General features: G+C 35.0%; 6 protein-coding genes, 1 long non-coding RNA gene and 1 pseudogene across 13 annotated transcripts in view; 5 read left to right on the forward strand and 3 right to left on the reverse strand.

Moving 5' to 3' along the window:
- Positions 1-856: 856 nt before the first annotated feature.
- LOC105795895 (germin-like protein subfamily 1 member 14) lies at positions 857-1,709 on the reverse strand (annotated as a pseudogene).
- A 1,077-nt stretch (positions 1,710-2,786) lies between these two features.
- LOC105795889 (germin-like protein subfamily 1 member 14) lies at positions 2,787-3,681 on the forward strand. The gene is made up of 2 exons (XM_012625543.2): positions 2,787-2,926; positions 3,039-3,681. Exons 1-2 carry the CDS (start codon positions 2,803-2,805, stop codon positions 3,590-3,592), a joined length of 678 nt encoding a protein of 225 aa, XP_012480997.1. The 5' UTR covers positions 2,787-2,802; the 3' UTR covers positions 3,593-3,681.
- An 8,654-nt stretch (positions 3,682-12,335) lies between these two features.
- LOC105795866 (exportin-2) lies at positions 12,336-16,460 on the forward strand. Of its 2 annotated transcripts, none has more exons than XM_012625525.2 (2): positions 12,336-15,433; positions 16,023-16,460. In XM_012625525.2, the coding sequence occupies exon 1, from the start codon at positions 12,500-12,502 to the stop codon at positions 15,431-15,433; it is 2,934 nt and encodes a 977-aa protein (XP_012480979.1). In that variant the 5' UTR covers positions 12,336-12,499; the 3' UTR covers positions 16,023-16,460. The 2 variants fall into 2 exon arrangements, with proteins under 2 accessions (XP_012480979.1, XP_012480978.1); XM_012625524.2 differs by having other exon boundaries at positions 12,337-15,433; positions 16,016-16,460.
- Positions 16,461-21,162: 4,702 nt separating this feature from the next.
- On the forward strand, positions 21,163-23,095 carry LOC105795862 (uncharacterized). The gene is made up of 3 exons (XR_001134294.2): positions 21,163-21,234; positions 21,708-21,793; positions 22,817-23,095. It is a non-coding gene; the product is annotated as an uncharacterized LOC105795862 (long non-coding RNA).
- Positions 23,096-33,147: 10,052 nt separating this feature from the next.
- Positions 33,148-37,639, forward strand: LOC105795828 (auxin response factor 18). 4 transcript variants are annotated; one of them, XM_012625488.2, is made up of 15 exons: positions 33,148-33,530; positions 33,656-33,790; positions 34,144-34,259; positions 34,362-34,457; positions 34,550-34,606; positions 34,750-34,902; positions 34,994-35,078; positions 35,173-35,263; positions 35,375-35,539; positions 35,636-35,749; positions 35,859-35,931; positions 36,018-36,165; positions 36,252-36,844; positions 36,934-37,121; positions 37,203-37,639. In XM_012625488.2, exons 2-15 carry the CDS (start codon positions 33,736-33,738, stop codon positions 37,348-37,350), a joined length of 2,082 nt encoding a protein of 693 aa, XP_012480942.1. In that variant the 5' UTR covers positions 33,148-33,530; positions 33,656-33,735; the 3' UTR covers positions 37,351-37,639. The 4 variants fall into 4 exon arrangements, with proteins under 4 accessions (XP_012480942.1, XP_012480944.1, XP_012480949.1 ...); XM_012625490.2 differs by having other exon boundaries at positions 33,731-33,790; XM_012625495.2 differs by lacking the exon at positions 33,656-33,790 and having other exon boundaries at positions 33,149-33,530.
- Positions 37,640-39,580: 1,941 nt separating this feature from the next.
- LOC105795854 (hypothetical protein) lies at positions 39,581-41,290 on the forward strand. Of its 3 annotated transcripts, XM_012625514.2 has the most exons (3): positions 39,582-40,466; positions 40,694-40,719; positions 40,912-41,290. In XM_012625514.2, the coding sequence occupies exons 1-2, from the start codon at positions 39,828-39,830 to the stop codon at positions 40,715-40,717; spliced, it is 663 nt and encodes a 220-aa protein (XP_012480968.1). In that variant the 5' UTR covers positions 39,582-39,827; the 3' UTR covers positions 40,718-40,719; positions 40,912-41,290. The 3 variants fall into 3 exon arrangements, 2 of the variants coding, with proteins under 2 accessions (XP_012480968.1, XP_012480966.1); XR_008197486.1 differs by having other exon boundaries at positions 39,581-40,719; XM_012625512.2 differs by lacking the exon at positions 40,694-40,719 and having other exon boundaries at positions 39,589-40,466.
- Positions 41,291-42,445: 1,155 nt separating this feature from the next.
- LOC105795842 (hypothetical protein) lies at positions 42,446-45,339 on the reverse strand. The gene is made up of 3 exons (XM_012625501.2): positions 45,150-45,339; positions 43,466-44,301; positions 42,446-43,261 (listed from the first exon to the last, which is right to left on the reverse strand). Exons 2-3 carry the CDS (start codon positions 44,275-44,277, stop codon positions 42,796-42,798), a joined length of 1,278 nt encoding a protein of 425 aa, XP_012480955.1. The 5' UTR covers positions 44,278-44,301; positions 45,150-45,339; the 3' UTR covers positions 42,446-42,795.
- A 23,718-nt stretch (positions 45,340-69,057) lies between these two features.
- The window catches only part of LOC105795807 (protein KINESIN LIGHT CHAIN-RELATED 1), a 3,122-nt gene continuing 755 nt past the window's right edge, over positions 69,058-71,424 (reverse strand). Inside the window, exons 1-3 of the mRNA XM_012625468.2 lie at positions 71,110-71,424; positions 69,653-70,561; positions 69,058-69,457 (exon numbers count right to left, since the gene is read on the reverse strand). The exon at positions 71,110-71,424 is cut by the window's right edge and continues 755 nt beyond it. Of these exons, the coding sequence (XP_012480922.1) occupies positions 69,229-69,457; positions 69,653-70,561; positions 71,110-71,424 (1,453 nt within the window). The 3' untranslated portion in view covers positions 69,058-69,228. The remainder of the gene's footprint in view (positions 69,458-69,652; positions 70,562-71,109) is intronic.

A 71,424-nucleotide genomic window follows, 5' to 3' on the forward strand; every position in this document is an offset into this window, starting at 1 on the left:
GTTTGGCATCAAATGTGGTTGCATCGGCGCAATTTCTGGCAAATGTTGCTAATTTGTTGAATATTCCGAGCGTAGTAGGCGGATTGCTTTCTACTTACATCCATAAAAATGGAATTTAGATAAATCATTTGTTATATGGAACAAACAATTAGTATTCCTAAAATCTTAAGAATGCTAATATCTAAAACCTGAAGTAGTTATTTAGTAAATAATTTATTTTCATTTTAATTTTCTTAAGTGATCCTTATGTTTAAGTTGGACTGCTTCCAACTTGCCTTTTGCAATTTGCTCTTTACATCTATTATCTTGGAAGCTTAAATTGTCAAGTCCTGTTTCTCTGACCTTAATCTCTTTGGTAAATTATGAGTAATGTTGAACCATGGAAGGTTGTTTCTTGCTGTTCTGCACTACTTCTGCCACTCAGATTTGGCTTGTTATGTATACATATATGCGCACATGTTATATGTGAGTGTGTATGGTATAATGAGAAATAAAGTTTGATGTCTAGGTTGTTTATTCATTCTCTTTTTGTCATAATTGTTTCTTACAGTTATATGACACAGGTTGGATCAAGGCTTGATGTTCTGAGTGAGGTTTTTGTATTCTTGGTACTTTCACTGTTTCACTTTTCTCTTTCGAATCTTTATTATTTGCTACAGTGAAAGGTTAGCTAAACAAACGATAGATGAAATTTCCATTACACAAAGAAGGGGTTGAGCCAAACTCCAAGATCCAACATCCATAGTAGAAGAAACAAATTTCTATTACTATAGTACGACCAAAATAACATAGAGAGAGGTTTTGACAAGCCAATTTTTCAACTAAAAACAATACTAAATTCAGCAAGAGAAACTAGTCAAACATCATCCAAACAATTAGCCACTACATAAGTTTCATGGAGTTTCGAAATATATCCCTCTAGTTGTTATCCCACCAGAATTGGGACTGAAGTTGGTTAACGATATTCTTATCCAGTTGGAAGGCTTTGGCAAGAACATCAGGATTGATGGCGGGGTCTGAGCCAAACACTGCATTTGCAATGGTGATAACCCCCGGGTTCTGGCTACTGAGAGCGGCAAAGGCAACTGCATTGGTATGCCCTATGTTGAATTGGAAGTGAATCAGACCTTCCGGGAAAACAAAGACATCTCCAGGGTGCAGGACTTTGGTGAAGAGACGGTTATCCATGTTCGATGTAACAAAACCGACATAAAGTGTGCCCTCCACAACGACTAGAATTTCAGTGGCACGAGGGTGGGTGTGAGGAGGGTTAGGCCACCATAAGGTGCGTAGTCAATTCGAACAAGAGATATGCCAAGAGTGTTAAGTCCTGGTATTTGTTGAACATTGGCTGGAGTGACCATTGATCCTACTTGGTTGGATGTATTTCCTGGAATGTTGAGCCCTGAAAGGTGGAAGTCTTCTGCTTTGGCAAGCTTTGGGTCCTTGCAGAACTTGCCATTAACAAAAACTGCGTAAATGCAAAGAAGAAGTATTATTAAGAGTCGAAACAAATATATTGCAAAGATAAAGTTTCAAAGAAAACAAAGAACTAAAGAACACACCACCATCTTTAGTATCATTAATTGCTACACAAAAGTCCTGAAGAGGGCTTGGATCTGAAGCTGAGACAAGTTTAGAAGCCAAAGCCAAGAGCAAAAATGCTACAAGGAATTGAACACCTTTCATTGCTGTAAGTACCAAACCTAAGCTCGATTAGATTCTTCTAAGAATTGTTAGTTTATGAGGGGTGAGAAATCTAGTTTGAAAGCATGTCTATTTATAGATTCTAGCCATACTGCTGACTGCAGGTCCATTATCATTTTCATTCTTTAATTCCATTTTTAAAAATGGAAACAGATGAAAGTTTACCAAGGCTGTAATGAATTACTGTTTTCTAAAGAAATGTGAACGACTCATTCTTCGACCACTATGTGCCATTATACATTGCAATGGAACTGGTCTTCTTTGTTCTCTAAATACTCTATTGACTTTAAAAAAAAAATCCAATTATGGTGTTTCCACTTTCTAGCTTAAGTTTTTGAACTGGATTAGGGTGTCCATGTATATCTTTAGGTTGAACGGTTCATAAAACCACAAGTATTGAATTTTTCTAAGGTCCTTTCTTGCAAATACTTCTTAACTCAATCCTGCTATTTTATTTGAATTAATTAATAGACCCCAAAGGTGGTTAATAAGCCGGCCTGGAAACACAATTTCTCGAATTCGTTGTTACAATAAAATAGAGGTAAATATACGTTCATACAGTCTTGCATGCATGAAAATCATTACATGCCAGCATCCTATCGAAAGAATGACAGTAAAATATGCAAATTCTGTATTTGAATGAAGGGATTATGTTTGAACACTGCCAAATGGCAAAATGTAGTCAACCTGGACGTGTTAACATTACTTAAATTACATTATTATATGGCCTGGAGTGCGTTAGCAACCTTGGATACCTGCTAAAGTCAACCTTCGAATGGATCAAGTTGTATTAAGTGCTGCATAAGACATAATTGAATTGACAGAATTGACTACTTCCATGACAAAGATACTGATGTAAGCATAGGAAGTGGGATTCCGGTGAAGAGACCAGGGTAGTAGTTGAAGATAATTCATCAGATTTTAAAATAATAATAATGCAGTAGACTTGGTAAGACTTTCATTTGCTCCATGAAAATGAAAAAACATAGACTAGTTCAAAGATTGTAATGTATAAATATTCATGTTCTCTAGCAGAGTTCCTTATCCTTTCCAAACTTAGAAATAATTTTAAGCTACAAAATTACGTTTATCACAATGAAAAGTGCTCATTTCATCCTTGCATTTTGTCTTTTGGCTCTAGCTTCCCCATTAGCCTACGCATCTGATCCTAGCCCTCTCCAAGACTTCTGCGTAGCCATCAACGACCCCAAGGATGGTGGTAAGTTTTGTTTTTTAGCTCTTGTTCTTAAACTTGTGCTTCAAATATAACAACCTACAATCTTTCATTGGCATGCTACATGGAAATAACTTTCTTCTTTTCATTTATGCAGTGTTTGTTAATGGGAAGTTCTGCAAGGATCCAAAGCTTGCTAAAGCAGAAGACTTCTATTATTCAGGGCTCAACATTCCTAGAAACACATCAAATCCGGTAGGATCCACTGTGACTCCCGTCAATGTTGCTCAAATACCGGGGCTCAATACTCTTGGCATCTCATTGGTTCGAATTGACTATGCACCAAATGGTGGCCTAAACCCCCCTCACACTCACCCTCGTGCCACCGAAATCCTAGTTGTTGTCGAGGGCACACTCTATGTTGGCTTTGTGACATCCAACACCGATAATCGTCTCATTGCCAAGGTCCTATACCCTGGAGATGTATTTGTTTTCCCAATTGGCCTCATTCACTTCCAGTTCAATGTGGGAAAAACCAAGGCCGTTGCCTTCGCTGGCTTGAGCAGCCAGAATCCTAGTGTCATTACAATAGCCAATGCAGTGTTCGGACCAAATCCATCTATTAATCCTGATATCCTTGTCAAAGCTCTCCAATTGGACAAAAATGTGGTGAAAAAACTTCAATCAAAACTTTGGTGGGCTAACAATTAGGGCGGCTATAAATTATATCACCATATTTACTTGGAATCAAGTAGATAATTTGTTTGAAATGATATTTGACATGTTTCCTCTTTATAGTTTTAACCATTGTTTTTTTTTTTTTTGGAAAAGAATAATAATAATAAAGGATTAGCTTATGTACCCTATAAGCTTATGAAAGTTTTCAATTTAGTTACTAATGTTTTAGATTATTTCTATTTTGGTTATTTATGTTTTAGATCGTTTCTATGTTTAGTCACTCTCCGTTAAATAATAAACAATTTTAATTTTAATTTTTCTTTACTAAATGGTAGATAGAGTGATGATGTGACCTTTTCTATCTCGGTATAATAACATAATACTTATATACTCTATCAATTTGACTTTAGTTCTAAATAATTCAATAAATTTAATCCTCTACATTTTCAAATTCTATCAATTTGGGACTCAAACATATGTCATTAAAATCTAATTAAATAAAAAACTAATAATAATATTTATATTAATATTAAAAATTCTATTAATATTACATTAAATATAAATGTCATTAATTTTAATATTAATATAAATGTTAATATAATTTTTTATTTAATTAGATTTTAATGACATGTGTTTTAGGATCAAATTGATAGAATTTGTAAATGTAGAGGGTTGATTAGTTAGAATTAAGTTCAAATTGATAAAATGTAAGTATTGATGACTAAATGTGTTTATACCATTTAAAAAGACCACATCATCACTTTTGTTTACCATTTAATGGAGAGAGACCAAAATAGAAATAATTTAAAATGTTAGTGATTAAATTGAAAACTTTCATAGTTGGGTGACCAAACCAGAAAAATACTAATAATGACAAATTCTATAATTTGCCCAAAAAAGAAGATTACAGGACTTGATGAATGAGACTTAGCTACAACTTTTGTTTTCATTTTCTCCTTACTCTTCTTTTGATGAGATTTTGGAAAACCACTTTATTTTCTCTTGCTTTAAATGCAGATCTTGGACTTTAACTTCACACCTCCTCTTAAATTGGTATGTAAGGATTTTTTTTTTTTTTGTCTCATATTAGTATAGTATTTTTTTTGTTAATTAACTTAATATTTTTTAACACTGTTAACTCTTGGACTTGTGACGCTGTTAGAGTGTGCCTTATGAAAATGATGATATTATAATGATGTCATTATTTGAAATATTAAAATATATAAATTTTAAAATTATAAAATTCATAAGAAAATTTATAAAAAATTATACAAATTTTAGAATACCTAATTTTTTTAAAAATATATGAACAAGTTAAAAATCTGCTCAATTATTCAAGAAAATATAACTCTTCTCCCACCTTTATTCTATGATTTCTAACTTTCACTGAGTGGATGAAACTCTAAACCTACGCCTTCTCTCTAATCAAATAATTGTGTAGACTTTGAGGAGTTAAAGGTTTGACAAAATTAAATTGTAACGCACTAAACCCGACCCGATAATTGGATCTAAGTGTGATGTGTCACAACTTAAAATCAGACTAATTTTTAAACAAATCATTCAATGGAAGCTTGTAAAACTTTACAAATTTACGAGTATAAAACATGTGATGACTATTACTTTATAAAGGTTTCAATGTATATCATTGGCGTTTTAAAACAAGGTTCAATTCATTTGGTGGATAAGTTCAAATAAATATGTTCATGAACAAATTATAATAATTAAATTCAAGCATTGAAAGTTAAGAGTATTCTCATAAAAAGATAGGGTCTTAACAAAATAATAGATCGTTATACAGAATAGTTTCAAAAATACATTTACACGTCACCCCCAAAGGTTATGCATGATACAGGACAAAACAGACAACTCACAATAGCAACAATGCTCTGGCGTAGTCCCAAATTTTAGTTGTTTGTTTTGAAACCTTATGTAATTTTGGTTTCGTTACATATTGGTACGTAATTTAGGTACTATTGGTTATTTTTGATGAATTTAATTTGAGTTTATGTTGACAATTTAATGATATGCATGAAGTAAAAAAGTACTCTCATTTTAGTAAGATGTGCAAGTTTTGGTTTAATTCATGTTTGAACATGAAATTGCATGTTTTGAACGTATTTTAATATGTTGCTACAAGTAACTTTGATTAAAATAATAAAACAATAAAGCAAGATAGTAAAATGGATTCTCTCTGTGAAAACTTTGTGTTTGGAGATAGCTCTGTGAAAGGCTTAATCCCTAAAAAGGTTCGCTTTAAGGATAAAGATAAAGATGAGAGTGTGATTAGGGATTTGTTGGTAGATCTGACTGAAGAACCAATGGTTTCTTGGAAAGACAAATTAGTTAGTCATTCATCCAACATTGTTGGGAAAGGTTTAGAGGAGACTGAGGATTTTGATTTACTAGATGAAGACATCCAGAAGTCTATTTTTAATGGTATTCCCTAAATCGAATTCTCAGATAGGATTCATCAAATTCTTATCAAGGATATGGGCAATATTGTGATCTTGAAACTCCTAGGACATAACATTAGTTACTCAGTATTATAGAATGAAATTTACAGCTTATGGAAGCCCTCGTCACCATTCCATCTGATGGATATCCAGAATGAATACTTCTTAGCCAAATTTTAGAACAAACTTGACTGTGAAAAGGTTCTCTTACAAGGACCTTGGATTATTTCTGGTCAATATTTGACAGTACAACCATGGATGGTGTCTTTTAATCCAACACAAACATTTTCGAGCGTGGTGATGTCGTGGATCAGATTTTTGGGTTTGCCAGGTTACATGTATAAGCATAAGATTTTGGTGGAAATAAGGGGAATGATTAGCAAGGTAGCCAAATTGGATATGAATATAGATAACAGGGCAAAAGGAAGATTTACACGTATGAATGTGTATGTAAACCTGGATAAACCTTTGGTGTCACAAATTTTAATTAATGGAAAAATCCAGAGAGCTAAATATGAATTCTTAAAGACGGTATGTTTTCATTGTGGAAGATATGGTCATGTGAAGGATGCCTACCCTTTTAGGGTCTCTAAACCCAACTCTGAAAAGAATTCACCACCGTTTAAAATGCTGTTGGAAGCTGTAAGTATGGTCATTGATGGAATGGGTGAGAATGGAAAAACATACAAGCCGTGGATTCTTCTTGAGAAGAAATCACGGTGAAAATCGAGGGATTCATCATAGATAGGCACTGAAATTACGAAAAAGAAAAATAAAAGGTCTCGTTTTAAGGCTCTGACAGATATGAAAGCTAACGTTAGAATCAACTCTGGTGATAGAGATGAGGTACTGGATAATCGACGTAAAAAAGGGGAAGGAAATATTACCTGGGGGCAATCAAGAGGTTGAGGTTTTCCATCACAATTCAGGTTGTTTGGAAAGTAGGGCTTATAATAGAGGCCCACTTAATGAATTAGGCTTTAAGAATTTGGTAGATCCTTTAAGGTTTAAAAATAATTCTAGTAGGTCAGTTGTTGGGCCTATGTTGTCTAGGAAGTTGACAGGTGATCCAAGAACGATCCAAACGCTGGTGTTTTGTTAAAGGGGGCCATCGTTTCAATTTTGAGGAAAGAAAAATCACAATCAGCGGGATGAGATTCGTGGGAGAGAATTGGGAGAGCACAAATTTCAAAAAAACTTAATAAAATTATTCATGGAAGGGGAAGTCGTTTCAAGACAACTGGCAGTTCAAGAGTTTTGTTGCGTGATTCTATGAATCATTTGGTTGAGGTTATTTCAACACATTCTGTTGTGGACTGTAGCTCTAATGATTCAGATAGAATGGAAGGGCATCAGGCTTGGAGGGAATCTTCTAGACAGTAAGGTCTTGATTTTTTTCTTAATTTTTATAGATTTAAATCTGACTATTTTTTCGTTGAACTATCAAAGTTGACTATTTTCTAGTAGTAAATTTCTTCAATTTTTTTCAAGAATACAATCTAGAGGGTCTAGATATTGTGTGCCTACTGGAACCGAGAGTAAGCGGTAAAAAAGCAAATTTTATCATTGATAAATTAGGATTTAATTATTCTCACCATATTGAAGCTATTGGTTTTTCAGGAGGAATTTAGGTAGGTTGGAATGAATCTGTTCGGATTAATATTATCTAAAATCATCCATAATTCATCCTCCTTTGTGTTTTTGGTAGTGTTCCCTCTAATTTTATTTTTATCTTCTTTGTTTACGGTAGTCCGAACAATAGGAAACGGAAAACACGTTGGGATTATTTGAAATCTACTTTACCTTATGGTTCGTTTCCGTGGTTGATAATGAGCGACTTTAATGTTATACTCTCACCTGATGATAAAAATAGCAATTGTGTCACAGGGAAGAGATGTAATATTTTTGGCAACTTTGTTGATTCTTGTAGTTTGCAGGATCTGAGGTTTATTGGGCCATCATTTACTTGGCAAAAAGGTAGCATGGCTAAAAGACTGGATCGGCCACTAACTAATGACACATAGGTATCAACTTTTTCACATTTCCTAGTTTCTCATCTTACGTGAACTAAGTCTGACCACAGGCCCATCCTTCTAAGGACCAAACTGGAATTTTGTTTGGCTAAAAGAAGACTTTTTTGGTTTCTAGCAGGATGGATGAAGTATGCTAACTTTCTCGCTTTTTTCAAAGATAAGTAGAATTATTTAGGTAATATGGCTGGCTTTTTTACCGAATTTACCTCACATGTTAAGGAATGAAATAGGTCAGTTTATGAATTTATAGTGCAAAAGGCATTTTATGATATCGTTTTCAAATATTCAGAAGGCACTAAATCAATTTACCTTTAATCGATTAGTCAAACTAGAAATAGATGTCTGAGATGAATTGGAGAATTTTCTTAATCACAATGAGTTACTTTGGAGGCAAAAGGCTAGGTGTGATTGGCTCTAGTTTGGGGATCAAAACATACATTTTTTTTTCATATTCGTACAATCCAAAGAAGGAAATTCAATTGTATCACGACTTTGCGTATTGACAATGGTGAATGGTGTTTTGATCAGAATATCCTTAAAGATAAGGCAGTTGGTTTTTTTGAAAAACTATATGGTAAAATTTCTCATCCTATGAGGGGTCTCCCATCTAATATTTTTCCACGTCTTAAGTCCCAGAACATTGTTTTTTTAGAGGAATTAGTTATGAATGAAGAGATTAAGAGGGTTGACCGGCTCCAAATATACTAACGTCCAGAGTGTGAATACAACACAAAAATATAGAATTACGAGGCGATATCCATAAGTATACGAGTCTAGTTGTAATATAATTTTACAACGGAGTGGGTGAGTACTCCGAGAATCGTACCCAAGAGAGGCAGTTGCTAGATCGATTCTAACCTAAACATTTAAAGATTAATACTTTAAATTCAGTTATAGTACGAAGAATATAAAATAAAATATTTTTGGGGTTTTTATAATAATAAAACTAAACAATATAAAAAGATAAATTCAAGAGATTAAAAATAAAAAATAAATCAAATCTGATTATAGATGATTAGCTCGTTTCGGTAATCTCCATCAACTGTCGTTTTGGGTTTCTCGTCAATCAACTAGCTGTTACCCTAGTAGGATATTCCGATCTTCCACTAACATAACGAGTTAGCAAGAACTACTTATCTTTCTGGGTTAATTCCCACCTTGATGACTTCTTGGGGTTGTCAGGACTAGGGTTTGTTTCACGTTCTCCCTTTTCCATATAGCTGATCCACTGAGTAACCCTACAAAACAGCTAATAGATCATACTTCCACTCGCTAATCCCCCATAGAAGGATTAGTTCCTTATGGTTTTCATAAACAATATATAATCAATGTAAAGAGAAAGCATACTAATTAAATCGACAAGATAGAGTAAATGAAAGAGCTTAATTGTATTGATATTGAGCGTAAATCCACAGAGTTGAATGATTCCACAATCTAGTATCTCTTAAAAGAAAACAACGAACAAATAAACTAAACTTTAGAAACCTAAGAAAGAAAACGAAACTAAATCTAAAGAAAGAAACTAGGTTGTTGAAAAAGTGTCTTTAACATGTGCCAAATGAGCCTATTTATAGCCTTCAGGTGGTTGTCGTCCTTAACCCTAGGTCAGTTGACGTTTCTGAGCTTTAAGTTTGATTATGCAGACTAAAATGCTTATGCTTCGTGTTTAATTTTTATCCCAGAGTCGGTGTCGCGACACACCAGGACCTATGTTGCGACATAGCAACTAGAATGCTCTTCTGTAGCCATCTGTAGGGGTATGTAGCGACACCCTCGGCCTATGTTACGACATCGAAGGTAAACTTGAGTTTTCTTCATTCTGTTCCCTATGTTGTGACATCAAACCTCCCGTGTTGCGACATAGCTTCCAATATCGACCTAAAATGCCTTTTAATGGTCTCTTGCACACTTACAAAGTACGTTAGTTCTCCCTAGGTCTCATTTAGCCCTTAAGGTTAATAAAAAAACTCAATTTGCACATTTTATCGAATGTAGGTAAAACTAAAGAAACTTAACTAAAATGTAATGAAAATGTTTGCATTCAGGCTCTTTAAATGAGAAAACTAGTTTAATCTGCTACACCGAATTACAGTAGATCAATGGCCTTATTTGACCTGGATCCACTGAAAGCTCCCGAAAATGATGGTTTTCATGCACACTTTTTCCAGAGTCAGTGGTATATTGTTGGTAGTGTTGTTTGTGAGTAGGTTCAAGGAGTTTTTGCTAGCAACAACATTGACCCAGATCTTAATAATACTCTGATCGTGCTTATTCCAAAGAAAGACAGTCTAAATAATTTTACTCAAATTTGACCTATTAGCTTTTGCTCGATTTTATACAAACTAGTGATGAAAGTGATTGCAAATAGATTTAAATTGGTTTTTCCTAACTTTATCTCACAAGAACAAGTCAGTTTCATTGTTGGTCGCAATATCTCTCTGGTAATGTTATTATAATGCAGGAAGTCATACTTTAACCATACCTTTGTTCTCTATATAGAATGGTTAGGGTATATTATTTGTGTGGAAATTGATGCTGGTAAGTGGTGTCCAATTCGTCTTTCAAGAACGGGCCCTATTTTATCTCACATATTCTTTGTAGATGATCTGATTATTTTTTGTAAAGCAGAGTTGGAGCAAGCTCGTTTATTAGAGAGCATTTTGAAGCACTTTTGTGAGTTTTTTTCCAAAAGTATTGAAGCTGATCTATGTTCTCGAAGTAGTCAACTGTTTGGTTTTCAGGAATTTCAAAATCTTGACATTTATTTAAGAGTATCTCTTCTTCATAATCGGGTTACTAAAAGTACCCTGAAATTTGTTGTGGAAAAGGTGAGGCGTAAATTTCAAAGTTGGGAAGCAATAAAGTTATCCATTGTTGGAAGAGTCACCCTGGCCTAATCTGTCATCCTTGCCATTCCAAACTACTTTTGCAGTCCATGTTGATTCCGAAAGGAGTCTGCGCAAAGATCGAACGAATAGTAAGGTGGTTTATTTAGGGTTGTTCTGGTGGCCACCCGAAACTTGCATTAGTTGGGTGGGACTCCATCTGTTAGCCAAAGTTTCAAGGCAGTCTTGGATTTCGACACTTAGGCAGTCTTGGATTTCGACACTTACAAAATCAAAACAATTCATTTCTTTTGAAGATTGGGTTTAACTTAGTCACCAAGGATGATGCTTTATGGCTACGAGCCTTTCAAACGAAATATGGCTTAAAAAAAACAACTTTTAGATTCAATTGCTAGGAGCCAATGTTCGTACTTATGGCGCTCTCTCTTTAAGGTATTGCCTTTTTTCCTATGAGAATTTAGCTCAGTCAATTGGTAATGGTAATGGTACTGGTATTCGTTGTTGGAAGGATTCTTGAGTCCTGGGTGTAGGCATTTACTTTTGCATGTTCTCGCTCATGCAAATTTAGATTTGGATTGCATCCTAAGAGACTTGGTTATGACTGGTGGAACTTAGAATCTTGATCTGTTTTGTATTTGGCTACCTGAAGAGATGATTAAATGAATTGTAAGTATTCATCCTCCACATCTTGCCTCGGGCCCTAATAATGTGATTTGGGCTTGCTCGACTTCAAGCTCCTTTTCTATACGTAATGCATTTTGGGCTTTATAAGAGGAATCTTGAAACCCCAAAAATGTCTGTTAGAAGAACACCTGGAAATACCAAGGACCTCAAAGAATTACAATTTAGGCACATGTTTTAAGACATGACAATTAAGTTTCAAGACATTCAAAGTCAGCACCCAATTTAATTTCAAAAGAGTCAAGTTTTGATATATGATCTCTATAAGTCTTAATTTTGCATTTGGGGCCTCCAATTATTGTTTTAAAGCCTATTTCAACTCAGCTTTTGTCTGTAATGATTTGTGGAAGTTTGAAATGATTAATTATATTATTATAATATGTGTTTACCTATAATTTAATTGTATAAATTGATTGATTGCGCCACCGAGATAACCAATATGATGCTCATTATCTGACTTAGGTTTTCAGACTAAGTAAAGAGTGTTATGGTAGCTAAATTTAAACTTTCATCACATAATTAAATAAATAAATTTAATTCATATATTATATGTGTCACAATATTAAAAATAGAAGGAGAATGCAAATATTTAAAAAAACTCTGTCACAAGATAATGGTGAAAAATTATATAACATATATTTATAAAAAAATTTATGGAAAATTGTTGGTTTGGACAGTCTAAAACGAAAACGGCCCATAAAGCCCATTTGATTTGAGGAGATTATATTATAATACCCTAAAATTCATGCTATAAACTTTTGCATTCCACTAATTACCGCTCACAGAGTTTCCCTTTTCCCTCTTTAAAATTGATAAAAGCCCCAACATTTCCCTCTTTGAAACCTATTATTATATAGCCCTCACTCCACTCTTCTAAACCCTAGCATTCATTCTCGACACTTCCAGAAATCTTCACTTCTTCTGCAAATGGAGTGGAATCCCGAAACCCTTCAATTCCTCTCGCAATGTTTCCTCCGCACACTCTCGCCCCAGCCGGAACCCCGGCGCGCCGCTGAGTCTTCCCTATCAGAAGCCGCCGATCGGCCAAACTACGGTCTTGCTGTTCTCCGTCTCGTGGCGGAGCCTTCCGTCGACGAGCAGATCCGTCAGGCTGCCGCCGTTAACTTCAAGAACCACCTCCGGACCCGTTGGGTTCCCTCCAACGATCTCAACGCGGGCCCCACATTTTCCCCGATCCTCGACCCTGAGAAGGACCAGATCAAAACCCTAATCGTATCCCTCATGCTCTCTTCTTCTCCTCGCATTCAGAGCCAGCTCAGCGAAGCCCTTGCTGTTATCGGTAAGCACGACTTCCCCAAATCGTGGCCGACTTTGCTTCCCGAGCTCATCTCCAATCTCCAAAAGGCTGCTCAATCCTCTGATTATGCTTCCATTAACGGTATTCTCGGAACTGCTAATTCAATCTTTAAAAAATTTAGGTACCAGTATAAAACGAACGACCTTTTGCTTGATTTAAAGTACTGTTTGGATAATTTCGCGGCTCCATTATTAGATATTTTTCTTAAAACTGCTTCATTAATTGACTCAACGGCTTCTTCTCCTGGCGGTGGTTCCCCTGCGACCCTCCAGCCTCTCTTTGAATCTCAAAGGTTATGTTGTAGGATATTCTATTCATTGAACTTCCAAGAACTTCCTGAATTCTTTGAGGATCATATGAAAGAGTGGATGGGTGAGTTTAGGAAGTATTTGACCACGAATTATCCTTCACTTGAAAGTAGCGGTGATGGGCTAGCATTGGTCGATCAACTTAGGGCTGCGGTATGTGAAAATATTAGTCTTTACATGGAAAAGAACGAGGAGGAGTTTCAAGGTTATTTGAATGATTTTGCATCTGCAGTTTGGAGTTTGCTTACTAATGTGTCTCAATCTTCAAGCCGTGACAAGCTGGCTGTTACAGCTATGAAGTTTTTGACCACGGTTAGTACAAGTGTGCATCATACTCTATTTGCAAGTGAGGGAGTGGTTCCACAGATTTGCCAGAGTATTGTGATTCCGAATGTGCGGTTGAGGGATGAAGATGAGGAGCTCTTTGAGATGAATTATATTGAGTTTATCAGGAGGGATATGGAAGGGAGTGATCTAGATACAAGGAGAAGAATCGCTTGTGAATTGCTTAAAGGAATTGCGACTAATTACAAGAAGCAAGTGACTGATATCGTTTCTCTTCAGATTCAAAATTTGTTGAGCTCCTTTGGTACAAACCCTTCTGCCAATTGGAAGGACAAGGACTGTGCCATATATTTAGTCGTCTCTCTTGCCACTAAGAAAGCTGGGGGCACTTTGGTTTCAACTGATCTTGTGGATGTTCAGAGCTTCTTCTTATCGGTTATAGTCCCTGAGTTGCAAAGCCAAGATGTAAATGGGTTTCCAATGCTCAAGGCAGGTGCTCTTAAATTTTTCACAACATTCCGTGGATTGATACAAAAGCCTGTTGCATTTCAATTGTTCCCAGATTTGGTTCGATTTTTGGGTGCAGAATCAAATGTGGTTCATTCTTATGCTGCAAGCTGTATAGAAAAACTCTTGCTTGTCAAGGACGAAGGGGGAAAAGCTAGGTATACTTCAGCAGATATAACCCCTTGTGTGCCAGTGCTGATGAACAACCTTTTTAATTCATTGAAGTTCCCAGAGTCTGAGGAGAATCAATATATAATGAAGTGTATATTGCGTGTTCTAGCAGTTGCAGACATTTCCAGTGAGATTGCTGGACCTTGCATTGCTGGCTTAACCTCTATACTCAATGAAGTTTGCAAAAATCCAAGAAATCCAATTTTTAACCATTATCTTTTTGAGTCTGTGGCCATTCTTATCAGACGGGCATGTGAGAGGGATGCATCTCTTATTTCAGCTTTTGAAGGGAGCCTCTTTCCCAGTCTCCAAACCATTTTGGCCAATGATGTGACTGAGTTCTTGCCTTATGCATTCCAGCTGTTGGCTCAGCTTGTTGAGCTGAACAAACCACCCATTTCTCCAAGTTACATGCAGATTTTTGTACTTCTCCTCTCCCCTGATTCATGGAGGAGATCTTCGAATGTTCCAGCCCTTGTGCGTCTGCTTCAAGCTTTCCTTCAGAAGGCACCCAATGAGGTCAATCAGGAGGGGAGACTGAATCAGGTGCTGGGTATTTTCAACATGCTTGTCTCATCTGCTAGCTCAGATGAACAAGGCTTCTATGTCTTGAACACTGTGATTGAGAATCTTGAGTATGGTGTCATATCTCCATATATGGGTAATATTTGGAATGTCCTCTTTATGCGCCTCCAAAACAACCGTACAGTAAAGTTTCAGAAGTCTCTGGTGATTTTCATGTCACTCTTCTTAATCAAGCATGGGGCTACAAATCTAGTGGACACAATGAATGCAGTTCAGGACAACATTTTCTTGGTTATTTTGGAGCAGTTTTGGATTCCCAATCTTAAGCTGATTACTGGAGCCATTGAGCTTAAGTTAACGGCAGTTGCTTCAACCAGACTCATATGTGAATCTCCGGTACTTTTGGATCCTGCAGCTGCTAGACTCTGGGGCAAGATGCTGGATAGCATTGTTACTCTTCTTTCTCGGCCCGAGCAGGATAGAGTTGAGGAAGAACCAGAAATGCCAGATATTGCAGAAAATGTGGGATATACTGCCACTTTTGTTAAACTTTACAATGCTGGGAAGAGAGAGGAAGATCCTTTGACTGATGTGAAGGATCCAAAGCAATTCTTAGTAGCTTCATTGGCAAAACTTTCTGCACATACCCCAGGGAGATACCCCCAGATCATCAATGAAAATCTTGAGCCAGCAAATCAAGCAGCTTTACTTCAGCTTTGCGGCATTTACAATTGCCAAATAGTTTGAGTAAGTGCTTTCCTGTTTGTTTGACTTGTTATTTTTAAATGCCAATGTGGGATTGTAGTGAGGCAGGGTCCTGCCTTTATTCTGCGTTTTTAACTTTTAAATCTGAATCTGTAGCTGGTGGCTCCGGGATAGACAACATCTTCTGAACTTTTTATTTTTCTAAGTTTTATGAAGTTGGATTAGATGTATGGATGATGTCCTTACCTTATCAAACCTATCATAGGTTTTAGGGAGAAAGTTCTCTCATTCCTTAGCATGAATATGAGGAGGTAAACTGCATGCATAAGCAATAGTGTGTGAGGTACACTTCATCCGAACGTCCAATTGCTGGGTGTTTTGACCTTTGAAGCTGCCCAATTCTGATTTCTTGAATGATGGAAGGCTCAGTTATTGTTGTGCTCAGTCACCTAATAAAGTCCTTGATTTTCCTTTTTTTGTGTTTGGATTCTCTTTTCTTTTGCTCTCTCTCTAATCCATTGTCCAAACTCCGAACAAATGAATTCCTTCTATTTTATGTTTAGGTTAAAATGCAACTTTTTTGTTTGGGGTGTGCATTCTCACAGATTTGTGGTTTATTGCTAGGTTGCAGGGTTTTTCTGTTATCTTTATTTTGGTGCATTACCCTGAGCATTCGTTTGTCAGCAATTGATGCTTTTCGGCACAAAAGTTGGAAGGATTCAGATGTGGTGATGGATTTTGCGGTTCTACTGGTTGGCAGCAAAGTGAGCCCCCCACATAGTTTATGGATCTTGTTTGGCATGCATATATATATCCACAAGTTACAGGTCCTGTTGTGTTATGGTGAAAGAGAGCTTGTAGTGTAAAACATTGCCTTCAATTTTCCTTATTTTTGAAATTACTTGAATGCTGAAACCCAAAGTTGGCACCAGGGGATGAGACTTGTTCCTCTGAATTCGGTTTTTTGTCTCTGTTGTACGGTGCTTGTTTTTGAAACATAAACAACTTCTGCTTCTGTTCTGGGTTTATAAATGAAAAAGCAAAAATTCATATGTTTCTGTTCTCAAAACATGGTGTTTGAACTTCGGCAACATCCGAAACCAATCTTTCATTTACACTTATCATCGATCAGCTTTAAAGGTTGGACGGAAATTCTTTCATTTTAGCTCTTTGGAAAAGACCCAGTCTCCTAAAAGTATCTGTATTTTTCTGTTAAAAAGTTTAATTAAACAACTTGAGAGATGTGCAATCTCTTATCCATGACCTCATTGATCAGCTAAAAGTTGGATTCTGAACCACCGTCTCCTCATGAGATGAGGGTGCTCATAACCATTGAAGTAAACAATATCTCACGGTAAGCACAGCCAGATAATTATTGCATCAGTAATGACATTGTCTATGCCAACATGATCATGAAGTTTTATACCAAGTGATTGGAGGAAGTGGCAGGTGACGTTCTCAAGCATTTGAATCTAGTTTATTTTATCGGAAAAGAATTAATCTCATACCCTAAAATAAAATAGATGTGATTATGTGCATATATATAAAACAAGGAACTTTGTCTTTAGTGGAAGTTCAAAGGTTGTTTCAACGTGTTTATTTTCGCTGGCTTCAGAGACTCCTGCCAATCACTACCTGTTTATGACGTGTGGTGAAAGGCATTTCTCCCTCTCAGTACCCACCAATGGATTGAATGTTAAAATGAAATGACCTATGGGTTTTCTTCTCTAAAGCACCAATTTCAAGATGTTATTACTCTTTACTGAAACTTTTCTTTTCTTTTTCAAATTAAATCACGTCAGAGAAAAGGTCTTTCATAGTCATACATATAAGAAGCTGAGCATAGAAACTTCCAACAGCCTACACGCCTGGACTCAACCAGGTTCAAGGTTTCAATCATTATTTTATTCTAAAATTTAAATTATGTTACAAAAATATTAAATGAAGTAATTAAGCAGAACTTTTTTCTCATTAAAATCTGAGCCTATCCACCCTTCCCCACCATTAGCACTAAGACAGATCCACTCAATGTTTAGCCCAATATAATAGTAAATAAAATAAAACCTTACTTTTCATTTGTTTAGTTTTAATATAAAAGTGAAAACGCCTTATAATATTTTTTATTTTATAGAATTTGGAGACCACCAAATGTTAGCTGATGCTGATGAATAGTTTTTGTTGTTTCTTTGGTGGTTGTGAAGCTGCCTAACTGACTTCCACTCCATCCTTCCTTTTCATTTATCTTGTATTTGTTTAGGGTTTAGATGATGATCATGATGTTTTTCTTTCTTTATTTATTTTAAATGCCCATTATCTCAACATCATATGGCCGTCCCTCCATGTCTGCCCATTGCTAAAATGAATGAATATTGAACTATGTTTAGCCAAATTATTTTCGTTTTTATTTTATTTGAGCCACTCTTTGGTTAAAGGAGAGAATAAAAATTCAGCATTTGATGTACGTGAAAAGAGGTTATTCTTTGCGGTGAGAATGAGGTGAAAAGGATGAAAAGGAAAGGGTAGGAGGTCCAATGGATCTCAAGATTCCTTAGCGGAAGAATAATAATATAACAAAAATGGATCTAAGGCTTTTCAAAGGTGTCAAAAATGGGTCAAAAAGTTGGGTATATTTTTGTACGGACAATGGTACAAAGATTGAAAAATCATAATCCTATAACTGTTCCCATCTCGCCACCTTAACCTTCACCTTCATCCCCATCATCTCGCCCTTACTCCTTAATCCCATAATTAAAACTTTATGATTTTTGAGACTGCATTAGTTATAATTTATTCTAGCCTTTAGATAAATATCAGTCCTTATTTTTAGGCAAATAAAAAATTCAAAAATCAATTTAGATTATGATTTGTAGCATATTTTTCTTTATTTTAATTTCAAAACTTGTAGATGGCTTGGCAATTCAATAATTGTATGATTTCTGCAAATTCTTCAAAAACTTTCAGTTCTAGTTTACCAACAAATTGGTATCAAGAGCTATTTCTTAAAGGACCTGTAAAATCAAACAACAACAAAAACCCATAAATCTCTTTATCCACCTACATAAATACAAAACCATAACCATTAAAAACATGAATACAAAAGCTTCGTTCACTGCAATTGCTCCTTTGATTTTTTACGGCACAAATTATCAAGGATGGACAATTAGAATGGAAGTCTATCTCGATTTTATTTATGTGTGGGAAACAGTAGAATATGAATATGAAATTCCTCCCTTACCAAACAATCCAACGGTGGCTTAGATTAAAAATCACAAGGATCGGAAGCAGCAAAAATCAAAAGCCAAAGCTAGCTTGTTTGCAACAATCTCAAGTTCTATTTTTCTTATAGAATAATGATATTGAAAACTGCCAAAGAGATCTAGGATTTCTTAAAGTAAGAGTGTGAAAGAGAAGAAAGGGTCAGAGGTATAAAAACATTGAATTTGTGCAGAGAATTTGAGTTGGAAAGGATGAAAGAATCAGAGACGACCAAGGAACATTTTGATAGACTGCTTGGCATTGTCAACAATGTAAGACTCCTTGACACTGATTTCTTTGATTCTAGGATTGTGCAAAAACTCATTGTCACAATTCCTAAAAGGTTTGAGACTACAATTTCGTCTTTGGAAAACATGAAAGACCCATCAACTATCATTTTGGCATAATTGTTGAATGCTTTGCAGGTGCAAGAACAAAGGAGACACATGAGATAAAGAAGACCAGTAGAGGGTGCTCTTCAAGCCAAATCACATACCTACAATGATGGAAAAAGTAAGAAGAAGATGTAAAATAAAAACAAGTAGGCTGGAGGTTCCATAGATGACAACAAAAAAGGTAACATCACTCAGTTTTTCCTTGTTGTCCTTGTTGTAAAAAGACCAATCACCTACAAAAAAGGCGTTGGTGGAGGCCAGATGTGAAATGCAGTAAGTGTGGACAGTTTGGACATGTGGAAAAAATATGCAGGTCTCCACAAGAACAAGGAGAAGTTAATGCTGTTCAAAATCCAAAAGATGGCGAGCAAATGCTTGTGGCATCTTGCTTCACTACTAATAGCTCAATTGAAAGCTGGTTTATAGATAAAGGTTGTACAACCCTATGACTTATGACCGTGAACTCTTCAATGAGCTTCATCATACTACTGCCTCCAGAGTTAGAATTGGAAATGGGGCATATATCACTGTGGAAGGCAAAAAAATAGTGGCGATTGAGGGTAACATAGGTTTGAAATTGATTTATGATGTCTTATATGTGTCTGAAATAAATAGAACCTTTTGAGTGTTGCACAGCTGTTGGAAAAATGATATAAGGTGTTGTTTGAAAACAAAAACTACATAATCAAAGATGCAGAAAACAAATATGTGTTCAAAGTCTATATGAAAGACAAAAGCTTTGCCTTAGACTTGATGCAAGAAGAGCAAACTGTTGTACACAAAGAAGAAAGCAATGCTTTGCTTTGGCACAAAAGGTTAAGGGAATTTTCACCATGCCGCTATACTTTTTATGAAGAAAAACAATCTTGTAAAAGGCTTGCATCATTTAGAGAATGAGCTACTGCATGTGAAATTTGTCGATACAAGAAACAAACAAGGCTCATTTTTCCACAAAATAAGGCTTGGAGGGCTATTCAAAACTTAAAGTTAGTACACACTAACGTAGGAAGGCCCATAAGAACACAAACATTTAATGACAGTAAGTACTACATTATTTTCATTGATGATCACACAAGAATTTTCTGGATTTATTTCATCAAGTTGAAATCTGAAGTTGCTGAGATTTTTTAGAAGTTTAAAGCTTTTGTGGAAACTCAAAGTAGTTGCAAGATACAGGTGATCAAATCTGATAACGAAGTTGAATATACTTCCGAAAAGTTAAAAAAATTTCAAGATGCAAGCATCGAGCATCAATTGACTGCACCCTACACTCCACAACAAAATATTGTGGTGGAGAGAAAAAAATAGAACAATTATGGAGATGGCAATGTGCTTACTTCATGACAAAGGGTTGCCGAAGGAATTTTTGGCTAAGACAGCAAACATAGCGATTTATCTGCTTAATAGACTTCCAAGCAAAGCGTTGCATAAAAAAACCCCACTTAAAGCATGATATGGTTACAACCTGAATTTGTTAATTTGAAAGCCTTTGGTTGCTTGTGTTTATCTTAGGTTCATCAGGTTAAGAGAGACAAATTGGATAAAAAAGAAGATACTGGAATTTTTGTAGGCTACAGCTGAAGTTGGGATGCTGACAAAAAGATTAAGGTTCATGAGGAAAATGATGACATAGATGATAAACCTGTTAGAGTAAACCGGTCACTTTCTGATATCTATCAAAGGTGTAATGTTGCTGTGATGGAGCCTCTAGGGTATGAAGATGTAACAGCCCGATTTATGGGTCTAGTCGGAACAGTGGTTTTGGGACCACAAATCTGAAGTAAAAAATTTTATTTTATTATTATTTTAATATCTACAGTATGATATTATGATTGTGTAAAAATTTCGTGAAGAAATTTTATCAATTGGGTGCTTAATTTGATAAAAAGGACTAAATCGCGTAAAGTGTGAAAGTTGCGTTCTATATGCTAAAGGTGTCTAATAGCTATAGAATTTTAAATTTAAGGTCCTTATGTGATAAATAACCCATTATTGAGATATTTGATGTTATTGGAGTGGCATTTGGTGTAGTTATTAAGGTTATTAAAGGTTAAATAAGTAAAAAGGCATTATATGTTAAATTAAATAAAACATATTGTGTCATCTTCTTCCACTATCCATCTTCACCGAAGTTTCAACCTAAAATCAGCCATGGGAGAGCTTGTTAGTTGGCCAAACTTTGAAGACAAATTGGTGAGTGGTTTTTGCTCGATTTTTAATAATTTCTACGTTTTGAGATTGTTGCTTCGTAATCTAGCTAACCCGTACCTCCGTTTCTAAAAATATTAAAGATTTTGTGAATTTCCATTGTTGAATACTTGAGATCTTTGATAGTTTTTGATGAAATATGAATATTTGATATTAGATTTTCACCTTTTATAAAGTGATTTTTGATAAAAATATCAATTAGGGATTAAATTATGAAATGTGGAAATTTAGTGGTTGAAATGTGAAATAAATTGAAAATATGGGCTGCTAGTGATATACGGAAAATTTGGCTAGCTTGGATTTGTGTTTAATTTCATGAAATTGTGATTTTATGTGATAATGACTAAATTGTAAAAATGTGAAATTATGGGAGCAAAAGTGTAAATATGATTTAAGGTAAATTTTGGATTAAATTGAATAGATAGATAATTAAATAAGCTGATTTTGATTATATTTAGATTGAGAAAAGTGAAATACGAATCTAGATTGGAGAAAAGATAAAGTATCGGACCAGTCGATCCGTTCCGTCGTTTTAGCAATCGAGGTAAGTTCGTATAATCAAACTTCAATGTATATTTATGTAATTGATGAATGATAGTATGAATGGATTCATATAATCGATTTAATTGTGGAGCTTAAATTAAATGTTCAAAATAAGTAAAAATGTAGGATCGAACACAATCGTTTCGTAATGAGAGACGAATTGGCGGAAAAGACCATGGTTGGACTATGGCATTACATGATTTCGTATAAGATCATAGTTGGGCTATGGCATCGTTATACGAGACTTTGTGTAAGACCATATCTGGGATATGACATTGATATATGTGATTACGTGTAAGACCATGTCTGGGACATTGGCATCGTTATGTGATTTCGTGTAAGACCATAGTTGGGCTATTGGCACCGATATGTGATAACATGTAAGACCATATCCGAGATATGACATTGTATGTATTATACGAGACTTCTGAGTATCTTTAACGATTCTGAATGGTTCATCACGCAAAGTTAAGACTAGAATGAAAGTTCAATTGAATTAAGCAACACAAGTACATTCAAAACCTATGTGAGAGTTAAATGAAGGTAATTTAATGAGAATTATTAGTGTATAATTATATTTTATGCCAAAATGTGTTTATTTGGCTATAATGAGGTATGAATTGAATGATATGTGTGATATGAGCAATGATTGTATTACTGATATGAATATGGCACATTGAGTGAGAATTACAATTATTTAACAATAATTTACATGATTCTTTCGGCTATAGAAATGTGATGAATAATGGATCAAATAAAGCTATATATTGTTTCTTATGTATTTGTAAATGAGAATGAAGTGATAAGAAGTTTAAGAGGCATACGAGCTTTGAAATGAATAAACTCGTGGAAATCTTGTTTAATCATGTGCATGAATATGAGGTAGAATTGTGAAATCAAATGAGCTATATTATGACTTGATGCAATTGTTTGTAATGTGGTTATTTAGTAATATGAGTTATTATATTACAAGCTTACTAAGTTTTATCACTTACTTTGTGTTATTCTTTTTTATTATTTACAGTGTTTGGGACGTTCGCTCGGGTTGGAAGTCGACGGAGATTGCCTCACATTATCCAGCTAATAATTTCGGTATTTATATACTTTGTGACTTGGTTATATGGCATGTATAGGCTATTGTTATTTTGGTTTACTATGGAAAGTGTATTTGGCCATATGGTTTGGCATGTTTTAAGTATGTATTTGGTTATTTTTGTATAGGCTAGTTTTTAATATGTTTGGTTTTGATGATATATATTTTTGGGAAACTGTGGTGCCTTTATGAAAACGACAGTTTCACGAATTGGCTCTTTAAATGTCATTAATTCCCCTACTTTATCCATTGTATTGAGGTCTAAATTCCTGCAAAGCATAGTTTGTAACCTATCCTCTTCATCATACTCAAAATGAAATGTAGTTAGTGGTTCAATAATATCAACACTAGAAATATTCGACATTGTACTGGGTTAGCCCATCGTCTCATAAACTTTAAATTTTACCACCTCACTATCAAATTCCATAATGAGGGTTCCACTTCGAACATCAATCTTTGTACGTGTGGTACTTAGGAATGGTCTCCCGAGTAGAATATCAAAATCATTTTTTGAGTGGTCATCCTTCATATCGATGATGTAAAAGTTTGCAGGAAAAATTAGTTCATTTACCTTTACAATGACATCTTCCAGCACTCCTTCTGGATATACGCATGACCTATCTGCTAATTGAATAATCACCCCTATTTCTTTCAAAAGACCCGTATTTAGCAATTTAAAAATAGATAAAGGCATTACATTAATAAATGCTCCTAAACCACACATGGCTTTTTTTATACCAATATTACCTATTTTGCAGGATATAGAAAACATACATTGATCCTTACGCTTAGGTGGAATTTTTCTGTATAGTACTGCAGAAATGTTTTCTCCCACATTTACCCATTTGTTTCCTTAAAGTTTCTTTTTGTAGGTGCACAGTTCTTTTAAGAATTTTGCATAGCGTGGAACCTGTTTAATCGCATCAAGTAAAGGAATATTAATTTCTACCTTCCGGAATATCTCAAGAATTTCTTTTTCCTTTTGTTCCTTTTTAACTTGGGTGAGCCTTCTAGGGTACGGGGGAAGTACAACAAATGGTTTATGAGGTGTCGGCTCAGAGCTGTTGATTCAGCTTCCTGTTCAATGTCGTGGTTAGGACTCGTACCAGGCACTAGTTTTGACTATGTTCCATCTTTTATGGTTACAACACTTGTGTTTTGACGTGGGTTTGGCTCGATTTGAGATGGTAATTTTCCTTGGTTCTCCAAACGACTAACCGTAAGTGCTAGCTTACTTATTTGTTGATCTAGTTCTTAGAAATGTGTTTTAGTCTTTTGTTGGAACTTTTCAGTACTAACAGCTAACCTCTCTACTATAGCTTTAAGAGATGACTTTAGAGGTTGATACTGTTGAGGTGGAGGTGGTCTTGGTTGATATGATTGATTGTATTGAGGGTTCGACCCATAGCTCAGGTTTGGGTGATCCCTCCACCCTACATTGTTCGTGCTTGAATATGGATCATAATGCCTTTGAAGTGGCCCTAGGAAGTTCTCAACGGTGTTTACTATTGTAGTTGTGTCCTCAATTAAAATCAAGCACGAGTTGGTTGGATAATCAATCTGAGCGCAAATCCTACATAACCGAGTTAGGTTCGATTTTTCTGCAAGTATAGTTTTAACCACATTAGTAAGTCCATCAATCTTATTTACTATAGAAGGAGTATTTAGCTTATGAACCCTTCTCGTAGGTTCCATAGGTGGTTGAAACTGTTGAGAATTTACAGCTATAGTCGAAATTAATTCCCTAGCTCTTTGAGGAGTCATATTCACAAGAGCCCCTCCACTAGTTGCATCAATCATCTTCATTTTCATTAGGAGTAACCCTTTGTAGAAATATTGTAAGAGTGATTGTTCAGATAGGCCATGTTGTGGGTAACTTACGCACAACTTCTTGTATCGCTCCCAATATTCATAGAGTGATTCTGCTTCTTTTTGCTAAATTTCGACTATACTTCCCCTTAATTCGACTACTCGAGCTGCTGGGAAAAACCTGTCAGGAAACAATCGAGACATATTAGTCCAAGTATTAACAGATCCTAGAGGTAAATAAAACAGCTATTCTCTAGCAAAGTCAGCTAATGAAAAAAGAAAAGCTCTTAATTTTTATTTGATCCTCAGTTATTCCTTCTGGTTTCATGCTTAAACAAACCATATGGAACTCTTTCAGATGAGTATAGGGGTTCTCGTTTTTTTAACCACAAAAAGTAGGCAATAAATGTATTAATCTCGATTGTAACTGGAACGGTGTTTTGCCCGCTGGATAAGTTATGCATAGCAGTTGTTCATTTGGTGCAGCTGCAAGTTGGCCTATAGTTTGATCTGCCATTTCATCTGAATCTTCGGATGAGTAAATATATTCGATCTAAGATCCTTCTTCAAAGTCGGGTTGTGGTTGTTTACCGCGCTGAATAACTTTTTTTCGAAGTGTTCAAGCCAATTTTTCTATTTCCGGTTCAACCAAAATTTGATGGGCGTCAAAACCACCAAATATAAATTCCTACGACAAAATAACAGTAATTAGCAATATAAAGTTAATAAGGTCGAATCCATAAGGACTGGCTATCTAATTTTGCCTTTTTCGTGACCAGAATCACTATCGCGGTCATAGTCGTGCCTACGACCGGTGCGTAGAAATGCTAAAAAAATAAAAAAATAAAAAAAATAAGGGATTTAAATTGATTAAGATAATAAAATAAGAAAATACAAAAAAATAAAATAAAAACAAATTCAAAAATAGAAAATAAAATAAATGGATAAATAAAATATTTTTTAAGCTTAACCTTAGCCTCAGCCTCAGTGTACTTCAATCTTGAATCGATCTTTGAAACATATTTTTCCTTCCAAGCGATAAGCTGGTTATAGCAGTCGAGGATCTCTCAAACCGCTAACTCTTCCTCTCGTAGTCGATCCCGATATCAACTGCAAATCGACCCTTGTCGAATTTCCAACCACGTGGCACGTACCCGTAATTTAATACTTTGACAGCCTTGCGATCTGAAAATTCAAACTCGAATTAACGGCCTCAACCGTGTGAGTCGTTTAAATCCGATCACTATATCCCTTGACTGAATCCAACTAGCTTTTTTTTCCAATTGAACACGCCAATTTGTTCACGGGATTTTGAATACAGCACCGTCGACTCAACTTCCTAACTGTACGCCAAACGATTCCAACCCAACGTTTGCTTTTTGAATTGAAATCGAATCAACTTTGAGGGACAAATTTGTACTATCTCATATATAGGAGAGATAACGAATACCGAGGTGCCAAGTATTTAGTGTGGGCTTATATCTCACGATTACTTTGTCGGAGCGATAATCGGGCTAAGGCTAAAAAGAGTTTAGTTAATCATGAAAAAAATCATGCTTTGAAATGGTTTTGTGGAATTGTGGAAGATGGAAAGGGAAAGGGCCTTGGAAGATAATTAAACCAAAAAGTTGAAAGTTAAAGAAAAAAAAAAGAAATGAAACAGGAGTATAGAAAACTAACGGAGGAAGAGAAAGAAAAATAAGGAATTTCTATTGAATGCCGAAGGTAAAAGTGTGTGTTCAATTGGCTGTAGCCTAATTATACACACTTTTAGTACTAAAAATTAGGTAGATTTTTTCTAAGATTATCACTAAATAATCTTAAATATTATCACTAAATAATTCTAAATATTATCACTAAATAATTCAAAATTTAAAATCAAATTAAAATTAGAGATTAAATTTAAACTAATTATAGAGTTGTAACAATATAGAAAATCATTCAATCTTTATCCAACCATTTTTATCTTCAATCTTTCAATTAAATCCTCCTCTTTGCTTTTTGTTTCAATTTAGCCCATCTTTATAAGAGTTTGAATTCAAAACACCAACTTCATTCCCGATAAGAAAAATTCAAATTTAATAGCATTTTATTCGATAATTAGCCAAAATAAATATATTAAAAGTACGAATTTATCTTGCTATCATTATTATTTTAAAATATATATCAAATATAAATTTATAAATTGTAAAAATAAATACAATTAAAAATACATAAAAAGCCTATAATATTTTGAAATATATATAAAATTTTAATATTTAATATATAAATATATAAAAGAACTAAAAGGTTGTGAATTTATAAAAAAATATACAAATATAATATATATAAACTAAAAGTATGTCTACAATGAATCTCATGAATTTGGACAACCATTTATCGATTCATTTTACATAAAAACTTTTTTATTTTTATTAATTTATATATTTTTATTTTAAAGATAATAAAATAAATAACTTAGTATTTTATAAAAAAATATAAACGTACTAAAATATATACATCTGGAATGAATCTGGGCAAATGAGTGTCCAAATTCAGATATATTTGGATAATCATTTATCTAGATTCAGATATATCTAGACAACCATTTGTCTAGGTTCATTTTTAATATGAAAAAAATACACTTTTTTTGGTTAATTTATATTTTAAAGATTTTTTATTTTTTAATTTATGTCCGCCATGTGACATATTGAGAGGTTATCAGGCGTCACTACCAGATTGACTATCAAGGTCATGCGACACAAATTAAATGTGTTAGTGCAGAAGTACTAACTTAACTGACAAAATATAAATCTAAATTCAAATAGCAACTAAATACTTTTAGACAAATTTAAGGTTACAACAAACTCTTTACAAAACCCATTTCTTTTTCAAGCATTTCATCTTCTCATACTCCATTTCTTCGCCAACTATTTTCAGGGTCTCGAAGAGGACGTATTCATTAGTTCCTAATTTTGAGTGCCACTTTCCATAAGTATTTAATGGAAAAATAAATTGAAGGGCAAAATTTTAAAATCCAAATAAAATTAACTTGTACAATAACCTGGAGGCCCGAAATTTGGTTTTCATTTATTAAAATATTATTTTAGGGTACCCAACATGCCTAAAATAACCTAAAACCTCCCTAGGGTTGTCCCCAAAACTCTGAGTGCGTGGTGGAGCACGCCAATTCCTTATTATACATAATCAAGGATTTTGTTAATAAAATTTTCAAACCATATTAGTATACATAATTGTCTGAACAGTTTTCAACATTTACCGTTAACCCTGAGTTAATTCACCAGCCACTTTCTTTTTATCTCCCAATAAAGCTTCCATATTGCCGTCAGGTCAACCTCTCTTTCCTTTTTAAAATGTTTCTAACTTTAACGTGACCCAATGAGCAAGTGATTTCCTTTTCAAAATAACCCCAACGTAATTGGAACAATTCACAAGATTCTCTCATTTAAAATATATATCACAAAAGAAGCAAGCAACGAAGCACCTTCAAAATCTCATTCTTCATTTCATTGATTCCCTAAAGGAATCTCCAAATTTTAATGGAAAAGACAATACAACAAGGTAGGTTAATACCGCAAATATAAACGCAATCACCCCTAAATTTTAAAATAGGATTTGGTATGAATGGAATCCACTCATTTCCATGTACATCATTTGACCTCTTTTAACCATTAAAATCAAATTTTACAAATATTATATGTCTTTCCCCCGACTTTAATAGTAACCATGTGCAGAATTTGATGGATAGGAGGTTGATATAAACATTTTCTTTTTCCATCATAAATATAAAACTGATACAGTATCTACCCCTTTAGACGTGCAGAGCGTCATTGGTTGATGGCGTTAATTGAATTACAACCATCAATAGTGATTATAATCATACACCTAATTTAGAGTCATTTGATGAACATTAATCTATTCCATTAACCCTTTCTTAGTTCAACGCTAAAATGTCATGGGTCCCTTCTCTCTCTGAGTTTTATCCTCCCTTTCTTAACTACGCTCCAACATTACACATTAAAACTTAGACAATGCCATTTCTGCATGGTGAAGATCAATCTTTTGCTCATCTACACTAGTTACCAGCTGGAATCAAATCCTATGCAAATTTTGTCTACTCTAGTTATATTGTTTCTTGCTAAAGTAGTCCTTTTTTTTTTTAGTCAAAAATCTTGAAAAGATGGAATAAAAATCTTAATCTTTTTCAACTTTGTTCCTTCAAATATGTTTTTCCCCTGTTTCGCTTTTGCTTTTAAATATATCTAAGGTTGAATGTGAGGGTAGAGAGGGAAAACGTGGGTTAAGGCAATGGATGGTTATTATAAGTAGCTAGGCATATTGGGTTAATAAAAAAACTGTTGGCTTAGTTAACCCTAGTTAAGGTTATATGATTTGGATTCCACCTCCACCACTTAAGCACTTTTTTATTCTTGTATGTTTGCAAGAATATTCTTATCCACGTATAATAGAATAATGAATTGCGTATAGTTGCTGTTTTTTTATTGGTATAATAGAAGATTATGATTAACAAATGTGTTGAAACCATTGAACATTTGGAGAAAAAAGAAACGATTTGTTGTTATGATAGACTTGATTTTCATAAAATCCAAGTTTTTCCTTTGAACAAGAACAAAAATCTACTCCATCTTACCTCATTGTTATTGCAAGAGAAAGAAAAAATTGGGTGCTGAAAACTTAGATGCAAGGGTGGTGACAGGAGGTATATTCTCAATGGCGGTTTCCTGGTCAAGGTCATGATCATGTGTATCTCAATCAATCTTCAAACCACTTGGATTTGCAGAATTATATTTAATTCATCAACTTGGTAAAGTTAAACCCCATATGTTTAGTACAGTCAAAGGAAATATTAAAATGGTTGGCATCAAATGTTGCTTCCAGGGAGAGAAAAAAACATATGCATAGAATGTCATTGTTTCATGGTTTATATGATTTATAATATGAAACCAAGAATGACTGTGATGTGGTTTCACTTTGTTTAAGAAACCGGAAGCATCGGAGAACCCCAAGACAAGTCAGCTTATGACACGTGCTTTGCTCCACCACTGGACCACGTGGCTCTGCTTTTTGAGGTTCCGGATATGACGTGTTCTTTTTCAGATATATATATATTTTGCCCTTTTCCACTCACGCCCTTCCCTAACAACGTGCCTAACACTTGCTATTTCACGTTTTATAACAACAATAATAATAAAATATGCTGTAAGTCCCTGTACTTTGACTAAATTTGAGATTTAGTCTTTGTAATTAAAAGGTTTGAAGTTAAGTCCTATTTTTATTATTTAAAAATCTCAATTCAATCATTAACACTTTTAGTGTTTCCCATCAAAATTTATCAATTTCGCACATTGATTAAGCAGTCTTCATATAATGTGACATATAATTGACGGGAAAGAAACATGTAAACAAAATTTTGATAAAAATTTTAAATCAAAAAAGGAAAAGGTCTTAGTTTTTAACTTTTTAGTATTGAGACTAAATCTCAAATTTTATTAAAGTATAGGGGCTACCAACATATTTTAACCAAAATTTAAACATAGGCAAGTCAATTAGGCTTCCTTTGGATCATCGATGAGGTTAAAAATAACATTGGTGGTGAGATTAGTTACTAAGGGTGATATTGGTTTGGTTTTTCAACCTTCCATCATAATTCGGTTCAACTTGGTTTTTATATTAATTTTATATTTTGATTTTATTTAACAACCTCATTATAGGTTCTGATCATATATACTATTTTTGACACGATGCCTAAAACTACCCATAGCCCCTCCCAACCCATAAATAGGAGGATAATACGTTTCAGCGCACTTGAACTCACATCATCCTGCATTGATAGCAATGCCCATGCCATTTGAGATAAACTCAATCGGCTTTTATTTTTTATTTTTAGACTTATTTTGATAAAATGAGCTTTGTTTTATAGCTTTTGAATGTTATTTGACAAAAATTTAAGGTCTTTTTCATAAATATTTAAAAAATTTTCAAGAACTTTTAAATTATTTTCATTATTTTAAATATAAAATATTTATTTTTATATCATTAAAAAATAAAATTAATTATATACTAAATAAAAAAAGAATTCAATTTGATTTCGAGTAACTACAATTTTTTAACTTTTATTCCATAAACCGTCCGTAGCAGTTATTGTAGCAATGAGATTAAAATCAGTAGTGAAATATGTGTTTGGATTTAAACGCAACTATAGCGATCAGGTGAGAATAGAAAGTAGTTATTAAGAACATTAAATAGAAATGATATATAATATAAAATTTAAATTATTTTGTTTTTATGAAGTTATTAAAATATGTGAAGTTGTAATTTTATTTAATATATGAAATTAATAATGCATTTAATTACAATTATTCAATTAGTATCACTTTATTTATAGTTATATATTTTATTTTATTTTATTTTATATCTATGTATTTAGATATCACATCTCACATTGAGTTTTTTGAAAATCAATGAAATAAAATTAGAAAAGTTAAAACCATAAAAGTCCAAAACTATAAATGGACAAGATGGTATTTAAGCTGCAAAACGGACTTTAAAGCTTCCCTGGAGAATGATGGTTGTGGTGCGGTGAGAAGATTTTACCGTGATTCTCCAATGAGATTACAGGCAAAAACATGACAAACACACTGAAACGGGGATTCCGTAATGGTAGAATCCAAACAAAGCCTTATAAGAAGAGGATTTTATCGGCAACGCAATTAATACCGTATGTAAATGATGTACTATACATGGAGTAAGGTGAGCAGCTACAAAATTACTACTCGGTAATAAGTGAAGAAACAGTAGCGCTTGTGGTACACTCAACCTAAAGGACAATGGGGAATGAATGGAACAGATCTGACAAACTATTTAAAAACCACACACGCTTACCATGCCTTTCAGTGGGTCCCTAAGCAACAGTGGCAACATCTGTAATTACAGACATCTACAATGTCTAATGTAAAAAACATAAATGCCTTCTTAATTTTATTTGATTTGAAGATTGCCAAATTAACAAAATAGACAGCCGAAAATTCTCTGCCGGGTTTACGCCAGCCAACACGGTTGCCTGCCATGATCCAGGCAAAGATAGAGACGGCGATACGCCTACCCAAAGCAATTAGAAATGGAGAATGGAGCTTCTTTGTATCGCATCCCCGAGGTGAGGGGGCGTCAAATAAACAAGACAATCAGTGATGTGATGTGCAATCATTGATTAAATGCATTGATACAAGCAAGAATCGTTAACCCTAATTTTATTAACTGTAACTAACTTTGGTTATATTTTATGATAATTTTTTAAAAATTTATCCAAGCTGTCGGATTGAGAATTAAATAGGGAATCAATTCGAAAAGTGGCTTTGGATTGATTAGATTGAGAACCGATATGAACCAAATAAAAAAAAGGTTGAATCGATTTTTTTGAAATTTTTTATTTTTAATATTTTTTAATCAAACTGATTAGACCACCCAATTGGTGACATGACCGATTCGATCACCAATCTATTTTAAAAACATAATGACTTGTATTAGCAATGCAATTTCCATTATTGGTTAGGGCAACGATTTATAAGATTACATACTGATCATTTAATAAATTTACATTTTCAATTATTATTAATATGTCGTAATATAAAATATAATCTCATTAGTACACGTATTTAGATTATGAATGTGATCTTAAATTTCAAAGAAATTTATTTTTTTATTATTTAATAGAAAAATGAAGGGGGTTAACAATTTAGCTTGCATTTTTGTATTTAAAAAAATAAAGACGAAACATTTGGCTCCACAATTTTATATCTGGGTAATGTAATTTTACTTTTCTTAAACCTCAAGTGTTGTTGTGTTGCCCAAGCAGTTTTTGCATCACATGAGATGCAGGTTATAGGCTTGAGAGTGACAATTCTGCAGTAACTGATATTGGGGATTGGTTAGGAGCATTACACAACTGTGTTTGCATGAAAACAGGCTACTTCTCTCTTCAATTACCGCCCCCCAAATGTCAAACAATTAGGTTTTAAATAAATTTAAACAGAGTATTGTCGTTTCTCAAGTAAGTTTAAATGCAGTTTATGCTCGCTCTATGAACAAATAATTTTAGTTTTCAATAATATAAAAACACCTGTGATCATATATATTTGTAAAAATTTTAATTAATAATGGTACTAGAAGTGGTATCTTTTACAATTAAAGATGATAATTAAAAGCAGTGTTGATGCTATTGTACTGTATACATTAGGACCTGTTTCGTAGGAATGGGCAGTGAAAATTAAATGGTAGATGGTTGTGGCATTCAACATAAAACGACAAACAGAAAGAAGATTGTGTATGTGGATACAGGTTCAAATGATATTAGTAAAACTGTAATTATTGACTTCAATTTTAATGATAAACGTGGCCAAGTCGTGAGTGGTGAAATACAAGTGCAGAGAAAATCACATGATGTGAGGGGTGGGGGGTGGGGGGAAGGGACACTAAACTAAAAACAAAGTGTAATAGAAAATTCTTAGGATAGAGATCTGAGAGACAGAGAAACAAAACAGAGTGAGCGGTTTTCGGGATTTGGTAACGGCGATTCAAGTTATACTGTGAGGTGTTTGTTGGAGAGCGAAAGAAGGGGGATGCAAAATAAAACATCAGCTTCACTCTTACATTACACCTGCTTCGCCAACAAAGGTTAAGCGGTATTTGGAGACCAGACAAAAGTAGAAGGCGGTTTCGTAACAGAAACAGAGCAGGCCAAAGTTTATTAAAAGAGGGGAAAAAGAAAAGATTTTAATCTTCCTAGTCGTTACACAGAAACTACCAACAATAAGTTCATGTATAACCGTCGTCTTTAATTACTCTTTTTTTGTTTTCTTTTGTTTTTATTGTTCTATTTTCCCCCTTTATTTCCTCGACTCTTCCTGCTGATATCTTATTCTCTGCTTTCATTTAATGGGGTAGGCTCTGCTTTTTCCTTTTAGCTATAGTGTTTCTTCTTTAGTGATTTGCTTTCTGTGTATCGTCGGTACGTCGTAGTTTTGATGGCTAATGTACAAGTTAATCCAAGGGGTTCTTCTATTGCTCACTCGGAGTCAGGTGATTGTTAATAAAGTTTATAGAAAAATGGCTCTGTTTGGCTGCTGAGAAACTACAAGGGGAAAAAAGAAGGTTTTATTTAGGTTGCTCCATGGTTAATGTACGGACATTGGGTGTTTTTTGCGAGAGAAAATAAACTCAGCTTTGCTGGGTGGAGCTGAAAGCTTTTCAAATTATGAAAAAAAAAAAATCCTAGATGGGTGGTTTTGGTTGTTTCTACTTTCTATGCATTTTTCTTGCTTTTTCTCAGTAGCCAATTGGAGTGACATTTTTTTTTGAATTTTCTTTTTCCTTTTCTGCTCCTCTTATAATATCTATGTTTGTTTTAATTGAATTTGATTTTGGTTGGATAGGTTCGAGTGATGATGATCTATACGCAGAGCTATGGAAGTTATGCGCAGGCCCGTTGGTGGAGATTCCTCGGAATCACGAGAGAGTGTTTTACTTCCCTCAGGGTCACATGGAACAAGTAATTTGTCTTTTTAACGATCTTTGGATTCTTCCTTATGTTTAGATTAAAATTTTGAAACCCGCCATTTGTTTTCTCTTTTCTTGGCTTTGTTTTGTGCAGTTAGAAGCATCCACTAATCAGGAACTTAATAATCAAGCCCCACTGTTCAATCTTCCTTCTAAGATCCTATGTCGTGTTATTCATGTCCAGTTACTGGTATTCTATCTCTCATTATCTTTCCCTACCATTTGCTTCACTTTATAGCTTGAATATATCATCTTATTATTACTTTTTTTTTCCTGAAATAGGCAGAACTAGAGACTGATGACGTTTATGCTCAGATCACTTTGCAGCCTGAAGCAGATGTAAGTAAACGCTACCCCCCTCCATTCTTTTCTTTTTAGTATTCCCTTCTTCATACTCTTTGGTTGACGAATTTCCTGAGGAAATGTGAACTAAAAACATACAATTGAATTATTTAGTTATATGCTTATGTTTATTATCACAGCAAAGTGAACCTACAAGTCCTGATCCTTGCCCAGCTGAGGCTCCAAAGAGGACAGTTAATTCGTTTTGTAAGATTTTAACAGCATCAGATACGAGCACTCATGGAGGGTTCTCCGTTCTTCGAAAGCATGCTACTGAGTGCCTGCCTCCTTTGGTAATAAGTTTGATTTATTCTGTTAATAACCCTTGTTAGACTTTCAGATTATGGTGTTGAATTAAATTCTGTGTGTGTGTGTTTTGAACAGGATATGAATCAGGCAACCCCTACACAGGAGTTGGCTGCTAAAGATCTTCATGGATATGAATGGCGGTTCAAGCATATATTTAGAGGTAATGGTTTTGTCTTTTCGGATTTGCTTTCTTAACATGTCACGGTTTGGCAGCTTTCTTGGACCTGTTTTTAATTCGTAATCCAAATAATCAGGACAACCACGGAGACATTTGCTTACAACAGGGTGGAGCACCTTTGTCACTTCCAAGAGATTGGTTGCGGGAGATGCATTTGTGTTTCTCAGGTACTTGGGACTTTTGGAACTTTCTTGGTGCTTGAGTTTGTGTTTGCATGTTCACGTCTGTGGCATTTTTGCAGTCTCTTTAGTTGTAATTGGACTGGCTTGTTTTATTAGAGGTGATAATGGAGAACTTAGAGTTGGGGCTCGACGGCTTGCTCGCCAACAGACCACCATGCCTTCATCTGTGATTTCCAGCCAGAGCATGCATTTAGGAGTGCTTGCTACTGCTGCTCATGCTGTTACAACGCAGACCCTCTTTGTTGTGTACTACAAGCCAAGGTATAATGTTCTCTCTAGATGTACACATGGTTGGCAGTATTATTTCGTTATTCTGATTACCTTGAGACTGAGTTTCTTTCCCTTGCTCTTGTTCAGGACGAGCCAATTCATAATAGGTGTTAATAAGTATTTGGAGGCCATTAAAAATGGATTCTCAGTTGGTATGCGTTTTAAGATGAGATTTGAGGGAGAAGACACTCCTGATAGAAGGTAGGTTTGTCTCCGTACTTTGTTCCCTAATGTTGTTTATCCTTTGTACTTGTGATTTTTTTTTTCCTCTAAAATTTTATCCAGGTTGTTTATCCTTTGTTTTATCTAGGTTCACGGGTACCATAGTTGGGGTAGGAGATTTTTCCCCACATTGGTCGGAATCTAAATGGCGAACCTTGAAGGTTGAATATAGTTATGAATTATTGGTACGAAATGCTAACTTGATTCTTGTTTTGATAGTATTCTACCCGACTATATCTTGTTTTAGATTCAATGGGATGAACCTGCAACAATACAAAGGCCAGAGAGAGTTTCACCATGGGAAATAGAGCCATTTGCGCCTTCTGCTTCCATAAATCTTGTTCAACCAGCTGTAAAGAACAAAAGGCCACGGCCTGTTGATATTCCAGTTTCTGGTGTGGGAAAATTACTCTTTCAAGTATTTGGAATAGAGTCTTGGTTGCTCACTTTGTTAACTTTGATTGATTTATTGAAAATGTAGAAATTACTACAAATTCAGCTGGTTCAACCTTCTGGGGTCGTGGTTCAACCCAATCTCATGAACTAACTCAAGTAGGAAGCACACCTGAAATCCAAAGCAGTGAAAGCCAAGTTATGTGGGGTATGAGGCAGAAAGAAGCTGATTACAGTCGAGGTTATAATTCGAACGCCTGGCCACATTCTCCTCTTGTGAATGTCTCTTTAAACCTTTTTCCTAATTCAGTGAGTGACAAAAACAGAACTGAAAAACCACAAACCACTCTCACTGGTTATGCCTTGCCTTCTCTATCGAGGCCAAGTAAGGGCCTGATGCATGACCAAGTTGAGAAAGGGAAAAAATCTGAGACTTCCACAGGTTGCCGGTTGTTTGGGTTTAATTTGACAGACACCATTAGTGCAGTTATCCCCACTGACAAGGAACAAACGAACACAACGGTTGATCACAATGGTGTTTGGGGGTCTCTTGCAGCTGCGTCTCATATTGATCAGAATCCAGAAACAGCTAAACAGAAGCATGTTGCAGCAGAGGCCTCGTCCAAGGAGATGCAGGCTAAGCAGGGTGCATCCACCACTTCAACCAGAAGTCGTACTAAGGTAAACATACGGGTATCTACTTGTTTATACTTGCATTGCTTTTTCATTATTGAAGTTCCTGATTGAAAAAGTACCTGTGTATTCCAAAGGTACAAATGCAAGGGATTGCGGTTGGTCGTGCTGTGGACTTAACTGTGTTGAAAGGATATGATGATCTCATTAATGAAGTGGAGAAAATGTTTGATATCAAGGGAGAGCTTCGCCCCAGTGGTAAATGGTCCGTTGTTTTCACTGATGATGAGGGTGATATGATGCTTGTTGGCGATGATCCATGGATGTAAGTAACTTCGAAGAAGCTCATCTGCTTTTATTTCGTTCTTTTTGCAGCTGTTTTTTATAAAATTGTTTTGTTTTGTAGGGATTTTTGCAAGATGGTGAGAAAGATCTTCATATATTCAAGCGAAGAGGTGAAGAAGATTAGTCCAAGATGCAAATTTGCAGTGTCGTCTTTGGAGGGTGAAGGGACTGCTGTAACCATTGATTCAGAGCATAAATCTGAAACATGAAATAATAAAGTTTGAAGACCCTTCTTATTTACGTTACATATATATATTGTTTTATTTTGGTTTTCCTTGGTAGATTATACTCTGATTAGAACAGTGAATGAAATGCTGCATTGAAGAAAAAGTACACAGTTGATGCATGGTAAAAGAATAGGAACTAGGAACACTTGTAGATTTAGAAAAAGGAAGGATTGTCCATGTGAATAGCTTTGCTTTAGTGAGTGGTTCAGCGAATAATCAATCAGACTGTAAAAAACATATGTATAAATGTTTTGCATTTAATTTGAACTTAGTTCATTGCTGGTTGGGTGGGCAAATTCCGAGTGAGCTATAGCTTTCACCATGGTCTGGCCCCCCTAAGGAGAAGCGACCCAGAAATTGTCTCGGTTGTGTTATCCCGTGATCCAATCTCGATGTCTCTGCCTCCTCCAGCCTTGTGCTGGGAGGGTGGCCATGAATATCCTTTTAAAAAAGCTGGTTATGCTATGCTGCTGGTCCCTATTGAACAGCTTTATCCACATTATTTGTCCTCTCAATTAAGGGTGGGTTTGGATGGCGATTGGGTGCAGTGCAGTGCGTTTAGCTTACTTTTTGTCTTACATTACACTATCATTACAGTGTCTAATTTTACTGCCACCGCTGTTTTTACACTAACCGCAGCTAAACGTACTGCCCATCCAAACTCAACCTAAGTTGCAATGGATATGGTACTGGTCCTGATTCCTGAAGGGGATTTTTTTTTGTTCTTTTAAAGTATGGGACACAGCAGTGGGTTAGCCAATCGTGGGGCGTCGGCTAATATAATAATAAGCTAATCTTGTTATGGCTTTGGTTTCATTCTAGCAATAGCTTTAAATAGGAAAGCACCTTTTGCTTATTACTTGCTGCTCTGCATTAACACTTAAGTGTAAACCGGCCGACTAAACTTTCTTATTCTATTTGGTAACTGAATAAAGTGAAATGAAATATGAAGTATGATATGATGGTTGCTCACTTAATCTCTTAATTATGTAATCAGAAATTTGAACCTGTTTATAAGAATGAAGTAAATTTGATGATAAATCATTTATCTCTTTTGAGAATACTCGTAGTAAGAGAATTAATCATTATATTTTATAAAGTAAAAGATTTTATTTTTTAACTAAATTAAAATCTTATTAATTCATGATAGTGATAGATGTTTAAGATAAGGGGAAAAAAGAGTAACTGATGGGGAGATGAATAATGCGCGTGTGGGATAAATGGGATTGGGAAGTGATATTGGTGGCAATGAGGGTGACTCTGTTTGAAAGGGCATTTTCTTGACCGAGTAAAGTCCAAAACAAGCCCACGTCTGAAAAAGTATAGGACGATTCTACCTTTGGACCCTGTCACTCAAATTGGCATCCTATGAGCCTCCTGCTACAATCCTGTGCACCTGTTTAGAGGTGTTGAATCGGTTAATCGATTCCAATTATCATTAACTAAATTAATCGATTCTTTTAAATTTTTAACCGTTAATTGAATCGAAATATTTTTAAAAAAATTAACCGAACCCAACTTTTTCGGTTAATTCGGCCGGTTAACCGAATTAACTAAAATTTATATATATTTTTTATTTTTGGTTAAAGCAAGTATAAAACATATCAAAAATTAACTGACATAACCGATCGATTAATTTATATTTCCAAAAAATTAACCGAACCAACCGAATACTTATATATTATAATATTATTTATTAAATTCAATTAATTCAATTAATCGACCGATTTCAAATTAAATTAACTGTTAATTGAACTTCCAAAAAATTATTAATCGATCCCAACCGAAACGAATTAATTCGGTTTTACTTAGAAATTTGGACACCCCTTCCACCCACCCTTTCACACCGCTCAAACTATCTTTCCCACTTTTCTTCCCTTTAATGAAAGCCAAACCATGAATAGTTTAATAAAGCTGACGTCACCAGGAAAAGGTGCAATGTAGATTCTTGCTTTTAAGTGCTTTCACTGTTTAACCTTGTCTTTCTATAGGGATATGGAGTCAAGCTTAGCTACTTTATTGCTTTATGATTAAGGTCAATCCATTCCATTAATTACAGTAGCTTTTACTTTCAACCCATCGATTCCTGGGATTGGTACAAGCTTTTTGGTTAGATGATTAACAATCACACATTTCATTCCTATTATACAATGGCAGTATAGTACTCTATATAGTTGGAACCCATTCTTATTTCGAAACCTGGTATTTGAAGTCTTTTTAACATATGGCTAGCATGAGAAGATCATAGCGAAAGTATATAAGAATGACCGTTGATTAATCTTTGCTGAGGGGGTTGAAAATAGCGACAACATTGGACTTAAAAGGCTGGCCTCTTTTTCTTACGGGGACCTTCATTGCTCTCTTCTTTGTCTTCCCTTTTTGTAGGGTACAAAACAAAAAGGAACTAAAAAATAAAGCCCTCCCCTATCCTTACGCATAGAGAGTATAGAAAGAAAATCATGGGAACTGAGGCAGAGAATGAGTCAAGCTACACACCAAAGCTACCGCTGTTTTCAGCTCCACAGGCGCACATGCAGTCACCAGAAAGATCAGGGACGTCAACCCCTCCATTACACGTCTCAGCCTCGGTTCCGTTTCGCTGGGAAGACGAACCTGGAAAGCCTAAACCATGTACCACACTCACCCTTTTCTCTAATCCCAATCACTTGGCTCAAAAGTGCCTGGAACTGCCTCCCAGGTTACTTCAGGATGCCAAGAGCACCACTGTCTTGGAACCTGCTAGACTTCAGTCTTCTTCTTCATTCAGAATGGGAAGTGAGTGCTACGGCTCTTTTCGTGTCGGCAGTGTTAGTCCTGAGAGGGTGCAGCTCGGTACCATGGTTCTTAGTAAGAGAGGGACCTACAAAGACAAAGGGTTTCTTGGTTCTTGGAAGAGAAAGACCTTCAAGGCTAAAAGAGAAGTCGGTGGGGCTGGGAAAAGTTACGTCTTCCCATCTTCTGGTGATAAAGACAGTGAATGCAGCAGAGAAGAAGAAGAAGAAGAAGAAGAAGAAAGCAATAGTAGCAGTGTTAAGACCACCAGAATTAAAAGGGTTGGTAGCTTTCATAACCTCTTTAATTCCAAGTCACACTTCTGGGTAAGATTCATCTCTCAGTTTCTTTACAAATTTATAGTCTTTGAGGGGTGCTGCTATGCTACTTTCATGGTTTTCATCACAAATACTGAATGACTCACCACTTGCTTCCTCTAGTCCAAATCCTTCTTACTTGTCAAGATAATTTGCTTAAATTTTATGAAGCAGTTAATTAGGTTGCTCTTGGATGTTTAACTAAAGCTTAAATTTGGAAAATCTTGTCTAACCAGGGAAAGAAAAATGCTCCATGGTGATGGTAAGTGGAGATTTCTTGACATAATTAGGTTTACGGGTATGGTGGCAAGTTTCTTGAAGTAGAATCTAATTAAGCTTTTTGCTATTGACTGACTTCACAATTATGTAATGTGCCACTTCAATTAGCTTTGTCGGCAATCAAATCAATACCATTGCTAGAAAGTTGTTTGATTTTGGTGTTTGGACACGACAGGCAACCATCTATCAAGGTTTAAAGCTAGCGGTTCCATGGAATAAAAAGAAGAAGGATGGATTTATGGGCTGACCCTTTTTTATCTTTAGTTGATCAACTACACTCCAGTTCAGCCGGTTGATATTTTGGTGTGAATGAAAATGACTAATCAAAAGTAAAATATAGCTAATGCCCCTTACTGTATCGTTTCTTCTCTAGTTGTGGTTGTGGGGCCGTATTCAGCTAAGGTTTTTCCTTTTTTATCTGCAATCCCAGTCTTGTGCATGTAAGTTACTGCAAAAGGTTTTAGACATTGTTGGACTGGATATATAGCAGTAGTAAATGTAATTATGGCTCAACTCTATCCATTGGCCCACGGGAATGCAACACTCTTTCACCATTTTGGCATTTGCTAAATTACTACTATTCTCAGAGTAGGTTGTTCTACTCATCGCCTTACTTTTCTTTATACGTTGGAGGCTAACCGACAACAAAAGACCCACTCAAACAGCATCATACGCTCAGAGGATTGTTTGACTGAGGGATAGGGTGGGTGAGCTGCGTTGAGTTCACCTACTGATTCAGAAACCTGAGCCCACTGGATTTGTAGCCTGATTCATTCAACTTTCACAGGTTTTCATATTGCTTTTCACCATGCTCCTCCTTCAGCCTTTGTTTGGTAGGGTAAATTTTTTTTTTGGAAAGATGTAAAATACAATAGTTAAAATAAATGGAAAATATAATTTTTTTTCACCTATTGCTTGGTAAACTAGAAAAAAAAAAACAAAAAATTTTAAAAATACATAATTTTGAACTAACATACACCTAATCTTTCATTTCCTCTCATCTCATCAATCTAATTTGAAATAATTAATCTTTATGCATGAGGATGGAAAATGATTATTTTTATATTTTCTTTCCCTTGATTTTAAACACATTCAAAATTTATTTTCTTTTCACTTATCCATTTGTCCTTCCATACCTTCAGTTTTCCAACCAATAAGCTAGACTTCACTAGCTAAAGTGGAAGAAAAATTAGAAAGATGAAAATTGAAGAAATAGAAAATGGAAAATATAATTTTTTTTTCTATAAATGTGATTTGTAGGAAATATAAAAAGATTTCCATTGCTTGGTGTGCATAATTTTCTATCATATGTGTCCATAATTTTAAAATAAAATACACCTCTCTCTCATTTTCTCCTCTTATCATTTCAATTTAGAAAAATTGATTTTTATATGAAAAATAATCACCTCTCCTATCCACTTTTCCACCCATCCAAGCACACCCAACTTCCATAATAACCAACAACAAAAATTGGACACTGGAAAATTTTCCAGGGTTCATAGTAACAATGTCTTCAACACCACCAGCACACTGATAACAGATTGAAGAAACAAGAGGCATGAAGGAAACAAAGCAATCAAACAATGAACTTTTATTCTAGGCAGGCTTAAGCATTTGGTTATTCATGCATTCGTGAATCAAAAAGCAAGATACAGATTCAATAATCTGTGACCTTGCTTAAGTTATTAAGATAGAGGATGGACTTAGAATCCAGAAACTGTTCAATTTATAGACACTGAACAAGCTTCGCTTTTCATTGATGGGTTTATCAAAGAGATATATATTGAGATACTTTGCCTCGTGACGCTTTCACCCAATATATGTACAACAGCCCACCACATCAATTATGCATCCAAAGTACGCTACTAAGAAATAAACACCTAAAAACAAACAATAGATACAGAAAGGTGAACAACTAGATACATACAATATACAGGGCTTAATACGTGTAAAATTAACGGGGGAAATTGTTCATATATGGAAAACAAATTTAGTCAAATTATCTGACCATTCTTTGTTGCAAACCTAAGCAAGGGGATTAATTGATCTCTCTGATTCTCTAGAAAGGAAACATCCACCCCACAGTCCATCCCAATAGCAAACCAGCACCAACAAGACTCAGCCCCAATGCAAAAGCAACGACATACTTGGTCAAGTCTGGTCTAGGCAAGCCACGCTTCCCTCGATTACCTTTTCCAGTCTTTTGCCTCTTTCGCAGTTTCCTACTGTTGTAGGATGTAGGTGGAAGAACTACAGGAAATTGAGGGGAGACTGGCTGCCCATTATCCTTGGTATGGACAAAAAGGGCTTCTAGCTGCAATATTTGGAACCACTGTTTATAGGCAAAGAGTTGTGAGGCTTGTTTGAAGAAAAGCTTGATGACATGCTCCTTCTCTTTATAGGCTTGTTTTGCTGCTTTCTCAGCTTCCCTAGCACGGGTTTGTGAGCGACGAAGTGCATCTAACAGCTGAGCTGTGGTAGGATCAGTCTCCGTAACTTCCTCTATAATGTCCTTTTGGATTGTTCTATCGAATACAGTTGAACAAACAGAGATAAAATCAATGGTTTTTCTTTAATTATTGGTTGGCTAGAGATGCAGAACAATGCACATCTAAGAAGCCATTTTGGCTAGCTGTTCCTATTTTAGACACTAGTTTAACCTATTCATTCAAAATATTAATCAATGAAATCAATAACACCACTACTTGAAACTATTATTAAAAAAATACCTGAATGGTGTGCTGGAAGCACACTGCATCTTTCTTCCAAGAGTTCTTACAGAATCAGGAGAGCCCTGCGCATTGAGGATTGGACCAAGCATAGGGCCTGCTTCAGACTTCCGATTACCGCCATAAGAACCGGAAGATGCACACAAGTACCTTCTTACATGCATCTTCTGAGGTGGGGGAAGATCACAATTCTCAATGAAATCCAACGACTTCTGTGCAACCAAAGAGGCAAGCTCATCTTTATCTGTTGTGCGCCACCATGGCTCAGCCTTCCCATCCCCAGCCCAAGGAGACTCTGGATCGTAACAGCAGTCATTGATTTTTTTGGAAACATGGCATTCAACAGATTCCATCTCCAAAAGTTCATAGTTTCGCACAGTCTCAGTTGAATCAAGAGAACCTCCATTGTTCCTTTTTCTGTCAACACCAGAAGCATCTTGTGCATCATGCGGCTGAACTCTACTTACATTGGAGGGAGACTTTATTTCACCTTTCAAACTTTCCACTTCATCCTCCAAGGCATATAACTGCTCATTTTTTAAACCCTTTTGGGGTCCATAGCTAGGCTGCAACTGAAGCCACCACCTCATATCAGGCGGTAGATTGGAATAGGAAGGGTTCCTGTTGAGAGCATTGAGATCAACCGCAGGGTGATCACGAGCATCTGCTACACCAGTGGGGCTAGAATCAGCCTGTTTACAATGAGATGATGATTGGCAGCAAGCTAACTTGGGAGCTCTTTTGGCATCTTCTTGGACAAAGCAACGATTCGCTGTTCTTTGCCAGACAGCCCTTGCTTCAGCTGCTGCCATTACACTCCTTGTCGACACATGTAGCTACCAAAAATAATTTGTTACAAATGAGATTATTACTGTAGCTAATTAAGTAAGATAAACTTCAAATCCTCATTCTTCACTAAATCAGTAAAACTACCAGCCAACCAGACATGGTTAAGACAAATTTTATAAGTTGCCACACCAGTCAAAACCAAGCAGTAACCATATTGGAAATCGTAGGTTCCAACAATGATTACTTAAGAAATACAATCAGATAATACATGTCCTTACCCCTGTATGAAGTACAAAAAAGTTCAACCATCATGCATGCTTAGCAAACCTTAAGTTCATTGCCCTCAATCAAAATTTAAAAGAGCATTTTATGTACTTTATGACTTCACCATACACCATGCTTCTCAAGCCAGAAATAGAAAATGGAAGTGGCAGATTTGTAAATAAGTCAATACAACAACTTACAAAACACAAGAACCATAAATTTGCAAATGCAGCCAATACAAACTTGTGATTGAAGGGTTTATTTGAGGCGTAGTACTTAATAAGACTTGAAAACCTAATTTCACCCACTGTCATTCATTTCAAGTAAAGTTCATATACTTCCTCAAGATATGACCTTCATTAGATCATCAAATCAGGTAAACAAAAGAAAGCAGTTGAATTCAGGCCAGATTAAAAGATTACAATCTAAATCGTATTCACTAATAAACTCGATGTATAGAAAATGAGTCATTGAACAACGAGATATTCAGAGAAGTGTACATAGAAAAGGCAATGAAACGGTGTATGCAACAAGGTCAACTAATCTAACATAATTCAACAAATTAAACATACCCAATGATAAAGAGAGAGAGAAGAGAAGAGAAAATAGAATAAGGAGAAAGAGCACAAACCCAGAAAGGATTGAAAGGAGATGGGCAAGTGGTAATTGCATAGATGATAGATCTAATTCTAATCTAACACATAATACAAGCAGAATTACAAGAAATCGTTTTAAATGTCAATGGATAAGAGCAGAAGAATGAGACTAATGTCCAAAACTTTATTTATTTATTTATATTAGTTCTTGTGTCAGCCTTTCTTTGGATTTCAGTTTCTATAAAAATCTTCTTATAAAACAAGAAAATTTGAAAGGCAACGACAGCGTTTCAACCTCAGACATTGATTATCATTTCATGGAGCTTGACCCAAGTTTTTGTAGCCTACTTTAACGATTATATGAAAGCGCTTTTGGGGCTATTGGTCGATTACACGTGGCGAATGACTGGGAGATCAAATGGTCGGTGGAGGGTGATATCATGTCACGATCAAATTGGAAGATTGGAGGTTTGAAAATTTTGTATTAATATGTTAGATTTATTAAAAGAAATTTAATTATCGATGATTTTTTTTTTGTTATTAATCAATGACTTGGGAAAACTTCTCCCACTCCCATGAAGAAAAAGTCTAAAACCATAAATTTTAAATATATTTTAAATTACCTCATTAAATTATCTTCAAATACAAAAGGTTATGTCTCTAATTAAATTGGTGACCCGATCAATAAAAAACTTAAATAATAGTATAGATATATAGCGACTTGAAAAATATTTTTAATGTCAAAATTAAATAAAATTAAATTATTTAATTAATTTATAATTTTATAAATTTTTAAAAGATAAACTATAATTTTAATTTTCTTTTCCGGCCACCACTCATACATATAGTGAAAACTTGTATACCTAAAAAAATCAGCTACAATTGCAATAATAGCAATAATGGTTTAGGTATGAAGGGCAGGGGAAAGCATTAAAAATCCTGGGGGTGCCCATTGGTTTTGTCATATTTTGCTATTTCATTTAATCATTACCCTTCTCTTTCCTTCGTGTTATCAGTTTTTGTGTCTACCTACCAAGTAGCTAATTTAAGTTCTGACACTTGTTTACTTATACCATCATTTTTTTTCTCATAATATTCTATATATATTTTTACTTTTCAGAATTTAATTTGTTTTATTTTCAAATTTATAAATCCAACTCTAATTATTAATATCATTAAATTTGTTGGAGTGACATTTTAATTTTTTAAATATTCACATAACAAAATTTATGTCAGGAAGTTAAAATATAAAGATTATGTCTTAATTTTACACATAATATAGAAACTAAATTTGAAACTTGACTATTGTTATATAATCTATAGGAAAAACATGACATCATGTCATTTTACCACGTTCATAGTCAGTGACGGAGCCAAGATGTTAATCTTGGGGGGACCAAGTTAAAATTAGACGTGCTATGTAAAAATCAATTTAAACATATAAAAAATCGATTCAAAAGAAGCAGTATTCTAACAATTAAAAAGAAATAATATATCATTACTTAAAATTGTGCACGAAGTTCTTTCAAGGAAATAAAACTACTAAATATAGAGTCTGAATCAAAAGTTTCAGCAATCTCTCTCTCAATATAAACAACAAGATTATCTGTAAGAAACTCATCCTCCATTTTGTTGCAAAGCCTTGTTTTGACAATTTTCATCGCCGAAAATGTTCTTTCTGTAGTTGCAGTTGAAACGGGAAGAGTCGACAGAAGATAAATTAATCTATCAATAAGAAAATATACCTTTGACATCTGTGTCTCTGCTAATCCTTGACAACGATCAGAGATTGTGGACAGATTTTGCAACTTCGGATGATTTGGAATGTTTTACTTATAATGTTGCAGCTGATACTCCAAGATTACTTTCTCTTGCTCAATAAAATCAAGAGGGTAATATTTTTCCACAATACAACAAATATCAGTCATATTTAATTATTTATAAGCATCATTAGGATCCAAAGCGGAGCTAAGGGTAAGAAGATCAATTGCCCGTTTATTAAATCTACTATTTAGCTTAAAAGTTGAGATTCTATAGCAGCATTGAATAATCTCAACCCGATAATGGTGCTTCATATTGAAATCAACATGTTGGTGACTATAACACCTCTAACCCATATCCATCACCCGAACAGGGTTACGGAGTATTATTGGAGTTTACAGATCGAGTACAAACATTTTATATCATTTCTCATTCATATTAGAAATCAATCATAATCAATTATATTGTTCCTTATATGAGCCCTCAAGACCCAAAATATGCATTAGAAACAAGTAGGGACTAAATCGGGTACTTAGTAAATTTTTCACAAAACTTCAAAAAAAAAATTTCCTAGGTGCAGGGGACATACGCTCGTGTGACCAGGCCGTGTGGCTCACACAGCCAAGAGACATGCCCATGTCTCAAGCCGTGTGGGTATTCAAAATAGGGACACACGGCTGTGTCCTAGCCCGTGTCTATACCCGTGTAACTCTCTAACTTAAGTCACACGGCCAAGCCACACGTCCGTGTGCTAGGCCGTGTGAATATAATAATTTTCATTAAATAGGTGCAAGGGTCACACAGCCAAGCCACACGCTCGTGTGCCAGGCCATATGATCAATTTTGAGCATTCTGTTTTGAAAATTTTAAGATGCAGGGGACACACGACCAAAACACAGGGTTACGGAGCATTACCAGAATTTACAGATCAAATACAAATATTTCATAACATTTAATATTCATATCAGAAATCATTCATAAAGAATTATATTGTCCCTTAAATTAGCCCTCGAGGCCCAAAATATGCATTAGAAACAAGTAGGGACTAAACCGGGTACTCAGAGGATTTTTCGTGAAATTTCAATTTTTTTCCTAGATGCAGGGTATACACACCCGTATGGTCAGGCCGTGTGGCTCACACGACCAAGAGATATGCTTGTGTCACAGGCCGTGTGGGCATTCGAAATAGGGCACACGGCCGTGTTCCATCCCGTGTCTATACCCGTGTAACTCTTTGACTTAGGTCACACAGCCAAGTCACGCGCCTGTGTGCTAGGTCGTGTATAGGTGCAAGGCTCACACGACCAAGCCACACGCCCGTGTACCAGGCCGTGTGAAAAATTTTGAGTATTCTATTTTAAAATTTAAAGATGTAGAGGACACACGGCCGAAACATACGCCCGTATGCTAGGTCGTGTGTCACACATGGCTGAGACACATGCCCGTGTCTCTTCCCGTATGGACAAAATAAAACTATTTCCAAGCCTTATTTCTCACCCAAACATGTCTTCCACCTACATTAACACTTAAAAATATTCTCAACCCAATATAAAACATTGGAATCAAACTAAAACCAAGTCTTATGCATGACATATCAACTCATATATTCAATTATCCAAACTTACCAAAACCACCGTACATACATATAGGCATATTTTACCAAATTTATACTATCTTAAAACCAATCTTCAGCATGCCTACATGATTTTCATCATTTATCCATTTCAAACACACATTATCATATTAAGGCCACTATTTACATACCAAAACATACCAGTTACAAGTCATACCAATGGCTAATTTCAACCAAACACATACATGCTATTTTTGACGACTTTTAGCCTATACATGCCATTATAACCTAAAATTTAATTTACTATTTATACCAAAATGAGCTGATGGATAGTGTGAGATATCTCCGCCAAGCCTCCAACCCAACAAGCTTCTGGAGTACTATAAAACAGAGGAAATAAAATAGAGTAAACTTTAAAGCTTAGTAAGTTCGTATAACGGGAATTTAACTTACCATTCATTTACATTTAAGGTAAGCATACTAAATACATCCAAAGCAAATTGACCACTTGCCTAAACACATATCCTTATCAAGCATGTTAGTCATGTAATTCACATGAATATCAAGAAACATGTATGAGCTCATCAATATTCAATTTCCACATACATGTATTTATCATTTCAAATATCAATGAACATATGCATACCATATCTTTGTATTTCAAGTATTTCTCATAGTAATTCATCTCGAATTCATATCATATTATGTCAGAACTTTACCCGCTGAATCATTTAAAATATCGATGGATACAAAGGTAGTACACTTGAAGCGTACAAATCTAAAATTCGTCAATTCATATTCGGAGGTGCTCATTAGAGCACATAAAAGGGAAGCCCTCTCTCGAGCCATATAATGGGAAGCTCGTGTGAGCCATGTAACGGGAAGCTTATCCGACCTGTATAACAGGAAGCTCATAAAAGCCATAATCGAGAAGCTCATGCGAGCTAAGAACGGGTAGATCCTAAGAGCCATTAATTGGGAAGCTCTGAAGAGCCATTAATTAGGAAGCTCACAAAAATCCTTTAATCGGGAAGCTCACGAAGAGCCATATAAGGAGACGCTCATAAGAGTTGTGGTGTGTCTACAACATATGCAGAATCACAACTAATTAGGATGCTCCAAAGAGCTATTAACGGGAAGCTCGCAAGAACTATATAACAAGAAGCTCAAAAAGGCTAGTAACGGGACGCTCTTTCGAGCTGTGGTGTGTTCGCAACATATGCAGGACTACAACCAATATAGGAACCCTGTATTCAATCGAATTTCATCTATTCAAATGGGACTTTATACTTATCGATCATTATTGGATATGTGAATACTTTCATATACATGACAATAATACAATCACATACATACAATTCAATTTAACACATATAAGTTCTCAATTTAGTTACACGAACTTACCTTGACAATGTTCATAAACTTGTATGCTACTAATCTGTTACTTTTTCTTTACCTCGATCTAGCTCCGTATTTGGTCTATCCGGATATATACGAGAAAATTTAGCTTAATTTAATACAATTCATATTCAATTCAATTCAATTCACATCTTAGGCAAAATTACCATTTTGCCCACATACTTTTAATTAATGATGATTTCGTCCCTAGGTTCGGAAAATAAAATTCATGCAATTTAAATCTTATTCTAAGCCTAACTGATTTTTACATGTAACATTAATAGCCCATGTATTTCATAAAATTCAAAATTTTTCCATGAATTTTACAACTTTTCAATTTAGTCCCTAAATCACAATTTCATCAAAGTTCTCTTTACTAAAGTTGTTCATCTATCAACAACTTTTCATTTTATACCATAAAACTTCATAATTCATACATACTCATCCATGGAAAAACCTCAGTACTTTGATAACTTTACAAATTAATCCCCGAGATAGCTAGATTAAGCTATTACGATATCAGAAACATAAAAATTACTAAAAAGGGACAATATTACTTACCCAATTAAGCCAAATAAGCTTGATTGAGTTTTCTTCTCTAAAAACAATTTGGGAAAGATGATGAAAAAGAAGATATTTTATTATTTAATTACTTATCATCTTTTATTATTTTTACTTTCCAATTTAGTCATTTTCTTTAATTAATTTTCCATGGATGAATCATCATACTTATATACTAACTTATCTTAATGGTCTATTTTCCATATAAGGACCTCCAATTTTGAATTTCATGGCTATTTGATCCCTTTAGCTATTAGAATTCAACTTTTGCATTTTATACAATTTGGTCCTTTTCTCAATTAATCATGTAATCGGTAAAAAATTTTTAACGAAATTTTTATACGATATTCTTATCATACAGTAGACCATAAAACAATACTAAAATAAAATTTCTTTTAGGCTCGAATTTGTGGTCCTGAAACCCTATTTTGATTTCCCTGAAAACGGGTTGTTACAATTCTCCTCCCTTAAAGAATTTTCGTCCTCGAAAATCTTACTAGTAAAGAGGTTTAGATGTTGCTTTCTCATAGTTTCCTTCGGTTCCCAGGTAGCTTCTACTATTCCGTGTCATTGCTAGAGGACTTTTACTAAAACTACCTTTTTATTTCTCAATTATTTCATCTCACGTGCCAGGATTTTGATCGATTCCTCACTATAAGTCACGTCAGGATGGATCTCAACCTCTATCAGAGAGATAACATGTAAAGGATCTGACCGATATCGCTGTAACATAGACACGTGAAAAATATTATGATTCTTGTCAAGTTCTGGTGGTAGTGCCACTCGGTATGCAATGGGTCTGATTTTTTGAATAACCTCATACGGCCCACTAAACTGCAGGCTCAATTTGCCTTTACAGCCAAACCGAAGAACTTTCTTCCAATGCGATACTTTCAAGAATACCTTATCACCCACTTAGAATTCTATTTCTTTTCATTTAAGATCCGCATAGGATTTTTGATGATCAAAAGCTGCTTTCAAGTTATCTCAGATCACTTTCACCTTTTCTTCAGTTTCTCGAATCAAATCAACTCTATGTATCTTTTTCTCACTGAGCTCAGTCCAATATAATAGAGTTCTACATTTGCGTCCATATAAAGCTTCATACGGTGTCCTCTTAATGCTTGACTGATAACTGTTATTATATGCGAATTTGACTAAAGGTAAATATTTTTCCCAATTGCCTTTGAATTCCAAAATACAGCACCGAAGCATATCTTCAAGAATCTGAATCACACACTCGGACTGACCATCAGTTTGAGGGTGAAACGCAATACTGAAATGCAATTGAGTACCCATAGCTTCTTGTAATTTATTTCAGAATCGGGATGTGAACCGTGGATCTCTATCAGAAATAATAAAAACTAGCACACTGTGTAATCTGACAATCTCAGAAACATATAACTCAGCCAATCTATCCAGGGAGAAATCCATACGTACCGGAATAAAGTGTACAGATTTCATCAAATGGTTGACAAATACCTAAATGGCATCTTTTTTCGGAGATAGGGGTAATCCCGACACAAAATCCATGGTAACTTTGTCCCATTTCCATTCCGGTATCGTAACTAGCTGTAATAGTCCTGAAGGTACCTGATGTTCAGTCTTAATTTGCTGACATATCAAACATTTAGATACAAATTAAGAAATATCACGTTTCATTCCCGGCCACCAATACATCTTTTTCAAATCATTGTACATTTTATTCCTTCCCGGATGAACAGTCATAGTACTATTATGAGCTTCATGCAAAATCTTATGTACAAGCTTCGAATTCTTTGGTACACAGACTTTGCCTCAGAATAAAAAAATAATCATTAGGCCCAATCTGAAATTTTGAATAAGAAATCGATTCACACTGTACCCGTTTAGCTTGTAACTCATTATCACTTTTCTAAGCTTCGCAGATCTGTTGTAGAAACGTCGGCTTAGCTTTTAACTCAGCCAAAATTGAACCATCATCAGAAAATGACAATCGGGTATCCATTGCTCATAAAGCAAATAAAGACTTTCTACTCAAAGCATCAACAACTACATTTGCTTTTCCCGGATGATAATCAATTACCAAATTATAATATTTCAATAGCTCAAGCCATATGTACTGTCTCAATTTCAAATATTTGTGTGACATCAAATACTTTAAACTTTTATGATTAGTGAATATATGACATTTTTCACCAAACAGATAGTGTCGCCAGATTTTCAATGCAAAGACAATAGCTGCTAGTTTTAGATCATGTATCAGATAATTCTTTTCATGTGGTTTTAACTGTCTAAAAGCATAGGTTATTACTTTACCTTCTTGCATCAAGACACAACCTAAACAATTCAATGATGCATCACTATATATTACAAATTCTTTACCCGATTCAGGCTGAACCAAAACTGGTGCTTCGGTCAAAAAAGCTTTCAATCGATCAAAGCTTTGCTGGCATTTATCAGACCACTCAAACTTCACATCTTTCTGTAATAGCCGTGTCATTGTTGAAGCTATCATTGAAAACCCTTGTACAAATCTCCGATAATAACCGGCTAATCCCAGAAAACTTCTTACTTTAGATACATTTTTCGGTGGCTTCCAATTAATAATAGCTGAAATTTTACTCGGATGAACTCTAATACCTTCAGCCGATACTATATGTCCAAGAAAACCAACTTCCTAAAGTAAGAATTCACATTTACTGAATTTAGCATACAACTGTTTCTCACGCAGTGTTTGTAAGATAATTCTCAAATGGTCAGCATACTTAGTTTCATCTCGAGAATATACCAGAATATCATCAATAAATACCACTACACATCTATCTAGATACGGCCTAAAAATTATGTTCATCAGATCCATAAATACCGCAGGTGCATTTTTCAAGCCAAACGGCATCACAAGAAATTCATAATGCCCGTACCTGGTTTTGAAGGCTATTTTGGGTACATCCGAGTCTTTCACTCGTAACTGATAGTAGCCAAAATGGAGATCAATCTTTGAGAACATGGTAGCACCTTTCAACTGATTAGACAAGTCATCAATACGGGGCAATGGATACTTATTCTTAATTGTGACTTTGTTGAGTTGACGGTAGTCAATGCATAATCTCAATGATCCGTCCTTTTTCTTAACAAATAGAACTGGTGCACCCCAAGGTGAGAAACTAAGTCGAGCAAAGCCTTTGTCATTCAGTTCTTACAACTGCACTTTTAACTCATTTAATTCTGTCAGAGCCATTCTGTAGGGTGCTATAGATATCAGTGTTGTTCCTGGAATAAGATCTACAGAAAATTCCACTTCTATGACTGGTGGTAATCCGGGTAATTCTTCTGGGAACACATCAGGATACTCACAGACTACTGGCACTAATTTAATATTTGATTCAGATACTTTAGTATCCATCACATAGGCAAGGTAAGCATCATACCCTTTTCTGACATATTTATGTGCTAACATGGCTGATATCACATTAGACAAGCCATCCAAATTATCAGATTCAATACAGAGCAATTCACCATTTTGACATTTCAATACAATATACTTTTGTTTGCAATTTACTACGACATCATGCTGAGCCAACCAATCCATACCCATAATTACATTAAACTCATCAAACGGTAATAACATTAAATCATCCAGAAAACAGAAACCTCGTATCACTAAAGGACAAGTTTTGCAAATTTTATTCACCATCACATACTGGCCTAGGGGGTTCGATACTTTAACTACGAATTCAATGAACTCAACAGGTAAAATTTTCATAGACATTAAATTCGTGCAAATGTATGAATGAGTTGAATCGATATTAATTAAAGCAATTATATCAGAAACAATAAGAGAAAAAGTACTAATAATAACATCGGGTGCAAAGTCATCCTCACATGCAAAAATAGTATATGTCTTTGTTGGTGCTCGTGCTTCAAATTTGACAGTTAAATCTTTTATCGTACCTCGACTACCACTGACATTGCCGGGGTTACTAGGTGGTCTACCTCTTGTAGCGGAGTTGCTCAGCTTTGAGGTTTGTACAGTATCTTTTTCAGGCTTTTCTAGGCAGTGTCTGAGATAGTGATTAAAATAACTACATCTAAAACATACTCCGCTTCTCATGCGGCACTCACAATAATGGAATTTATTATAGTGTTTACACCTGAGTTTGGTGTTTCTAACACTGCCTGCACTCGCTACAGATGTAGTATGAGATCTCGGATTAGAACGTTGAATATTTCTATCTTTCCCAGAATACCCCGTAGAAGTAGTAGAATGATTAAAATTTTTATTTGATTTCTTTGAGGCCGACTGATATGACTTTCTCGTAAATCTTTTACTTGCAATTCTGGCTTCCATCTAAGTCTGTCTCTTTTCTTTACTCAATTCTTCAACTTTATGAGCTCGATCAACCAGTACCACAAATTCTTTTAATTCTAGAATCCCAACCAAAAACTTGATATCTTCATTTAAACCCTCTTAAAACCTCTTGCACATTATGATTTTAGTCGGGACACATTCTCTGGCATATTTGCTTAGTCGAACAAATTCTATTTCATATTCAGATATTGTCATATTCCCCTGTTTAAGCTCTAAAAATTCCTTCCATTTCTGATCCAAAAATCTCTGACTGATATACTTCTTTTTGAATTCAGTTTGCAAAAATTCCCAAATGACCATCTCCTTCGGTACAACAGAAATTAATGTGTTTCACCACTGGTAAGCTAAGTCTTTTAACAGAGATACCGCACATTTTAAACATTCAGTCGGTGTGCATGATAATTCATCAAGAACTCTAATAGTGTTTTCTAACTAAAACTCAACCCTTTCAGGATTATCTTCGGCTGTTACTCTAAATTCTTTTTCCCCATATTTACGGATGTTATCTACAGGAGGCTTACCAGTTCTGACAAGTTCTGTACCTTATGGCATATCGGGAACCGATTGAGAGACAGGAGGGGGTGGAGGTTATTGCACAGCCAGATTTGTTCGTACATATTCTGTAAACCACTCATTCATAAATTAAAAGAAAACTTATTTTGCCTCTCCTCCCCGGCCCTAGATACGAGTCTTCTACTACTAGATGCTGCTCTTTGAACTGAAGCTTAAGCATTGCTTTCAACTTCTTCAGATTCAACTCGGTTGGACGACATTACTATATGAAAAACATATTTAAAATGGTCAGGAGATATCACACTGTCACAGGTTATATAATGGCATGTATAGATAAACTCGTACATACTACATTAGTTCAAGAATCGGTTAAACCGTAGCTCTGATACCAATAAATATAACACTCCTAACACTTATCCGTCGCCAGAATAAGGTTACGAAGCATTACCAAAATTTAAAGATCTAATACAAATATTTCATAACATTTAAGATTCATATCAGAAATCATTCATGATGAATTATATTGTCCCTTAAATAAGTAGGGACTAAACTGGGTACTCAAAGAATTTTTCGATAAATTTTAAAATTTTTCCTAAATGCAAGGTACACACACCTGTGTGGTCAAGCTATGTGGCTCATACGGCCAAGAAACATTCCTGTATCACAGGCTGTGTGGGCATTTGAAATAGGGCACACCCGTGTAACTATCTAACTTAGGTCACACGCGCCGTGTGCTAGGCCGTGTGTAGGTGCAGGGGTCACACGGCCAAGCCACACGCCCGTGTGTTAGGTCGTGTGAAAAATCTTGAGTATTCTGTTTTAAATTTTAAAGATGCAGGGGATATATAGCCGAAACACACGCTTGTGTGCTAGGCCGTGTGTCACACAAGCCCGTGTGCTAGGTTGTGTATCATACACGACTGAGACACACGTCTGTGTCTCTTCTCATGTGGACAAAATAAGGCCGTTTCCAAGCCATATTTCTCACCCAAACATGTCTTCCACCTACACTAACACTTAAACATATTCCCAATCCAATATAAAACATTTGAATCAAACTAAAACCAAGTCTTATGCATGACATATCAACTTATATATTCAATTATCTAAACTTACCAAAACCACCATACATACATATAGGTATATTTTACCAAATTTATACTATCTTAAAACCAATCTTCAACATGACTATATGATTTTCATCATTTATCCATTTCAAACACATATCATCATATTAATGCCAATATTTACATACCAAAACATACCAATTACAAGCCATACCAATGGCTAATTTCAACCAAACACATACATGCCATTCTTGACCACTTTTAGCCTATGCATGCCATTATAATCTAAAATTTAATTTACTATTTATACCAAAATGAGCTGATGGATAGTGTGAGATATCTCCACCAAGCCTTCAACCCAACAAGCTTCCGGAGTACTATAAAATAGAGGAAATAAAACAAAATAAACTTTAAAGCTTAGTAAGTTCGTATAACGAGAATTTAACTTACCATTCATTTACATTTAAAGTAAGCATACTAAATACATCCAAAGCAAATTTGCCACTTGCCTAAACACGTATCCTTATCAGGCATGTTAGTCATGTAATTCACATGAATATCAAGAAACATGTATGAGCTCATCAATATTCAATTTCCACATACATATATTTATCATTTCAAATATTCATGAACATGTACATATCATATCTTTGTATTTCAAGTATTTCTCGTAGTAATTCATCTTGAATTCATATCATCTCATGTCAGAACTTTACCCGTTGAATCATTTAAAATATCGATGGGTACAAGGGTAGTACACTTGAAGTGTACGAATCTAAAATCCGTCAATTCATATTCATGGGTGCTCATTAGAGCACATAAATGAAAAGCCCTCTCTCGAGCCATATAACGGGAAGCTCATGTGAGCCATGTAACGGGAAGCTTATCCGGGCTGTATAACAAGAAGCTAATAAAAGCCATAATCGGGAAGCTCATGCGAGCCAATAACGGGTAGCTTCAAAGAGCCATTAATTAGGAAGCTCTGAATAGTCATATATCGGGAAGTTCAAGCAAGTCATATCGGGAAGCTTCGGAGAGCCATTAATTAGGAAGCTCACAAAGAGCCTTTAATTGAGAAGCTCACGAAGAGCCAAATAACAGGATGCTCATAAGAGCTGTGGTGTGTCTACAACATATGCAGAATCACAACCAATCGGGATGCTCCAAAGAGCTATTAATGGGAAGCTCACAAGAACCATATAACGGGAAGCTCGAGAGGGCTAATAACGGGACGTTCTTTTAAGTTGTAGTGTGTTCGTAACATATGCAGGACCACAACCAACATGGGAACCTTGTATCCAACCGAATTTCATCTATTCAAACGAGACTTTATACTTACCGGTCATTGTCGGATATGTGAATACTTTCATATACATGACAATAATACAATCACATATATACAATTCAATTTAACACATATAAGTTCTCAGTTTAGTTATACGAACTTACCTCGACAATGTTCGTGAACCTGAATGCGAGTAAATTTAGCTCAATTTAATACAATTCAATTCAATTCATATCTTAGGTAAAATTACCATTTTACCCCTATACTTTTAATTAATGACGATTTCGTCCCTAGACTCGGAAAATATAATTCATGCAATTTAATTCTTATTCCAAGCCTAACCAATTTTTACATGTAACATTAACAACCCATATATTTCATAAAATTTAGAATTTTTTCCATGAATTTTACAACTTTTCAATTTAGTCCCTAAATCACAATTTCATCAAAATTCCCTTTACTAAAGTTATTTATCTATCAACAACCTTTCATTTTCTACCATAAAACTCATAATTCATACATACTCATCCATGGAAAAACCCTATTACTTTGATAACTTTACAAATTAATCCCGAGATAGCTAGATTAAGCTATTACGATCTTGAAAATATAAAATTACTAAAACGAGACAAGATTACTTACCCAATTAATCCAAATAAGCTTGCTTGAGTTCTCTTCTATTTGCTAGGGATACCATAAAAAATTTGGGAAAGATGATGAAAAGATGATATTTTCATTATTTAATTACTTATCATCTTTTATTATTTTTACTTTCCAATTTAGTCATTTTCTTTAATTAATTTTCCATGGATGATTCATCATACTTATCTACTAGCTCCTCGTAATGGTATATTTACCAAATAAGGAACTCCAATTTTGAATTCCATAGCTATTTAATCCCTTTAGCTATTAGAATTCAACTTTTGCATTTTATGCAATTTGGTCATTTTCTCAATTAATTATGTAATTGGTAAAAAAAATTTAACGAAAATTTTATACGACATTCCTATCCTACAGTAGACCATAAAATAATATTAAAATAATTTTTATTTTGGGATCAAATTTGTGGTCCCGAAACCACCATTCTGATTTAACTGAAAACAGGTTGTTACATACACGCCCATGTCTCTACTCCTGTAGACGAAATAGGGTTAATTCCAAGCCATATTTCGCACCCAAACTTGTATTCCACCTACATTAACACTTAAATACGTTTCCAATCCAATATAAAACATTTGAATCAAGCCATAACCAAGTCTTATGCCTATCATACCATCTTTTATAATCAAGTATTCATGCTTAACAATTTGATCACTTACATAAATATATATATATACCAACTATACCAAAACACATATCAACAATGATAAGGCCATATACTTATATATATGTATCAAAATGTATCAAACATAAGCCATTCAAATGGCTAATCACAACAAAGCATTTACATGCCATCAATGACCAAATTTTCCTATACATGTCATTATATCAAAGTTGATTTAATAAATATACTGAAAAAGGGCGATTGATAGTGTGATGAGGCTCCGACCAACTTCCAACCTTAACGAGCTTCTAGGTTACTGTAAAACAAAAGAAATAAAACAAAGTAAGCATTTAATATATATTAAGTTCGTATAACAGGAAATTAACTTACCATTTATTTTACATTTAAGGTAAGCTAATTAAACATGCTCAAACCAATTTAGCCAATTTCCTAAACACATATCCTCATCAAGCATGCTAGTCATGTAATTCACAAAAATACCAAGAAACATGAATGAGCTCATCAATATTCAATTTCCACATACATGTATTTATCACTTCAAGTATCCATGAACATGTACATATCACATCTTTGCACTTCAAATATTTCACATAGTAATTCATCTTAAATTCATTTCATCTCATATCAAAACTTTACCCGTTGAATCATTTAAAATATTGATGGATACAAGGGTAGTACACACGAAGTGTACGAATCTGAAATCCGTCAATTGATATTCGGGGGTGCTCATTAGAGCACGTAGTCGAGAAGCCCTCTCTTGAGCCATATAACAGAAAGCTCTTGAGAGCCATTAACGAGAAGCTTATCCGGGCTGTATAACGGGAAACTCATAAGAGTCATAATTAGGAAGCTCATGCGAGCCAATAACGGGTAGCTCCAAAGAGCCATTAATCGTGAAGTTCTGGATAGTCATATATCAGGAAGTTCAAGCGAGCCATATCAGGTAGCTTTGGAGAGCCATTAATTAAGAAGCCCACAAATAGCCTTTAACCGGGAAGCTCACGAAGAGCCATATAACGGGACACTCATAAGAGCTGTAGTGTGCCTATAACATATGCAGGATCACAACCGATCTGGATGCTCCGAAGAGCTATTAACGGGAAGCTCGCAAGAACTATATAACAGGAAGCTCGAGAGGGCCAAATATTAGGATGTTCATGAGAGCTAATAACGGGACGCTCTTTTGAGCTATGGTGTGTCCGCAATATATGCAAGACCACAACCAATTCGGGAACCCTGTGTCCATTGAATCTCATTTGTAAAAATGAGACTTATTATTTATCAAATATTTTCGGATATGTGATCAATTTCATACATACAATATTTATACAATTCACATATACAACATCCAATTCAAACATAAAAATATACAAAATTTAGTTACACGAACTTACCTTGACAACGTTATTAATTAAATCTACTAATTTCGTATTTTATTTATCCAGATCTATATGAGTAAATTTAACTCAATTTAATACAATTCATATTCAATTCAATTCACATCTTAGGAAAATTACCATTTTCCCTATACTTTTAATTAATGACGATTTTGTCACTATGATCGAAAAATGAAATTCATGCAATTTAATCCTTATTCCAAGCCTAATCGATTTTTTTCATGTAGCATTAACAACCCATGTATTTCATAAAATTCAAAATTTTCCATGAATTTTACATATTTACAATTTAGTCCCTAAATCATAATTTTATAAAATTCACTTTACAAAAGTTATTTATCTATCAACAACCTTTCATTTCCTACCATAAATTTCATAATTCACGCATATTCATCCATGGAAAAACTTTAATACCTTGATAACTTTGCAAATTAATCCCCGAGATAGCTAGATTAAGCTATTACGAACTCGAAAATATGAAAATTACTAAAAACGATACCAAAATACTTACCTAATTAGGCCAATTAAGCTTGCTCAAAAACTCAACACCATAGCTAGGGTTTCCATCTTTTTTTAATTAGGAAAGATGATGATAAATGATGATATTAGATATTTATTTATTTATCATCTTTTATTTTATTCACTTTCCAATTTCATCATTTTCTTTATTTAATTTTCTATGGATGACTAAGCATACTTATCTACTAACTCCACTAATTAGTCTATTTGCCATATAAGGACCTCAAATTTTGAATTCCATAGCTATTTGATCCTTATAGCTATTAGAACTCAACTTTTGCATTTTATGCAATTTGGTCCTTTCCCTCTAATTAGACATGTAATCTATAAAATTTCTCTACGAAATTTTCATACGATATTTCAATTATAATGCAGATCATAAAATGATATTAAAATAATTTTTTTCTTCTGAACTCGAATTTGTGTTCCCAAAACCACTATTTCGATTTCACTAAAAACAGATCGTTACAGTGATGACCACGTTTCACCACATATGGAGAATCCATATCAAGAACTTCAATATTGTGCTTTTCACAAAATGCTTTCACAACTTCCAACAAATTGTCTCAACCATCTTCTCTCAACTTTTGAATCAAAGTTTTGGTGCTTGAAATTAAGTACATAGCATTTATTATATCTTGTGATTTTTGTTATAGATGTTAACAAAGAATATTTACAATACTAGCTATCTCTTTCACTAGATGTAAGATAAAAACAAAATCAAAAGATGTAATCTTTTTATATGTTGCAGCTGCATCCCACCAAATAGAAAAATTAGAGTCACTTTCAATAATATTTTCTAGAATAGAACAAGTAGCATCAAACATCCTTATCAAGCTACAAACAGAACTAAAATAATAGCTCCAACAGGTTTCTCCAGCTCGTTTTATAGTGCCAATTTGGTTAAGTCCTTTATTAGTTTCAAGTTCATCAATTGCTAACATATTTGCAATTTCAATTGCTTGGGCAGCTTGTAACTGATCGTGGTGTTTGAAAGAGGCACTAATTATATTAACAATAAAGTTCAAATCAGAGAAAAATTATGAATATGAATTACCTCTCAAGAAGCAATAACTAATACCAACTGGAGTCGATGAGCCAAGCAATGAACATAATATGCATAGGAATAATAATTTAAAAACAATGCTTGCAAACTGTTCCATTCACCCCGCATATTGCTAACACCATTATCTTTGACCTCAGATATTTTGAACATCAAGACAATGTCGAGAAAGAAAAACACATATTTGCTCTTTCAAAGTTATTGCTGCAGTATCTTGGATATGTACAAGATTAAAGAAACTCTCTTTTATAAATCATTTCTCATCAATGTATCTCAAAACAATAGCCATTTTCTCCCTTTTAGATTCATCACCTGCCTCATCAATAATGATACAAAATTTAGAATCTCTAATGTCTTCATGAATCTTATGACGCACTTTATTTGCAAGAATATGTAAAATCTCCTTTTGGATCATATGAGAAATATATTTAGCATTTCTTGGAGCATTGTCCAAAACAACTTTGGAAACTTTATCATTATAGGAAGCTAAAAATGTAATCAATTCAAGAAAATTACCTCAATTTCTTGAGTTAGAGGTTTCATCATGACCTCTAAAAGCACATCCTTGCAAAGTTAACCATCAAACAACATCAAATGAAGTCTTGACTCTTAAGCAGTTACCTTTTTTCTATATAAAATTTGTGCATTGATAACCTTATCAATGTGCCAAGATTGATTTAACAAATCTTGACAACTTTTCTCAGCATTATTATATGGAGAGCATGGATATTGGCCAACATGATTCAAGAAAGCACACCTTTTAACTTTTTTTCAATTATTAAAACTTTTCGTAATGGCCCAAATTTAAGGTTACTGGAACAGTAGTTTTGGAACCACAAATCCGGTGAATAAAAAAATATTTTTATTATATTTCTATGGCCTACAATCTCACGGAAAGATTTCTTGTAAATTTCGTTCAAAAATTTTGACGTTTGGACACTCAATTTAGTCAAAAGGACTAAATTGTAAAAAGTACAAAAGTTGAGATCTATATGTTAGAGGTGTCCAATTATTATGAAATTTTAAATTGGAGCTATTTATATGGTAATTAGACCATTGGTTAAGTTGGTGGACAAAAATGGACATGGTTAGGCATGTTTCCAAAGTTTTTCATTAAGGGCATTTTAGTCATTTAGTTATTAAAATGAATTAAAAACAAAATTAAAAGCCAATTTTTGATCATCTTCTTCATTAGGCCGAATTTAGCAAGGGGAGAAGCCATAGTTAGGGTTTTCAAGCTTCCAAGCTCCATAGTAAGTGATCCCAAGCCCTGTTTTTAATGCTCTTTACGTTTTTGAGATCCCGGTAGCTTAATTTAGCTTATTCTAGCAATAATTTAACCTAGGGTTTATATTTGGAAAAATACCCATAGTTGAAAAGTGTTTATTTTGATGTTTTATGATAGAATATGAAGCTAGAAATTATGTTAAACAACTTTTGCTAGGTGATTTTAAGTTTAAAACGAGTAAGTTGACATAATCGGTAAAATCCCTAATGTACATAAGTAAGTGTTAGAGTGAGAATTTGGTGTTGTCATAGAAGAGAAAAATGTTTAGCATGTTATAGTCTAATATAAACAATATTAAATCTAAATATTTTAAAAAATAAACAAGGAATGAGCAAATAAATAAGTGTATTAATGTTATTATTATTATTAAATTTAAGTATATAAAAAAATGAACAAACAATAATAATAAATAATAAAGCTAAAAAAACCAGGTTTAAATTGGAATCAAAACAAAATTAAGGACACAAATCGTAAATAATAAAAAATAAGGAAAAAAATAGGGAATAGGAACCCAAATGGAATGCGCGCAAAATAAGGGGACCAATTGGGAATTTATTCCAGGCCTTCTAATCGTGCTATTCTGTCAGGGACTTAGATAAAATAAAAATAAAATCACAGGGAGGAATTAAAAAAGAGGAAAAAAACAGGACCAAATCGCAACAGGCCATAAAAGTGGAAAGGGCCAGCGCGCAAATATCCCTTTAGATAAAAAACGCACGAATCCTCCAGCGGATCGGGTCCGGTCGTCGGGCTCCGCCTCAAAACTACGCCGTTTCGGTGTCTGAAGCTTAGGCCCAAAACAACGTCGTTTCGTCTTCTTATAAAAGTCAAAATTTTACAAAAAAAAACATTTCATTCCCCAAATAAAAAAAACTTAAAAAAAAACTGTCTCAACTCTCTCCCTATTCTCTTGAATCTGGCCCCAAAATTCGGCCATTGGGGTCGCCAGATCACCGTGGCTGACGCCGGTCGCCGGCAACGGCGTCGGCATCTGCGGTGGCCGAAAAATTTTAAAAAAATTTCTGAGCTATTTCGACTCCCGAACCCAGAAAACGCCGATTTTCATCGAAATCGGCACCTCCCTTGCAAAAAAGGTACGACCTTTGTCCTTTTTTTCGTTTTCTTTAAAAATAAATAAATAAATAGATAAATGAGCCAAAAAGAAATAAAAACAACTACCTTTGAGAATGACCGGTATCTGAACTGATTTTTCCCATTTTTTTATTCATTCGTGTGTGTCAAATACATAAATTCGGGGCCCTTTTTATAGCCCGAAAGTTTCCTATTTTTACACTGTTTCTTTGTTCTTGGACTCTCCTAGTCCGTTTTGTAGGTAGACGTGGCAGCACATGCGGAGGAGGCGGCGCTCACGGGGCTGCCGTTTGGCTACTGTTGGGGGCTGCTACTGTTGGGTTTTTTTGCTTAGGGTTTCTTTTGTGTTGTATTTTTGCTTAGGGCCACATTGTAGTTGGGCTAGGGTTTAGGTTAGTGGGCTAGGTATTGGGTTATTTGGGTTTGGGTTATTTGTAAAAATGGACTGTTTAGATTTTATTTATTATTTATTATTTGGGTTTTAACCGGGCCTGAGAATCTGCAGTAATTAGATTTTTGTATCTCTGGTTTTGTGCTCTATTTTTGTGTTTAAGGCCTGGAGTTCGAGTTGCATCGTTAAAAGTTTTGTTATCTTTAAATCAACCCTTATCCATGTGTTATGTAGTTAAGTGCAATTTTGTGTAAATCTATGTCAAGAATGAGCTTGTTGGTTCACTAGTTAAGCATCTGTGTGTATTCTGTTTGGTTCTGAGTTCAAATCCCATCGTATGCATTAGGAAATATTTTTGTTAAACGTCGAAAGGCTGGTTGGTGGTTAATTTAAATCTTTCTGACTAATTCCATTCTCTTTTTTCCTTTTTTGTTTGTTCATTCCTTGTTATTTATTTCATTTGTTTTTCTTTTTATATTTTTCCTTTTTGCTTGATTCGATACTGGATTCTGTGCTAATTGAGAACTTTTTTGTTGCTTGTCAAGTCGATTGTACGAGTACTGTATAAGTTTAGTCATTATTTCTTCCGTTGTTGCGAGTTCATCTTGTTATCGTTAATTCTGTTGAAATAGGGTTGTAACTCGTTTTACTTGAATGCAATGTTTAAACTCTCGATTGATTACTTTGTTAGCCGAGGTTCTCACGAGAGACGCTTCTCCATCGCGTTAGTTCGGTTTCCACTGTTCGTGCGAGGTAGGTGTGCAAAATTGAGTTGGGATTTTTGTCGAAATCTTAGACATAACCTTGATGATATATTGATCTTTGTGTTGAATCAAGAATGATTGTGAAATTGATTCTTGGATAGTCATATTAGGTTTGGAGATACTCTTACGGCGTTCCGGCATCAAAATGACTTCAGCTGTGCGCCGAAAACCTTAAATTTTGTGAATTTTGATCGCCATAAAATGTGGCCGTCGATGCCACATGGCCAGGCACACGAGCGTGTGTCCAGGCTGTATGAGTCATACGACCGTGTGCCAGGCCGTGTAGGTGGCCATGTAACTTACTGTTCATCGCTTTGGGGTCACGCGGGCTAGGGACATGGGCGAGTGCCCAGGCCATGTGTGGCCATATTAGTGCAGGGTTCACACGGGCAAGGACAAGGGCATGTGTCTAAGCCTTGTAACTCACTGTTCATTGTCTTGGTGTCACACGGCCAATGACATGGGCGTGTGTCCAGGCCGTGTAACTCTCTGTTTGAGCCTTAAGACCACATGACCAGGGACATGGGCGTGTGCCTAGGCCGTGTGAGACACACGAGCAGAGGACACGGGCATGTGTCCAAGTCGTGTAAACCACACGAGCAAGGACACGGGCATGTGTCCAAGCCGTGTGACTTGTAAATTGGGTCCGAATCTTGATTTTGTGTGGCTGACATCGATTGTATGAGAACTTTTAATGTTCTATGATTGACATACATATAGTATAACTGTGATAGCTATTTCTGATATTGAACTGTACTCTACAAATATGAACATTGTACACTGCATATGCATGGGTTGGGATACTGTGAAGAATGAAGTACTCTAATTTGAATTAGTGGCTAAGCCACCATGAGGATAATTCTGAATCTAATGCTTTGACGCTTTTTGGTGTAGCAACTAAGCTGCGATTCTGTAATCGTGTCAGACAGACACTCTGCGGTGTGTAGGGTTGGATGGGCATTGAATGCCCTATTGGTGTGTTGTGACGGCCGAAGACGGTGTGTACAGGTTGGGGGTAGGAAAAACTAGCATATGAAATTGATTTATTTTGTAAATGAAACTAAAACTACTTTTGCTTTTGTAACTGAACTGTTCTGTATTTGAACTATAACGACTTCTGTTGCTTACTCGAATCTCGAGATTCGAGAATGCCTTTTTAACTGTATCATACGTGAATGAACCTCTTTTATGCACTGAGTTCACAACTTATTTATTTTCTGATTGAATTGCAGGTGGTTCACAAACTTGAATGGGTCGGCATTGCGAGAGCTCAGTCAAGCTTTAGCCTTTCATTTAATAATTACTATTAGGGTTTTCGGTAGTTTATGATAATGTGATGTTTTGGGAAATTGCATACTTACTTAACTGTGTGTTGGATATTATGTAGAGAATGGTTTGTGTTATTGCATTAACACTGTGAGTTTGTAAGATTAATGATGTAACTCTTTAGACTTGATCTGGATGTCTAGGCCGGGTTTTGGGTGTTACAATTATAACCTTCCCCACATGTAATTGTACTCTCGAACCCAAAATTTGGTGATGAGATCGAGTCTATAATTTTAGGATTTTTTTCGTAGTATTAATTCTAGATTTTTAGATGATAGGTGGCTAACCAACCTAGCCCTAATTGGTTAGTGGCGACTTTACATTAATTTAGGCCCTCCGTGTCTAACTTTGCTTACTAGGCCCCCGTACTCTTATGTAGGCAACATTATGACATTCATGATTTGACCTTAAACTATTTTCGTTTTCTTACATTAATACCTATTTTTTTATGAAATTTTAATACTTGAACTATTGTTTCGTTACATATTTTGGCCAATGATACTAACATGTTTTCCACTTAAAATAGGCCATATGGCAAATGTTGACAACTTTAAAAAATTAGAAAATTAAAATCTAAAAAAATATTGAAAATATTTAAATTTTCTAAAAAAAACATATATTAGAATTAGACCTGTTCATGGGTTAGGCTACTCGCCTAGGCTCGAAGGCTCGCTCAAAATTTGGAATGGTTTGGACAAAATATTAGGCCCGAAAAATAGGTTGGGTAAAAAAATAGGCTCATTTAAAATATGAGTCGGGCTCGGGTTTAAACATTCAAGGCTGGAGCCCAGCCTAGCCTGACCCGTTTTTAAGTTTATGATACTTTATATTATGTAATTTAGAACACATTAAAAAAATAAAACTATACAATATATAATACTACTCTAATATAAACATTAAAATAATGTTAAGATAACCATATAAAAACTTTCAATAAATAAAAAATATATAAAAATTTATGAAATATTGAAATAATATAATATAAATATATATTTTAAAATATGGACAATGCTAAAATTGACTTGGATTAATCTTTTATAAATATGGATGGATTTTGACAAAATTTTAGGCCAATATTTCGGGTTGGATTGGGCTTAGGCAAGCATAAAATATATTAATATCATACTTAAACCCGACCCAACTCATGAGCACATCTAATTAGAATCTCTTAAAGATTTACAAAAATTAAATCAAAATTAAAACTAAATAGTTTTTAAACTAAAATTTCTTAAACCAAAAAATTCAATATAATTAATTACTTCTAAATTCTATTTTTTTCCCGCCATTGATGATAGCTTATAGTAATCTATTCATGGTCGTTGCCTATTTTTCCCCTCCTCTTTTTGATTTCAAAATCCGTCGTTGCCTATTCATGGTCTAAGTCCAGCCTCAACACTGTCGTCTCTTCCAATCCCTTTGCCAGATCTAATGGTGGGGTTTTCTTTTTCTTCCAATTTGTGGATTTTAATATGGGTTTTAGATCTGGGACTGGGTTGTAAGGATATTTCATCCATTGTATGAACAGTCCAGCTTGTATGGATTTCATCCGATCCCAGTCGACGATTGCAGGTAGATGGTGAGGAAAGTGACTGATTTCTTCCATAACTTTTTTACTTGCTCAGCTAAAAAAAAAAATCTGGGTTTCATGAAATACGTAATGGGATTGTGCTTTCTAATCAAGGAAGGGCATTTGGGATTTGGGTTAAAATTCTAGATTTTTGATGAATTTGTTTAGTTTAACACCCATTTGGCAATTAAACAAGAGAAATGGGAAAACAGTATTTTACTAGGAAATTTCAATCTCCATAGTTTACTGTAAAAAGCTTTGCTAGGAGATGTAATTTGAACATAAATGAGGAGTAAGTTTATAATTTGACATTCTAATTAGTTCTGAGAAGCAAAAAGCCATTTTAAAACATTGATTTGGCTCGAGAAGTTACTAGTTTATCGTTACTTTTTTTTTCTTAGAGAAATACTTTTGAAACTCAATGGTTTTTAAAAAAAATTAGTGTTTAATATTTCTGTTAAAAGGGTTTTTAGAAAATAAAACGATTATTTTAAATAAAAAAATATTAAATTTTATTAATATTACGATATTTTAATAAAGTAATTTATTATAACTCATGGTTTATCATTATATTAAATTATTTAAATATAATTTATGAATTATATTTAAAATTTTAATAACCATAGTTTTGAAACACAAACTCCCACTCCCACGGCGCATAACGTTTCTTTGGATGGCAAGAATCTTGGTCGAGGTAATCCACTCATCCTGCTCAATAAAACTATCAACTGGAAATTACAACTTATCCATCCAATTCCTATCCATGTTTGATTCAACTATCAAAACTTAAACAGGAAAAAGAATATATATATATGAAATTAAGGGTCCACTAAATTGAAAGGGGAAAATATATATTTGTTCCAGTATTTAATATAACATAAGTAGAGGTGCAATGCTTGCTTGCTTGGTTCAATCAAGTTCTAAAACCAAAAGTTGACCACCTCTTTGCACTCTCCTTCTTGGCACTTCTGGCATCAAGTAGTTTTTCAAGTGATTTTCCTTTTCTGTTCCGCGTCCTTCCTGCTTCTTTCAGCAGCTCTGCTAGCCTTTTCTTTTCGTCATCTACATCCGGATTTGCTGTTCCCAGCTTTTCTTCTCTCATTTTAAGGATGTATTCCAATATCTCAATTGCATCTTCCACCCTGCGTTCAACAAATAAAACTCCATGTTCAATGTAGCAGCCACATAGACGTCATCTATTCGGAAATATCAAACACAGAGGTCCCAATAATCTGCTTATGTAACCAGATTTTCAAAGCATATACAGCGCGATAATAAATACAGATACCCACAATGACTTGAACAAGAACAGGGAAAGAATGCGGAATAATGCTTACCTTCCAATGGCATCATAGGTGGCAGCAAGGTTGCTATAAACTCCAAGAGTCTCTAAGTGACATGGGCCGCATTCCTGTTCCAATATCTTTCTTGCCTCTTCAAATAACTCGATGGCCTCGTCTATTCTGTAAAGTTGCACACTTGCCAGTCCCATCTGGTTCAATACGATTCCAAAGAAGGCTGATTTACTCTCCCCACTAGCACGGAGCTTTGCCACGGCATTTTCGAAAGAGATTCGAGCATCCCCATACCTCCCAACCATGTAGAACATCACGCCCATCTGTGCTTCAATTCCTGCAATCGTGCTTCGGTTGCCAGGAGTGTCCTCCAGTAACTTCACTGCTTTCTCAAGGAGCCTCAAAGCCTCTTCAATCTCATCCAAAGATTCATAGATGGCTGACACTTCAGTCAATCCACTAGCAATCTCCTCCGATGTAGTTCCAGGGACAGGCTTTGCATATATCCTCAAGGCATTCTCACAGTAGGATTTGGATTCCCTTAGCTTGCCTGTCTTGTGGTAAAGATCAGCAAGCCGAATAAAGACCAATGCCACAGAAGGGTGGCTTTCCCCTTTCGTGGATTTAAATACCGTAAGTGCCTTCTGGTAGGCGAAGATTGCCTCGTCGAATCTGCCAAGGGACAAATAGATGTTGCCAATACTAACATCAATGGCAGCCACTTCATTTTCTTGACCATTAGCAATCATTGACATGCTGGAGAGGACGAGGTGTTCGAGGGCAGATTCATAGTCTCCCTTGGCTTCACAAACAAGAGCCATAAGCCTGCGGTCAGCTGCTTCTTCAGGGGATGCTGGTGCACTGTGCTCCTTGTGGATTTCAAGGGTCCTCTTGCAGAGATTTTCGGCCTCGTCAAGTTGCATAGCTTGAACATGGGCCTCAGCTAAATACCTGCCATTTTCAGTCACTTCATAATGTGCACCTATGCTACTTACTTTTAACACCATCTTTAGGTATGACAGAGACAATGTCTAAACCTACAGGTACGGAGCAAGATACACAAACGGTCCATTAATAAGGCTAGTAAAATGATTATTTTTGGTATTCAGACATTTTAAATCAGATTTAGAAAAAGTATATATTATTAATCCGATTTAATCTATAAACACATATTCAGATGAATTTTTTAAATAAATTTTGATAAATATTAATCCTACAAAATATTATTTAATGTAATTTTGCAATTACACAAAACATTATACAATTAAATTAATTATTACAATTTTAATAATTCGATAAAATTTTACCCAATTACACAAATGATTGGTAATTAGTAATGTATAAAATATTATCCAATTACAGAAATTATTATATTACTTCGAAATCATCCCACTTTCAACCTCCAAACCAAAGACAAGCATGCATAATGCAGTGACCTAGGTCCCAAGACACCAAGAAAACGGTAAATTAGTAAACAAGGGAGGAGTGGGATCAGTTACCTGCAAGTCTCAGCAACTCTAGGATCCGAATCCCCAAGAGCTTCAATCTGGATCCTCAATCCGGACTCGTAGCACCTAATGGACCGGTCCAGTCGACCCATCATTGAATACGTGTCCCCTAACTGCATACACCCAGAAAATTTGGCCAGTGCATCATCCGTCACATCAATGGACCGCTCCAAAACCGGAACCGCTTCCTCAAACCTCCCCAAGCTACTATATATGGCCGCCAGGACGTGAAAGCTCATAGCCAGCTCCAGACCTGGACCCGAACACCTCTCGAAGGATTTCGAGGCTCGGATGGCGTAATCCAAT

Source organism: Gossypium raimondii, chromosome 7, assembly GCF_025698545.1.
Source record: "Gossypium raimondii isolate GPD5lz chromosome 7, ASM2569854v1, whole genome shotgun sequence".
Taxonomy (NCBI): Eukaryota; Viridiplantae; Streptophyta; class Magnoliopsida; order Malvales; family Malvaceae; genus Gossypium; species Gossypium raimondii.

What these genes read in the sequence shown, in the direction of transcription:
- LOC105795889 (XM_012625543.2), top strand. Translation starts at nt 2,803, where the DNA reads ATGAAAAGTGCTCATTTCATCCTTGCATTTTGTCTTTTGGCTCTAGCT. An exon ending in CAACGACCCCAAGGATGGTG is followed by an intron (nt 2,927 to 3,038) that starts GTAAGTTTTGTT and finishes TCATTTATGCAG; the next exon opens with TGTTTGTTAATGGGAAGTTC.
- LOC105795866 (XM_012625525.2), top strand. Translation starts at nt 12,500, where the DNA reads ATGGAGTGGAATCCCGAAACCCTTCAATTCCTCTCGCAATGTTTCCTC.
- LOC105795828 (XM_012625488.2), top strand. Translation starts at nt 33,736, where the DNA reads ATGGCTAATGTACAAGTTAATCCAAGGGGTTCTTCTATTGCTCACTCG. An exon ending in CTTTGCAGCCTGAAGCAGAT is followed by an intron (nt 34,607 to 34,749) that starts GTAAGTAAACGC and finishes TTATTATCACAG; the next exon opens with CAAAGTGAACCTACAAGTCC. An exon ending in GTTCAAGCATATATTTAGAG is followed by an intron (nt 35,079 to 35,172) that starts GTAATGGTTTTG and finishes CCAAATAATCAG; the next exon opens with GACAACCACGGAGACATTTG.
- LOC105795854 (XM_012625512.2), top strand. Translation starts at nt 39,828, where the DNA reads ATGGGAACTGAGGCAGAGAATGAGTCAAGCTACACACCAAAGCTACCG. An exon ending in ATTCCAAGTCACACTTCTGG is followed by an intron (nt 40,467 to 40,911) that starts GTAAGATTCATC and finishes TGGACACGACAG; the next exon opens with GCAACCATCTATCAAGGTTT.
- LOC105795842 (XM_012625501.2), bottom strand. Translation starts at nt 44,277, where the DNA reads ATGGCAGCAGCTGAAGCAAGGGCTGTCTGGCAAAGAACAGCGAATCGT. An exon ending in GCTTCCAGCACACCATTCAG is followed by an intron (nt 43,262 to 43,465) that starts GTATTTTTTTAA and finishes TGTATTCGATAG; the next exon opens with AACAATCCAAAAGGACATTA.